This window comes from Ascaphus truei, chromosome 4, assembly GCF_040206685.1.
Source record: "Ascaphus truei isolate aAscTru1 chromosome 4, aAscTru1.hap1, whole genome shotgun sequence".
In the NCBI taxonomy this organism is placed as follows: domain Eukaryota; kingdom Metazoa; phylum Chordata; class Amphibia; order Anura; family Ascaphidae; genus Ascaphus; species Ascaphus truei.
Genome location: NC_134486.1, coordinates 83,728,484 through 83,800,572, shown reverse-complemented (window position 1 = coordinate 83,800,572; position 72,089 = coordinate 83,728,484). Strand labels below are relative to the sequence as shown.

Here is a 72,089-nt window from a genome sequence, read left to right as displayed (position 1 = left end):
TGTCCCTTCAGGCCATACGATAATGATGACGACGACTCGTATGTGGCCCCGGGAGGAGAGCCGTACCCACAGATGAATTTAGTATGCTGGACCTGTCCTGAAGTGGGTCACATGGAAGATGTGTGCCCCAAAATTTTCAAAGACAAACGGCTGCAAAAGCAAGCAACGCCCTGTGAGTGCAAGCAAGATGTGGAAGCTGATACCAGTGAGTGTGTGCCCAGTACCACTGATATCTCTGGAGCTAATAAAGCAAAAAGAAAGAAGAAGAAAAAGAAAACTGTTCCTCAAGTCACAGGGGAAGTGACCGAGCCACTTGAACCTGCGCTGTCAGGACATGCGTCAGAAAGGCACCGAGATGTGCTGCAGACCGGAGTGACTAGCAGAATTGTCACGGGAACAGTGGCAAAGGAAAAGGAGGAGAAAAGGGAAGCTGAATCCTTGAACCAGGATAAAGAGGCTTTGGTTTCTGCACTCCAAGCTGCCCGCCATGATTATGAAGTCCTGCGGCAGGGATTGATGAAGGAGCGAGAATGTTGGAAGAAGGAACAAGAATCTAACAATAAGGTGCGAGAATGTTGGAACAAGGAGCGAGAAGCGAACGCCGAGTTACAGAGGTGTATACTTCCAGCTTTACAAGAGCACGAGACTTTGAAGAAAACAGAGTCTCTCTTACGGAGTGAGCTGGAAGAGGTGACGACTAGTCTGAAAAAGGCCAACACCGTAATTGCCACCATAGAGGAAAAACAGATTAAGTCTGACAAATCGATTGCTATCCTAAAACAGAAATACGGGAAGGCTCTGCAAGAGGTTCACACGCTCAGCACAGAGGTTCAAAACTCACTCCTGGAGGGCCACGGTCTGAACACAGAGCTGGGAATATTGAAAGAAACCTATGAGAATGCCCTGAGTAATTTAGAGACTGTAAAGAGAGAGAATGTAATTCTGAAACAGAAAAATTCAGACTTGACTGACCAGATCAGTGAAGGTGATAAGAAGCTTCACCAAGCAGCAAAAGTGGAGAAGCAATTGATCCAGGAAAAGCTAGAAATACAGGAAGAGCTGCAGAAGCAGATGGCTGAGCGCGAGATACAGTGCGCCGAAATGGAGGAGGTGTCCGTCCGTCAGGTGGTCTGCCTGACATTGCGCTATGAAAGCGAGATGGCCGATATCCACAAGCAGCTGGACCACACGGCAAATGAGGGGGCCCGGCTGCTGCTGGAGCTGAACAAGACCCGAGAGGAGCACCTGCAGCTGCAGGTCAAGAATAGAAAAAATGAAACAGAGTTAAACTTTGCTCTGAAACAAATGACAGACATGGAGTCGCAACTCAACTCCAAAGAAGTTGAATTAGCAGCTGCACTGAGTGGAAAAAGAAATAAAGGACAGCAACAAAGACGCTACCAGGACATGGGAGAAGCTGCTAAAGTGGTTCAGTCGGGCTATCAATCCTACCTCCTAACCAAGCAAGCTGTACGTTCCTATACACTTAAAGTCAATGTCCTCACTGATGACAAAGAGGAAGGAGAAAGAATTGACTTTGATTGTGCTGCTGTTATTCCAGAAACAGATAAGCACCCTCCTGAGAATATTCTCCCTGATCTGGGATTCAAAAATCCAGATCCTCAATTTCATTTACGTTGTTCAGAAGATTATCAAACTAGTGAACGCAGCCAGGCCACCACAGAAGATGTTTTAGCCAAGTGGGTGGCAGTTCCTGAAAACACAAACTTGTTGACAGATCCTGATGACGTTGTTAATATGGACTACGTTTGTACAGAGGCAACTAGGTCTTCAAAACGCAAAGGCCTGGTAATGGCCCCAAAAGGGAAATCAAAGATTGAAAAGAAAAAGCAACAAAGGTCAACACGGCGCCTGAATAGTTCCAGATCTCGCCACTCTGGACCACACTGTGGAGCCAAGGAGAATCCGGACCGAGGGTCTCGTCAGTGGCTGAAGAAACAGTCCAGTCATTTGCAGGCTGCAGCGGGTGTTGAAATAAAGTCAGAGGGTGTAATGGACTGGAAGTCAAGAAAAAAAAAAAAAAGGAAAAATGTTTGGGAACTGATCGATTTTTATGTTATACGAGTGGACTATGTCACTACTACAGTATATGCTATACTATGCCTTTAGAAAAGCATTTTTGTAAATATTGCAATGTTGTATTTTTTTTTCTTTTCATTGAAAATGTAGGTAAAACTACAAATTAATATACAGGGTTGATGGCCCTTAAGATTACAAGGCTGTAGTATAAGAAAAAAAAAAAAAATAGTGGTAGCTTACAATATAGAAAAAAAAAATGCCCTTTTCGGTTGGTAAATATATGAGATTCATAGAGTAGAAAAACCCAGGGAGGTAATAGAAATTATCTGGTTTTGTGAATATATTTAGCATATCCTGGGTTGTAAGAATGTGTGCTAGACACTTAGTTTTCAAAATAGTTCCCTAATAGAGAGCAACAAAATATGTTTGCCAAGTATAGTCTCTTATGACGAAACCTATTGTCCATAATTGCCGTGGAAAAAGTTCATATTCGTGTCATGTGAATACTTAATGGTGTACTGAGGAGTTAGCTCAAGTATTTCAGGTAGGACGCTCACCCCAGTGAGGTCCATGGCCGCTCACCCCAGTAGGTGTGAGCTGGGGAGGGGGATATGTGACATAGTCCAAAGATGTTAGGCAGCTTTCTGCCCCATTTTAGAGCAGAAAGTGCAGGAATAGCTAAAAATGATCCGTTCCACATCTTCCCATTAACTCAGGCAGCTGGATGGAAAATCCAGACCACAGATTACAATGGCTCTAGTTCTCCCTCACCTGCTCTTCTAATCACATGCACAGGTACTTAGAGCAGAGAGGTTTTGCATTTCATTCTCTCTCCTTAGAGCCTGGAGGCTGGGGGTATCGCTGCTCCCCTGTTTCCAGTGTCGGGGTTGACGGCTCCTCCACGTATCACAGTACCAGAGGATTTGCCTGGACACCACAAGCAGATAAGACAAAACAAATGGTTACTTCTGTTGCTAAAAGACTGTGCTGTATCTTGTGACCCTAAATGAGAGAGCATTGTTTTAAGCTGGGGAACCAGTTTAGTTGGCCAGCAGCTGTTAGAGAGACTGATTCTGATGTGTAGTTAGATCCCTGAAAGGGATAGGATTTTGCTTATATGATTTTGGTTTTATTTCTTGAAATAACAGTGTGGGAAATATTGTAACACTGAAATATGTGAACTGCTGAATGAAAGTATCTGAGTACCTCTAACCTTCACATGTTAAAGCTGCAGTACCTTACTTGGATGAAAATAAAGCAGGCAGAAGCCTGAGTTAAGCAGCATAATACTTTGCATGATCCTGTTTGTTGTATAATTAACCCTAGAAGATTGTGTCGGGAAGAACCCAGACAGACGTCAGCACTACAAAAGAGGGGCGTTTGTCACAATATATATATATATATATATATATATATTAGTTACTGGCACTCCTGTATATGCACTCTATGGATCTGATGCTATGGCCATAAACCAATACAAGTATACATTACCGGCAAAGATAAGGAACTGGCATATCTTGGTTAACGACCAGAAGATTGGTAATCATTTCACAGCTCCGCCACTCTTCTGTTATAGGAGGGATTGCTCCCTGGGGGACATTTTGACCAGATCGGATCCTGTGGAGAAATATGCCAATCCACCCACTTGGCTTACCAGGGCCCCTGGGGTACATAAGTGTAAAGGCTGTGTCAACTGCCAGTATCTGTTGCTGGGTAAATCTTTCTCCCTGCATCTGCATGACGGCAATCCAATCAAAATACTGGATTTTTTGAACTTCGAGTCACGCTTTGTCGTTTAAATCATCAAATACCCATGTGGGTTATACTATGTTAAAAGAGCAAATAGCTGTGCATAGATCCACTATTCGCAAGGCCCTCATGGATCCTACCAACAAGGATGATTTAAAATTTGTCCCGGTGGCAAGACATTTAAAAAAAACAACATGGCCTGTCTTCTTTCCGTTGTACATTTCCAGTCTAGGGGTGGCGATAGGTACAAACTATTGCTTCAATTGGAGGCTAAAATGATTTATAAGTTAAATACTATTGCTCCCAAGGGTCTGAATGAAGACCTCAATTTGGGTTGCTTCCTCTAAGTATTCACTGTTTACATTTCATGACCACTCTGTTGGTGGGTTATTGGGCTATGCATCTTAACCCTGGCTGTGCTCAAAGCTTTGAAATGCAGCAAGCATAAGCTTATAGGGGACCATGTCATATGGTTTTGGCTCAAAAGGTGGCACTGTGTGCTCATTTGCATGTCATTTCCCCAAATCCCTTGCTGCAGTGGGTGATAATGGTGAAAGGCGGGTTTGCAGACATGTCTAAGACATGCAAATGAGCATACGTAATATTTCCATTTGCTATATATATATATATATATATATATATATATATATATATATATATATATATATATATATATATATATATATACACAAAGAGAAGCGCATGCTCCATAGTGTTTAACTGTATAAAAATAAAGTCCATTTAATATGACACGCAGTCCCTAGGAATTACACTTACAAGATTTAAAAAAACACTTAACATTTGAAAGAAATCTCTAAGGGGTACGTCAGCTGGGTTGGAGGGGTCCAATGTAATACTCTGCCTTGGTATGGTACAGCTGCTGGAAACTCCTGTCGCACTTCCGCAATGCTACACTCGATCAGCCAGTCTCTCAGCACATTAATGCCAGTCCTCCGGTCAGCTGAATGCTCTGGACACAGACCGCATGTGCAGCGTTTGCAACCAGGCTATCCGTCTGGTACAGAGACCTCCTTTCTACCGCCGTGCGTGCTGACGTCACCACCTTGTCCCAACTAGTTTCGTCACTATCACGTGACTTCCTCAGGGAAAGGACGACCCAGCATGTCTGGGTGTAGCTTCCATTGAAGGCTGCCAGTCAGAGAGCTGGGGCCTGGCAGCCAACAGGGACCCGGGGCAATTGTCCCAGCTCTCCCCCCGGCAGCGGCCCTGCACTAATTGCCAGCCAGTCAGGACCCCGAATTGAGCCACAAGTAGTGGCTGAAAGAGACGCATGTGGCTCAGGAGCTGTAGGTTGTCGACTCCTGCTCTTGACCCTTGGGAATTAATCACAATGACAATGATCAATAAAATGATCAAGTAGCATGACTGGACCTTAAAATAGGACACTGACCAGTGACCTTTATAGCGACTGTTACGTCAAGGTACAGCAACCTAAACAACCAAACACAGCAGAATTACACAACATTAAAAATAGGTTTTTTTTTGTTACGTGTTCCTTTCCTCCATTTGATACTGTAAATGCTCACAATATTCAGTCATGTATTTTATCAACTGCAGCCAGATGTTTTTCTTTTACAAACAAATATTTGAATGCATTTTATTTTCATAATTTTATACAGTGTCTTTAATAAAGTTCAATAGCCATTCATTATCTTGCATTGGAATGGCCATTAATCACACAACGTTTCGAGGAGCCCAACCCCCACTGCACAGAGCGATTCACGTGTTTCTTCTGTTTCATTGAAGCTGATTCACGTCACAGCATAATAATTAGAATTGCTTGCGGTCACACAGTCACACTACATAAGGTCAAGATACAATACTAAAAAGCATGTGCTATACTGTATGTGTGAAGAAAAAAAAATCCTTTAAGTAAATAGCGCCCCTGTGTCTCATTACCATCAATGTATGAAGGTAATATGAAGCTACTTTGCCCATCAACTTGTGATTTGGGAAGTGCCAATAGGAGACACTTCATTATCAAATGTATCAAATTATGCCTCTTTGTACATCATCTTATTCATTTTCCCTTGTGTTAAAAACAGCTGTCAGTTGTGAGGTAATGTGTTAACTTAATGGTTAATGCTCTGCTTTGCTAATTGCCATATTAGATTAGATGTAATGTTGAATGCTTATTGGTCCCAAATGACTATTAAATGAACTTCAAATCCCTATATTTACTGAACTGTATTTATTTAGAAAATGTATGTCTTTCATTTCACAAAAGTAACAATATCAAAGTACAATATTGCATTTAGAGAAGTACGTATAATAGAAATCTTTTCCAGACATTATAGACTCTTTGTATATGAATTGCTGACATCTTTGCTGAGCTCTGGTGGTTATTCCTCAACTTTAGAAGTAATCGGGTCCTTGCTTACCCTTGCTTCTAGGAACACAATCTAATTCAAATAATACATTGCGGGCCTGGGGGGGAGGCGGGGGGAGGAGGAGGAAAGAAAGAGGTATGGGCCAAGGGATAAAGACATGGAGCAGGGAGGGCTAAACAGAGGGGTGGGGGGCTGAGTGTGCCTACCTGCAGCCTTAATGGATGGAGGGGGCCGGCTAGAGACCAGTGGAGGGGCCTGATAGAGGTGCCTATCAAAGGGAGCCTGCTGGAGGGTGCCCAGGGAGGTGCCTGTAAGAGCAAAAGTTGTAATCTCAGCAGCGCCTCCAATGTAAACCCTCTATTTTTAAGCTCTCGGATTTATGACTATGACTGAGGCAGGGCCTGAGGTTCTGTTGCTACTTACTGGGCCACACGTGGCCTACTATCAGACGGAAAGAAGAATATGGACACGATATATTGGTGATACAACTAGCTTACTCATACACTACTAACACGTGAACCTTGTAACCCTCTGCCGAGGATCACTACACAGTATACAAATACAACACAATCCCCAAAATTAAAGCTGACTCACATATTAATTTGATCTGTAACTGTTACATACGCCTATAACATATTATCTTTAACTGTTCATGCAATGTCTTTAAATATAATGTGTAAACTTTGTTCATTTAATCGCACCATGTATTGTCACCATAACTCTGTGTCCAGAACATATTTGAAAATGAGAGGTAATTCTCAATGTATTATATCCTGGTAAAACATCTTAGAAATAAATAAATAAAATAAATGATGCTGCCTTGGTGTGAGTCAGTGTCATTGGTGTAATAGCCACCCAATCCTGTGTATGTTGGCTTGTGATGGTGCCGGCACACAGTGGGAGCTCATTGTATACTACTGTCCGCAATCCTCGACCGAACCTGATAGCACTGAGGTCTGCGCAGATCTGACTCAAGATGCCCCCCCCCCACCTCTTTTAAAGGCTCCTCTCCCTCATAGCCCCTCCTCTTCCACAGCCGTTATTATTGGCTGCTCTCATGTCCATTACAGTCACATGTCCAGAGCACATGGGAGAGGAACGTGCCAGGGGCCAGTGTGAGTGTGTGGATCTTTCCACACAAGGGGTTACATAACAAAGAGTAATCTGTGGCAAAATGTGCGGCAAGCTTTTTTCCCCCTTCATATGATTGATAGATAACACCTTCTAAATCTCCCGGTTGCAAAACTGGGGCAAAAATACTTCTTTTGAAATCAATGGGATTTGTCTCATGCTGTTTTTGCATCTGATGCAATTATTACTGCGTCAGATTTATTAGAGAACGTGTACATTTGAGGAAGAGTCCTATGTGGTTTTCAAAGCTCTATATGGTATTATTTTATCTATGAAAAACCCTAATGTTGGAACCCTAAAAGGTATCACAACTTACAACAAATCTACATTTCTCCAGGTCCAGTGAGAATAAAAGGCCTTTGAAGTACCCATTAAACATGTCATTAGTTCACATGCAATTCAACGCAGTCGGCCAGTTGAGTTTCTTTTTGGTGCCCTCTGAATGGTGAAGTATTTGTCAATCAAGTGTTTTCCTTACCTCTATCCCTCCCTGTCCTTATCAAAGAACCAAATCACGTTAAGGGGAGGTGGGGAGGGAGGACTCTGGCTGGTCAAGCACTTACTGGACACACACTGATATCACACAAGGGAGCAGTCAGAGGAAATTGAAATCAAACCTGTCCCATGTCTAACTTTTAAAAAATAAATTAAAAATGCTTGTGCCAAATATGACCCCTTAAACATGTCACTGGAATTAGTTCACGTAGGTCTTAGGAGAGACTGACCCTTTGAGAAGCTTTGCACCTCTAAGCAGAGCTCAGTAATTGCATAAGCACATCACTGCAGTATGTTACACCTTGCCATCGAGAAAGGGGAAAAGTAGCATGTCTTTGTACACTTTTGCTTGTTTGCCATAATCAAAGCGATAACAGCACTGCCCTTGGAAAATGTCACCTAGTTAATGTTCCTCAATGTTCATTAGTGTTCACAAACGGATGTTAGTTTTCCTCTGGTGTGAGTATAAGAATAGTACATTTACTCCGGCTTAGGGGTCATTTATACAATCCAAGGAAGAAAATAAAAAAATGATGCAAAAATACTGCACCGGATTTATCAAAGCAAAAATCCCATTAGTTTCAATGGAAAATGATTTACTTGATAAATGTGCTGCAATGTATTGCCCCAGTTTTGAAGACAGCAGACTGATAAATTACTCCTTTTGTCTTTAGGGGAAGTTTTGCACCATCAGAGTTGCCACCACTCCGGGTTTGACCCACAGACTACGGGTTTCGCTAACCAATCTCTGGGCTACGGGCTTACATTTGAAATCTCTGGGCTAGGTGCGCAAACTGGGTGGTAGCGGTGGGGCAAGAGGACGGAGGATCGCCGGAGCGGCGCAGGGCAGTATTCAGAAGAGTTGGACGGCAGGAGCAAAGCAGGGCGGCATAGGAAGACGGCCGGAGAGGAGCGCGCCCAAGCGGTCCGACCCGGAATCCTTCGTTGACTTCTCGGGCGGCATCTCCCCCTACATGCTCCCGTCAAAATGGCTCCGCAATGGCAAATGGTGTCACGGTTGCCATGACAACGGGGCACCCTGCGGTGCAGTGTTGACATGACAATGTGACGCCTCATAGCGCCGTGACATCCCATTGTCATGGCAACGCGACACTATTTGACGTCGAGGTGCGATTTTGACAGGACTATGCAGGGGGAGATTCCGCCGCCAAAGAAAATAAGACAGTTAAATATATAAATTAAAAACTATTTTTTTTTTTTTAAAGTCCCCGGGTTATTATTCAGCAGAAGGTGGCAACACTGATCATCATGTACCCTCCTACTGTCTCCCCACTTACCACTTACATTGTAAACTCTTCGGGGCAGGGACTTCTTTTTACTAATGTTTATTTTAATATCTGAAGCTCTTATTCCCTTTATGTCTCTGTAAGGGAGTGCAGGGGTTAACTCCTGAACGCTGTCAGGATCATATGACCACACCCTCTACTAAGGTGTTGTCAGTCTACTTCTGATTAAAAACCAGGGTTTTGTGCCTGTGCCACAGTAATATTTCCCAGGTGTCCAGGACTACATATATAAAAACAATACATATAAAACCCACCCAAATACATATAAAAAGATCCCAATGCATCTAAAAAAAATACCCCAGTACATCTACAAAAGAGCCCAATCCATTAAAAATAAATAAAACAATACAAATAAAAAAAATACCCCAGCCCATATAAAAATTCCCCCAAGCCCCCCAATACATATAAAAATACAGACTTACCTTGGGTCAAGTCGGGCCCGGTGTCTGGGGGGTCTGCTGGCTGGCGCTGCAAATTCCCCCCGACCTCTGGCAAAGCCATGCTGCCGGTTGCGGACGGGCCCTGACTCTCAGATGCCTGCAGGAACTTTCCTCTTTCTGTCCCACGCCGCCGAGCTTCCACTGCTGGCGTGCGCTGGGGCTCTGACGTCAGCGTGGGGCACGCTAGAAGCTGGGCCAAGCTTACTTCCGTCGTGCTGATGTCATAGTCCCGTCGCACGCCGGCAGTGGAAGCTCAGCGGCGTGGGACAGAGAGAGGAAAGGTCCTGCCGGCAGCTGAGAGCCGGGGCCCGGCCGCGACCGGCAGCAGGGCCTGGCCAGAGGTCAGGGGAAATTTGCATCGCCGGCCAGGTTCCCCCCAGCCTGCGGGCCCGGGACACAAGCCCCGGCTGTCCCCCCCTCTTGGCAGCCCTGTTAATGGCAGGCAGGCAGCTCTCTAAGAACCTGTGAGGGACAGGTTCAGTTTCCCAGAGAAGTTATCTGGGAACAACTGAGACACAGTCTCGGCGGCATAGAGCCAATCTGAGACCTGCTAAGGGAGCAGGGTTTCAAAAACCAGGTGACTTTGGGTTCACACTGGAGACGCAGACTACTCGTTCTTTGGCTCTCTATACTACGTAACCTGCATATACTTTGTAACCTGCTTTCTTAGACGGGGAATAAAGGACGCTTCAGTTTGAGAAACACTTGTGTAGAGTACTTACTGACCCAACACGGATACTATCTCTCAAAGTCTCATATTATTTTGTCACATGTATTACTGTAAAGCGCTACGTCCATGGAAGGCTCTCTTCAAATAAAGATATATATATATACATACATAATCGCCGGGCTGCAAAAAGAGGAAAAGCAAGAGGGGAAAAAATGTACCAGGTTTATCAAAGCAAAGAATTCCATTTCTCATTATGGGGCTTTTTCCTCTGATAAATCTGGTGCAGTTTTGCAGCCGGGAGACTTTATACATAAATTCCTAATGTGCAGCATGTATCCCCAATTGCATCTAGGACAATTAAATGCGGGCGTTTAGGCGCGGTCGTTTCACCGCCGGGTAGGGTTGCCAGATGGCTTCTCCGAAAATACTGGACACAAATGTGAAATGTACAATGCGCTTGAGACACACACATACAGACACCCATACAAACACACACCCCTCTCTCTCCCCACTCCATGCTTTTTGCTTCTCTCGTTGGTCCCATCCCCAGACTCCTGACACCTCCTCCTGATTGATTGCAAGAGGTAGATGGATCGAATGGACTGCTGCTCCAGGTAGGAAAAATGATGGAAACTCACCAGAATTTGAAAAATAAAATCAATTTAATGAACTACATAAAAAGAGAACAAAACAGAACAAAACTCCTCCCATGTGTTTCACGTCCACTATTGCGCTTTCCAAGGACCCAGCACCAGCCAATCAGGATGGAGGAGGCTGACCAGCCCCCTACCAACAGCTCTGCTCAGGGAAATCCCGTGGCCCCCAAGCCGGTCAGGTCACTAAGTCCAGTATACACATACATGTCCAGTATTATCTCTAATTTTTTACTGGACAGTGTCCAAATACAGGACAGTCCGGTTCAATACGGGACACCTGGCAACCCTACCGCTGGGATACTTGGCTAACAGGACGATTCATGGCCGCAGGTAATGTATCCCTTAAACTTAACCCCTTACCGTAAAACCCAAACCCCTTCACACCTACCTAAGGGCCAAAACAGTTGCGGCCGACTGTCCCTCGGCGACTACAGGGCCGTGGAAAACGTCCGATCCCATCCCTAAATCTATGTGTGGGTAGCATAGAACATATTTGACAATCTCCTACTTAGGAAGGTAATTATTTTCTGTGTGGTAGCAGGGGAATTTTTCGGACCTTCATATCTGTTAGGAGAGTAAATAATTCTCACTACTCAGACCAGGGAGTTGAAGAAGCAGATGAGTTTATTGATTTCAGAGCACAGGGTGACAGACGAATCTCGCAGGTGCCCCACCAGATAATCAAAACAGCATCCTGTATATTTATAGGCAAAAGCGAAGCTGAGTATGTCAGATGACCGACACATACAATTATGACCATATACAGTCTTTCCTTAAAGCAGCAGTCCAAGCTGCCATTTCAATTTTTTCCCCTTTAATATGTGCATCAATACAATCCACACAATGATAAGTAATTAGCTAAGTTGCCAATCGATCAGCGGAGATTCGGCTCTGGGGTTCACTAAATGGCTGTCAACGCAGCAGAAGAGGACCAAAGATGCAAAGTTCTGTGGGGAAGATCATGCGACCAGGCAGTCACTAGATACAATTGGTGCACTGCTAGAGAAAGGGCAGGGCTCAAAAATGGCTGTGCCAGAGCCTGTTTCAGGAGAGAAGGGGATGTGATTTTCTAAATGGTTGCTATAGAAACAAAAAATGCTTGTTACATTATAATACATTAAAAATGTAATTCACAGCGTTTTTTTTGTTGTTTTTATTCAAATGCTACAAGCATTTTCTCATAGTACAGAACTGATTTATTTTAAAAAAACACACATGTAGAATATTGCTTGGACTGTAGCTTTAACTTGATCCTGAGGGGGGGAAAAGAGAAAAGCGCAGGGACACGCAACAGTGTAAAACCTTTTACTTATAAAAAGAACAATATATAAAACAGTAATTCCCTTACAGGAAAAAAAGATCTTTAAAGCATATATCACCGGTTCAAGGCACGGATGGGTAGTGTAGTTGTTCCACAGTTGATTCCTGTATACATTCGTAGCTGCTGCTGAAGTAAGCAGGGGAAGATTACGTCAGATAAAAGGTAGACTCCTCACTATGATGAACTCCAGCACACCCAGGATGCTTTCATTTAAGCAAGTATATTTCACTGCATCTGTATTGGTTTAATCACTTAGCACACCTGATATCTTTTAATATCCTTAAGTTGATCCTGCCTGCATATCCCTGCTCACATGGTGTGCTCAGGCAGGCGGCAGGACATGCTGAACTATGGGCTCCAAAATAATTGTGCCAAAGCATATCTTTCAACTCTCACCTACTTTCATTATAAGACTCACTCCCTTATAAGTGACTCCCACAATCCTACAGCCACCTAGTTTCTGCAATTATAATTTTAGAATTAAAACGTTAGGCATATAAATCATACAAAAATACTAGACCTATACAGCGTCAATACAAATTGCATCTAATGGAATATATCATAAAACTAAATGTAACAGCTTTGTTCCAACTTCTCATTGTCATTTCTCTCTAATAGATAATGGTTGTTGAGGCACACGGACAAAAAGGGTTGGTGGGAGCCTGCCTCCCCAAAAATGATTAACATGGAAACCTGTTAACTAATGTCTATTACTTATTACATGTTTATGGGGTGAAAGGAGAAAATTTAAACAACTTACCGTAATTTTCTTTTCCTGGAACCATGGCAGTGGGCACATAGTTACCCTCCCTATGTAGGTCTAATGCCTATGTGCCCACTGCCATGGTTCCAGGAAAAGAAAATTACGGTAAGTTGTTTAAATTTTCTCCTTTCCTGATCACCCTGGCAGTGGGCACCATTGGGACATACCCAAGCAGTGCAAATTTTAGGGAGGGATACATCAGAATAGACAACACCAGTTTAATGTCTTATCAGTTCAACCTTTATTAATACACTTTACACTTTATTTCACTAGTTTCCAAGACTCTACGCCCAAAGCTTGTGTCAGCTGATGATTGTACGTCTAGTCTGTAGTATTTCAAAATGTATTGAATGAGGACCAGACAGCTGCTTTGCATATTTGCCCTGGTGTAGCCTGGGCCTTGAATGCCCCTGAAGTAGCCATGGCCCTTGTAGAATGGGCTTTCACCTTCAAAGGTTTATCTTGTCCTTTGTTTTCATACGCTTTTTTGATACAAGACACAATCCACTGTGCAATTGTAATCTTTGATGCTGCTTGTCCTTCTTTGGTCCCTCTGGAATGACAAATAATTTGTCTGACTTTCTGATATCTCTCATCCTTTCTAGGTACACTTTACGACATCTTACCCCGTCCAATTTGTGTAGCCTTTCTTCTTTCTTCTTTTTTTGGTTCTGGATAAAATGATGGAATCACAATCTCCTGATTCATGTGGAACTGTGATACCACCTTTGGCAGGATTGATGTACCGGTCTAAGAACTGCCTTGTCTTGATGTATGATTAGGAATGGTTCCTTGGCAGATAGAGCCTGTAGTTCTCCCACTCTCCTTGCCGAGGTGATTGCTATCAGAAACACCCTTTCCATGACAACCATTTTAGGCCTATCTCCTGTATTGGTTCAAACGGAGCTGCTGTTAATACATACAAGACTAAAGACAAATCCCATGTAGGTACCCTGTTCTTAATTTGAGGTTTTAACCTTTTAACTGCTTGAAAGAACCTGATTATCAATCTTTCCATTGCCAGATTTCTTTCCAACAAATCTGATAGTGCAGACACTTGTACTTTCAATGAGCTGAGACTGAGACCTTTCTCAAATCCTTTATGCAGAAACTCCACTATAGAAACAATTCTTGGTGAAAGGAATTTTCTCTCTCTTTTCACACCAATCACAAAAGCAAAGCCAATTCTATGGTATACTCTTGATGTGGAACTTTTCCTTGCTTGTAACAGGGTTTGAATTGTTTTCTCTGAACAACCCTTCAGTCTCAATGTCTCCCGCTCAATCGCCATGCCGTCAAAGCCCATTGTTTGGTATTCGGATGACATATTGGCCCCTGTTGCATCAGGCCTTTGCGATCTGGTATGTGCATGGTGTATCCACTGCCATATTTACCAGGTGTGTAAACCAAAGCCTTCTTGGCCAGTATGGTGCTATGAATATCACCTCTGCTCTGTCTTCCCTGATTTTCCTGATTGTTTTTGGAATCAGAGGAATTGGAGGGAACAGGTATCCCAATTTGAAGTCCCATTTGAGACTGAGAGCATCTGTAGCTTGTGCGCTTGGGTGAAACTGTCTGGAACAGTAGTTCCTTACTTTTTGCGATTCTGGTGTGTCGCCCTCCGATCGATGTCTGGTTGACCCCATCGCACTACCAGTTCTTGAAATACTCCTGGATTTAAAGCCCATTCTCCTGGGTGAATGATATTGCGACTTAGAAAGTCTGCTATGACATTTTCTAGTCCTGGGATATGCATGGCTGCAATATCCGACAAGTGGCACTCTGCCCAACCGAGTATCTGTGAGCTTCATCAGCTTTCTGCTCCTGGTTCCTCCTTGTTTGGCTATATATTTGACCACAGACCTGCTGTCTGATTCTAGCCATTTTGTCCTGGAAAACTTCTAGGGCCTTTTGTACTGCTTTTAATTCCAGCAGATTTGATGGTAAGTGGTTTACCTGATTTTCCCAGGTTCCTTGCACCACTTCTTCTCCCATCTGAGCCCCCCAACCTGTCTTGCTCGCATCTGTTGTAATTTTTTACCAGTGCACAGGTTGTAGCGTTTTCCCTTTGACAAGGTTTCGGGTATCTTCCCACCATTTTAACTCTTGTTTTGTTTGTGGGTGTAACAAGATTCTTTGTCTTGTGTCTTTGTGATTCCCGTTCCATTGTTGCAGAAAATTGTTTTGCAGAGGTCTCATATGCAACGCTGCCCACTTTGTGACGCTTAATGTTGAAGCGAATTTCCCCAGGAGTCTCATGCATTCTTCTGCAGAAGTCCTGGTAGCTTTTCTGAGCCTCCTTGTTCGTATGGCTATGTCTTGCCTCTTTGCCTCTGGCAATCTCACTTCTCCTTTTCTGTATCGAATTCTACTCCCAGAAATCTTAAGAGCTGAGTGGGTACCAAATGGCTCTTGTCTCTGTTTATTAACCAACCGTGATGTTCTAGGAAGGTTATTACCATTTTCTGGTCTTGTTGGAGTTTCCCCCCATCCTTTGATTTTACCAGGATGTCGTCCAGGTAAGGGTATATCTCTACCCCCCTTTTCTCATCTCTGCCACTAGAGGGGCTAGAACCTTTGTAAACGACCTTGGGGAAGTTGCCAGACCAAATGGTAGTGCTGTGTATTGATAATGCTCCTGATTTACTGCAAACCTTAGGGATCTTTGATGCCCTTTTGCTATTGGTACATGTAAATAAGCGTCTTTTAAGTCTATCGCCACCATCCAGTCTCCTGCTTGTACCTCTTGTATAATCACATTTACAGACACCATCTTGAACTTTCTTATCTTCAAGAATGAATTTACCTTTCTTAGGTCTAGGATTGCTCTGTAATCCCCTGTAAGCATCTTTACCAAAATATACTGGAAAATTCCGCTTCCTCTTACCTTTTCTATTACTTCTGCCTGTAGTAATTTCCTTAAAGCCGTATTCCTATAACAGCTGGATTCTCACAAGCTGAACACCTCTTTATATTGATTTTATTCATCTGTTGGAGACTGAATCTCCTGGCTCTGTCCTGATGCCTGTTATTATTGCATCTAGTTTGCTGCCGAATAGGAATTCACCTTCAAATGGTAATGTACATAAGGTGTTCTTTGATGCTGTGTCAGCCATCCACTGTCTGAGCCATAAAGCTCTTCTTGCTGATACCGCTAGTGCCATAGACTTGGCTGCTATTTTTACTGCATCCAATGAGGCTTCTGCTATGTAATCAGTTGCCCATTTCACCACTGACAACGCCTTAAGAATAGTACTTCTTTACACCTTTGTCTATTGCCTCTTCAATGTTGGCAATCCACACTCTCATAGCCCTAGCAGTTGATGTAGTTGCTATGGCTGGTTTGTAGGCTGTTCCTGCTGTAACATATGCCTTTTTTTAATGCATAATCCATCCTTTTATCCATAGCGTCCTTTAATGACGCTGCTTCCTCTAAGGGGATTGTGGTCTTTTTTTACTATTCTAGAAATAGCAATATCCACCTTTGGGCTAACCTCCCCATTTCTCACCTCTTCTTGTGGGAATGGATACATCTTCCCAAACCTTTTAGGCGTAATACTCTGGCGTCTGGTTGCGCCAACTCCACCTGAATGAGGTGCTTAATTACTTGATGGATAGTAAAGACTCTACCTTTTTAAAGCAGCAGCAGTAGTAGTAGTACTGCTTCTGGGAGGGTAACCACTGAACTAATTTATAAAAACAAATTAAATACTAAACATACACCCTAATGTATATATACCATCTCTCTTTCCCATGCAGAACTAAAACTAAGGACTCACCTAGTCTTGGGAACTGAAGTTTGGGTGTTTCCATTTTTGAATCCATATCCAGCACTTGACTTCTCCTTGCTGAGCGTTCCATGCTGCAGCTTTCACTCACACATACACCGTGTGGTCATCACCCAGTGCTCCTGCACGGCTCGCGTGTCTGTGCACGCATTTGCCGGCGTGCCGTGACGCGCACGCTCCCTAGCGGCCGCCTGCACTGTACCCTTTTACCGCAGTATCTCAGATACACATGCGGTCAATATGAACCTCCTTTGGTTCGCAGCAGAATTACTGGGGTAGTTCACCGCCGCGTTCCATACGCTAGTGCGGTCAATTGAGCCTCCTCTGCTCGCAGGTATGGCTGCTCCCCCCTCCGCTTCTAGCGGGCTGCTGGGTACTTTACCGCAGCGTACCATACGCTTATGCGGTGAGTCTGGGCCTCCACGGCTCCCAGCTGCAGCTGCTGTGCGCCTACGATCGGCCTGGGTTTTGCACTTAAGCTTCCCTCGCGGCTGCAGCTGTTTCCCCCCCCAACAAGGGCACCCCCGACTCTAAGGGGTCTCCGTCTTGCCCCCCGTAGGGCGCACCGCGGAGCTTCAGGGCAGAGAGGGTGAGACCCTGGCTATCTGCACAAAGTGCAGTAGGTGAGCCCTGTTAAAAAATAACAAATCCTACACCTAGCTGTGAGGACAGGAAAAAGACTGGTGTGCAGGTAGAGGGAGGGGCCTTATATGGCCTACCTGCAAAAGTCTACTTCCTGTCCTACCTAGAGTGAGAAGGGATTAACCCAATGGTGCCCACTGCCAGGGTGATCAGGAAATATTGGTGATTGATGCAAATCAGATATTAGAATTACAAATATGTAGAAAAGTCAAAATAAGGTGACATTTGTGTGGCGTTTCTTACTTCTATTATCGTATGTGTGAAAAGTTTGTGAGCAGACACACTCTCCAGCTACAGTTCCCTCCTCCTGCTTCACCTCTTGAAAGGGAGTGGATTAGCTAATTATGATTACCCCATTGTTAGATTGTGGCCAAAAGTGCCAAGCATGTTCATTGACAACTAGCCAGCATTTACAAAGCCCCACTGAAGACAAAAGCTTAGTTTTAAAAAAACATAATTGTTACATTTTCACATTAAAAATGGAATCCATCCACTATTTAATTAAATACATACATTTTTGGTTGTTGATGTTACAGCCTTTTACTAAAACATGTAATGCTGCAGATAACTATTCCTTTAATTTATTTGCAATAACGTTCCTGATGCATTGGCTTAAATATTTATGCATTTTTTTTAGAGCTTTTTTGTTATTTTAATTGACGTTTATAAAATAAAGTAAACGCAAAAACAATTTATATAGAAACATCACAATTTGAACATATAAGTTCAGGTAAAACAGTATACACTGTATTGTAGTGTCCCCTCTTAGAAGGGTGACCAGATTTTCAAAAGTAAAAACCGGGACACATTAAAAAAAATTATTTATAAAACAAATGACATCACTTAAAAATAAATATTGTGATATTTGTCTAAGAGTTCTCATTTATGCTGCATTATTCATCTCTCTCTTACCCCCGCCCAATTTATTTCTCTCTCGCCGGGTAGAGGTGCTGCATGAGCCGCACAGCACCACCTAATGGATTGAGGGCAAATTGCAGCGGCAGACCCTGCTTTTCTCTCTGCTCCCGGCAAAACCGGGACATAGCAGAAGATAATTAGGACATGGGACATTAGCTTAAGACCAGGACGTCTGGCCACCCTGCCTCTTAGACGTCAGCCAGGGTGGAGCTGAGCGGGCAGGCTCACGCTGGCCGCTATGAAACACATTGAGGCAAATGAGACATTAGGAAAGGGACTGACACAAATCAGCGCTCTCTCTCTGACTCTCTCAGTCTTTTCAGACTTAGGCTTTGGTCCCGCTGTGTCCGGCGGCCTGCGCGGCAGCGGACCACCAGCCCCTTTCCTCTAGTGGGAGGTCCCCGCTGGCTCCTTACTACTTGGCTGACTGCGTGCTGTGACGCGTCAGCCGGCCGATGCTGCAAGATCCTAGTGATTTGCAGCTCTGACGCGTCACGTGGTGCGGCAGTCAGCCAATGAGGGAAGGAGGGGAGGGAAGGAGCTACGGATGGGAGGTGGCTTGGGAGGGGAGCAGAGAAGGAGCTGCGGGGGAAAAGTGTGTATATGTATGTGTGTATGTATGTGTGTGTATGTGTTGTGTGTGTGGGGGGGGGGGGTGGACGGCACCACGATTTCAGACCTGGCAAAGTTTTACCACGCCCCCCCCCCCTCCCTACAGACCGCATATCGCGGTCAATTGCCTGTCAGTGCGTCGCCTGTCTGCAGTGCGGGCGCGCTGACTGAGGGAGCGGGGCCTTAGCCTTATAGGTAATCTTGGGACTGGTCCAGTGAAGTGCAGGTAGGGTTTCCCAGGGGCATTGAGGTGCCAGTGATTCCTAGCCAAGCTGAGGACTAGTTCTGAGGAATAAAGTTACCTGTTCCAGGCTTATTCAAGTGATGTGGAGTGAATAGGATAACGCCTTTCGCTAAAGCAGGCGCCCTGAAACTAGGAAAGGGCTAGATCTCAACCCCCAGACAGCGTGTTTATTTCCTGTATTTTGTGTTTCTGAGGTCTTATCCAAATAAACCTCATTTTATTTCACTGCCTTGTTTTGCCTAGTGACTGATCCCTTATCCTAGTGACTGAACACATTGAGGCAATGTGTGTGGCCAGCACAGCAAGCAAATCTGAATTTGCTATCCGTAATCACGTCATGTGAGCGGTTCGCCCAATGAGGGCGAACCAGGTGTGTTGTCATGGCCGCGCCCCCCTAGCCGGCCACAAATCTCCCTGCCGAGCAGGGAGAGTGACATCACCACGTATGAGCGCCAGTGCGCTCGCTCCCTGCCTGGCCGCAGCCAAGGTTCAATACAAAGGATAAGGATACCCGCTAAACCTATACAAATGTGAAAGTGTAAATAGATAAATGATCGGTGCACTAGGGGACAATCAACTAAAGAACGCAAAAAGAAGGAACGTTAACAAACTTTGGTCCAGCAGTTAGCTATGCTGTTGCACTGAATTATCTGTAGTTTCTCCGGGCATATTACCAAACGGAGACAGTATACAATATTTACCCATGTAACCCTGACCACCAAGCACCAATGTTATTGCACCACCATTATAATTATTGGTCTAATATACAATTGAGGAGTGACACTTAGGCGTGCAATATAGTGCGCTACTGTGTGCGCACGCGTCAATTACAATTGGCTGTGGGAGGCTTACGTTGATACAGTTGAGACGCGCGCACGGCAGTGAGCGGTGGAGCTGCAGATCACAGCAAATACATGAAAATTTATATTTTCTTGCTGCTGCAACGCTACCAAGCCAATCACAGCGCAGCTATCGCTGTGACGTGTATAGTCATGACCCCTTGCCGCGCACGCCACCACTTACAACATATAAACGAAACGCGCTCGCCACGCCGGGCCCGCACACCAGCGCATACTATATAGCAAGCCTTATTTGCTATCTGCATCACAGCACTTTAGGGTGCCTTTTCCAACACTAACCAGGACTATTAACCCTGTGTGGTCTTCTCTGCATCATGAGGCAGTTTTTTCTCTTATACTTCCCTCTTTATTTCATTAGGGGAAGGAGTACACCCAATGTAGCCATTCTCCTAGGGGGATACTCCTTCCACTTAAGTTACACTTCACCACAGGAGTTTTTTGGTTATAGCAGTGATTTCCAACCTTTTTTGTTTTGAGGAACCCTTGAAGTATTTCGAAAAATCTCGGGGAACCCCTATCTGGCTGACACATTAAGTTCGACAGGGGTCAGTCACAACATTTCACACCTCATGAGCCACCTCTATTTCCCACCCTCTACCCATGTATTTCTCTCCCATCCATCTCACTAACTCTCCCCCCTCCCATGTATTTATCCCTTGCGTCTCACTCTTACTCCCTTTTCCTCACTCACTCACTCACTCACTCCTGCCCCCCTCTTCTCTCACTCTCGCTCCTACCTTCCGTCAATTACCCCACTCTCACTCAATCCACCCTACAAAATACATACCAAGAAAAAAAACACCCCTAAGGGGAGGGGGGGTCTGTGGTCCATAGGCGGAACCCCTGAGACTGCTTCAAGGAGCCCCATGGTTCCACGGAACCCTGGTTGGGAATCACTGGGTTATAGTGTTGCACATAGGAGGGCCTGTGTGCTGCCTGTGTGCTGCCTGTGTGCTGCCTGTGTGCTGCCTGTTTTCACACCCAGATTGCTTCTATTTCTACACCCAGATTGCTTCTATTTCTTTGAATGCATTTGAAATAAAGATGGCCACGCCCAGCTGCGCCACCACGTCACTCCTGTCACGCGCCGCGGCACCTTCCCACACCCCCTGACCCCCAATAAACCAGGGCGAATCTCGCGAGAAAGAACCACGTGAGCAGCTCCGCCGGTCGCCATTTTGTATTTGGGCAGAAAAGCCCACCGTATTCCGTGCAAACCGGCTCGGAACCGGTTGGAAATCAAATGAAACAACGTAAATAAATGTCCGCATGGCAGCCCCCTTACACAACATCCGTACACAACATCCGTACAGACAGTGTCCATCTCTACGGACAGGCCCGTATGCACAGCATTGGGTATATGATTTTACTAAATTCAGACGTTTAACGTTTCCGGTAAATTATTACCAGCGGTGGCAATTAGGTTACTACATCTCTGTGCATTTTATTTATTAGAATTAATTTTTTTATTTTTTGTATTTTGTATTTTTTGCCAGGCTCAATCATGGCCGCCGACCCGCCCCTGCCCCTCCCCACTCTCTATGAATGGGCGCCGGCCGCCAATTTCCGCCTTCCATACTCCCTACCAAACTTAACGCTTCCGCTCGCGCACCTCTCCTCAGCCCTCGCTCGTAATTGGTCGACTGGGCGGGGCTGCGCTGACGCCTCCCGTCACGTGGGTGGTTAGCAGCCAGGGAAGAGGAAAAGTAGTAGTTTTGTAGTAGTGTCCGGAGGCTGGAGCGCGCGCGCGGCCGGGTGAGCGCGCAGGGGACGCACTTCCGGTTTTTTGTCAGTGAGAGCTCGGCGGGTCCGGCGGAGGCAGCGAGATGGACAGCCGGGGCAGGAAAGTGGTGGTGTGCGACAACGGGACCGGGGTGAGTGCGGGGGCGAGTCAGCACCGTGACACCGTATCGTGGGTTGTTGGTTGTAACCGTTCCACCACCTCTCCCCCTCCCTCTGGTGGCTGCTGCGGGTGTGATACAGAGCAGCGCCGCGCACACCTCTCCCCCCTCCCCTCTGGTGGGTGTGAGCAGCGCCGCGCACACCCCGGGCCCCTGACAGCACTCGGTATCCAGCAATCACATAAGGGGCTGCCAATGCAATTGGTTACTGCTAAAGCCTGGCGTGCATCAATCAGCCGGAAAGGTTTTCTGCAGATGCTTCTTGGTGTATTGTTGCTTTAAAAAAAAAATATATATATATATATTATTGCAGATCATCGTGACAGTTTAGATTGTAAGCTCTTTGGGGCATGGATGTCTTTTCCCCAACGTCTACTTTTTATGTTGAAGCTCTTGTTCCCATTGTGTCACTTTTTTAAATGTAAATGGATGGAGCTATATAAATAAGATAGATGTACATCCCTGCAGGTTTTTCGGAGGACAGAGACTTGGCCGTTTAGGCCGTGTGTATAGTGCCCGGGACGGGTGACGTCGCTGTTAGCGAAAGTTATATTTCGTGTTGCGGCGGCGCGGGCTTCCAGACATTTGATGTTATGGGGCTGTCACATGAGGCGACAGCCCTTGAAAAATCAAGTATTCCTGACTTCCAAAGTCCGCGACGCTGCTCCGTCGCATTGCCGCCGTTGCGCTTACTATAAGCGCACGCGGCGGCAATGTATTTCTTTTTGGGCGGCATCGCCCGTCGTGGGCACTATACGCACGGCCTTAGAAAGGTGCGCATGTAAAGTTTCAGCTGATGTAGACCCTTCTGTGCCCGCTGAAACATTTTATTGGCGCAGGGGCAGTGTTCCTCCAAAATGTTGTGCTGGAAACGGTAACAATGAAATGCAGTGACGAAATGAAGCATCGTGTATTTGTGCGGCGTAAAACCTCTATACATATTGAGTATCTACAAGAGCAGTCTTGGGATTCCCTGCTATAAACTGCTGCTGACACCACAAATCAAAAAGATTACTAAAGGAGCTATACATAAGTGCAGGGAGAATGTACTGTATCTAACACACACATTTGCATGGAGCTCTCTGTAGGATGGTTTCAGGTACAGTTATGGATATATGGAATATTAATATGGGTCTATATATCATGTTGCCGTTATGGTGCAAACAAATGATGTGCACAGTATCTGTCAGGACAAAAATCCAATTGAAATAGGTTTTGGATTTTCTTTGCTACATTTGGTGCAGTTTTCTTTGGAACCAGAATTGCACAACTTTTGACTTAATACATGTCCTCATAAGTCTGTTATTAGACACTTCTGCCTGGTATAATATATCATATGCTATGCAGACCCCTTTGGCAGCCAAATGACTTGGTGCTTGTCCACGCCTGCTGAGGAAGGAGGGAAGAGTCGCAAGCCCTGGCCTGATCAAAGATATTTCGTACCCTGAGATGTGTTAAGGTGTCATGTTAACATGTTTGTGGCACGCTGACCTGCCATGGTGTGACCTCATTCAAAATCCTGTGGTGGCAAACGATGTGTTGAAGGCTGGGCATCCTGACATTTAATGGAACGATCTCATTAAAGATTATTGGTGGATTGGGGTCTTTATTTGAGACTTTTAATGGTGGTGACTCATTCAAATGGCTGCTGCTGAAGCGATTGGTAAATTGTGTATAAGATGGGGGTCCTGCATTTTTCATGCAAGGAGTTGAAGGGGAGATCTGTAAGCATGGACTGGTGCTAATCCTGATAAATTAAGGTTAACTCTTCCCGTGCCGGAGGGGACAATGTACTTCACCATATGTTGCGTCCCACTTCAGTGAGGGCTAACAAATTGTGTAAAATGGGTATACCTGAAGTGAAATGTTTGCTGACGAGCATTGCAGGCCCTTTGAAAAGAGTGGTTTTAATGGGGGTAAAAATCTTATCCCACCGAAGTTACTCTTTATTTGTAAGGCTCCAACTATAACGGTACCACCAAGTCAACACATACTAATACAGTCGGTTAGGAAAGCTGTGACAGCAATGAGTTTTTTTTTAACCATTTCTCTGCCAGAGGGGCCTGTTATGTTGCCAGCAAAGGCATGTTAATTACAATGGTTTATCCAGACTTAACCTATCAGAAAAACTCCCCGGCATTGTATTTGAAAGTAACACAGCACTGACACTGCTTAAAACCGTACTATATTGAGTGCAAGAGGGATCTTGACACCGGTTGTTCACATTAAGGGTTGTGAGGGAATATTCAAGTCTGGAGAGGGACAAACTGAGATGTACATATTATGCCTGTGAGATCGCTGAAGCTGCCTCTTCCCTGTCAGGACACACCTGGGCGGGGTGCATCCAGATTACAGAGGAAAGGTATCCATTTTATGAGTTTGCCTGTGACAAGGAGGAAGGAAAGGTGTGTTGTGTTTTTTGTTTTGGGAAAGGCTCTGAACTTATTGATTCACTTGCGAGCGTAAGTTGTGACTTCTTTTAAAAGATTTAGCCCACTAAACCCTATGGGGATTTCTGGTGTGTATAAGTGGGGCATTGGTTATGGAGTGTGGTGCTAAAGACGTCTTGAGGGGCAACTGGGAAAAGGGTCTATAAGCAAAATGAGTTTGACACTCACAATATATCCTGTTTAATATTGTGAAAGTCTGGTAACTCCGTTAACATTGAGTTAACTGTCACTCTGCTGCTCACAATATTGAATATCAGCCAGTGAGAGGAAGTTCACCGGCGTGAGTTGGTGTAACTAGCACAGGGGGAAGTTAATGCAATTCTGTGCAGGCGCTTCTGCCAGCGAAATAGTTTAAAATACTGCATATGATTATACTCCTTTTAAAATGATTGACATAATTAAATATAAACCAAAGCCCTCCTTTTTAATCGGTACGGTAGACAAAATATGTCCTGGGTCCACTATACAATACTTGTGCCCCAGAGCATTTGCTTTGTCTACTTATGCCTAGTGTGGATACGTCTAAATGTAAAATGAGCTAACTGCTTAAGGGGCTTTCTTGCAGGTGTAATCTACCCTAAATTGAATCATAAGACAAAAGGTTTTCACAAATACTGTCATTATTTGGGAAATGGCCTATTGTAATTAAAGGCATTAATGGGGTAGTTATATCTGCCGACACGGCTGTTTTTGACTGAGAATCTCTGTAGACATCAGGGGGGTTTCCAAGTCAAAAACAAGCACTTTGGCATATATAGCATGAATCCCTAAATGTGCATTCGCTCTAACCTTTTTTGCGGTTTACAAGGAAACGTTTTGTGTGTTTTTGTTACTTTTCATTATAATACTGTACTTGCGAAGCTGTGAATTTATGGTATAACTGCTAGTTCAAGAATGTGTATGATGGGTTAAGCTGGATGTGACTGTCTATAGGAACTGCCTATAGATATAGCAAGACTTGCTGTTGCGGACCAATATGCAAAAGTCCATGGTGCCGTGGACAGTGTCGGCCTCGATTGAGCTACTTGTGGTCCGTGCTTCTGAATGGGATCCCCTGCAGCTTTAATCCTCGGCACTGAAGACACACATCTGTAAATATTACTGTTTTCGAAAGCACCCGTGTTGAGCATCTTCTGTTATCTGTTGGAATGTTTCAGAAGGGTCCACTTCAGCTTTCCTACCAACATGAGCATTGTTCCTGCTATATTAACCCTGTGACAACTGTTTCATTTGCACATTTATGTAATCACAAAATAGTTGTATTTTCTGCTTCAAGTGACTGCTATATTTGTAGGTATTGGCTGTGAAGAGGTAACATGATTAATTTTTTTTGTTACCCTGGGGGGGGGGGGGGGGGGGGGAGGTATTCCTTTAGCCAGGGAGAGCTTCAGTATAAGACATTCTGTAAAAGTGTCAACATTTCCCTATCAGACTAATCAAAAATACCATATAATGTCCAAATCTTTCTCTTAGTATGGATACTTCGATGTTACTGTTGGTTATACTGGGCCTTTACATTGCAGAAGTAGAATTAGTCTTTTTGCTTATGGAAAGAGTTGACTCATCTTTCCTGCCCCTGTATTCCTGCAGACTTGCAGTTTTCCCAAGGAGCTCGCTACAGTGCACAGTTTAATACTTAATGTTACTCTGCCTGTACAAAGTAATCCCATTTTTGCTTGGAAATGGTCCATACTCTTTAAGGCTTGCAAACCACAAATATTTATTTTATTTGCTGTAAGATGTATATATCGTCGTTGCAGAGGTAAGTCATTAACTACATTCTTTGAGTACTGAGAAAAAGGCGATTAAATGTTGTTTTTGACAGGAAAAATTCTGTATTTAAAAAGGCAGGTATCTTTTATATGGTGCAACTAAAAAGAAAAAAGAGCTAATTCTAAGGGGATGTGTTCACTAATGTGTGTAATATACCTATTACCCTAACAATTAGTAGGAATGTAGGGGCAGCCTATGATATGACTGACCACCTAGTCAGAGATGGTTGAACATGTGAAAAAATGTATATCACTGGCGCCTATAAATGCATGTAAAATGAATAAATAATAAAAAAATGGTATACAATCCGGACTGGTGTAGATATCTGGAACACGGGATGATGATATCATACACAAGGAAAATAAAAAGAAATACAAAACATAGCATAATACTGCAAAATACAACAAAATAACATAACATGTAAACACTAAACTATTAGCTGGGAGCTGAGACGCACAACAGGTGTACTTCAAAAGTAAAAACACATTTATTAAAACAACAACACTAATAATATAAAAGAATACAATGTTCTCCCTATAGAAAAGTCCCACAGATAATTCCACTTTACGGCTGAATTGACCACTTACCAAATGGCAGAGGGTCACAGGCAGTGGACAGATCTGAGTGTCCCCTTTCTTCTGTGGCGCTGGTATTCCAAACAGGTCAGCTTAGCTGTAATGCTTTATCCCTGCAGACGCAGACTGCACCTTGCAGGTCCCCGCATAGGACACTCCGAATGGGCTCAGGATACCAGGGATTACGGATCTCGCTCTCTCCTATAGCAAGGGGAAACGTGTAAGCTCCTGCTACCACGTGAACGCCAGAGTTGGAGCCGGAATGATAGAACTGCATCAGCAGATTCGCCTCAGAGAGGAGCAGGCAATACTAGGCACACAGTGGATACTGCGGGACCACCCTACGCGTTTCGAAAGGCAACGCTTTCTTCGTCAGGGGTATATACAGAAGGCTGTTGCAGTTCTACCATTCCGGCTCCAACTCTGGCGTTCACGTGGTAGCAGGAGCTTACACGTTTCCCCTTGCTATAGGAGAGAGCAAGCTCCGTAATCCCTGGTATCCTGAGCCCATTCGGAGTGTCCTATGCGGGGACCTGCAAGGTGCAGTCTGCGTCTGCAGAGATAAAGCATTACAGCTAAGCTGACCTGTTTGGAATACCAGCGCCACAGAAGAGAGGGGACACTCAGATCTGTCCACTGCCTGTGACCCTCTGCCATCTGGTAAGTGGTCAATTCAGCCGTAAAGTGGAATTATCTGTGGGACTTTTCTATAGGGAGAACATTGTATTCTTTCATATTATTAGTGTTGTTGTTTTAATAAATGTGTTTTTACTTTTGATGTACACCTGTTGTGCGTCTCAGCTCCCAGCTAATATTCTAGTGTCTACATGTTATGTTATTTTGTTGTATTTTGCAGTGTTACGCTATGTTTTGTATTTTTTATTTTCCATGTGTATGATATCATCCCGGGTTCCAGCTATCTACACCAGTCTGGGTTGTATACCATTTTTTATTATTTATTAATTTTACATGCATTTATAGGCGCCAGTGATATACATTTTATCACAGGTATTTTTTATATGACCAGTTAACGAGTCCTTAGAATTATTTGTTCTTTATGAAGTCTATATTTTCAAGAAAAAGGGTGAAGAAAGCACTTAAAGAGTTTTACCCTTGCAACAACGATATCTAGAAGTGACTGCTGCTAGGTACCAATTTCACTTTGCCTCTTTTATGTTTGTGCCATGACATCTGCCTCTAGCCAACAACAAAAGCACAACGGGATATGCTGCTTAAATATAGACTGTCATTTAGTGTCCAACATTACCCTATTCTGAACCCCACTAACATAGACTACAAGATTAGCTTTTAAAGCAGCAGCCCTCCCTACTTGAGTTTATTTTTTTTTATAATTAATTTTTTCTACTTGCCTGAATTGGGAGGTTTCCCCAACTTCTGGGGACTAGGTTGTGGAGATACTGGCACTTTAAAAGAATACTTTCCCAGTGGACACAAAGAGGAAAATGGTGACGTGGCCCCACAGCCATATTTTGTCCTGTGTTTTTGTTGTTGCAGAAACTGCACAAAATTTAAGGGCCTTGTTCTATATTGTGTGAAGCGGCTGTACTGACCGTTTTCAGCACAAATCCTTATTTACTTCGGCGGTGATTTTAGTCAGAAAATATCCGGGACGGCCGCTTTGGACAATATAAGATTTGGCCCAAAGTCTTTATACTGACAACCTTGTAGTCTGGGACCATGGATCAGCTTAAGCAACCCACTGGTTCAGATGAGGTTACAACACGTAAACAAATTAATTTTGAGATTACTGCTTTAAAAAGTCTGGTATAAAAAAAAATCCTTCCATTTGTTTAATATACTTAAATCAATAAACTTGGAATATATGAATTAATTTCCATATTTTATTTGCTCTGACATTACAATTGTTGGGTTTACACGTTAATCTACGTGGTATTTTGAATTGAGCTTTGTCGTCCATACTAATGTAAAAGTGTGTGTTTTATCCTAATCTGGAAAAAAAATTCTGTACGGTTGGAGCTGAAATGTAAAATGCATTTGTTGAGAAAGCTGGCTGATTTTTAACCCATATAATACTGCTGCTTAAAGAGAAAAAAATGTCAGTACCTTTTCTTGGACGTTGGTTATCAAGTAATGGAACTGCGCTGAGTATAATGACCGAATGAGCTGCATTTTAAGTATTGTTTCCCTATACTGTAGGCTAAGCTCATACACTTCGCTTGCTTGTGAGAGTGCGAACTCCTACTGTGCTGCGTGGCTGTAGCACAAGCAATCTGCTCAGTGTTTCAGGCGATGGGGGCGTGGTGGAGGCTTGGCTATGACGTCATGGAGCTCGTTCGCCGTGATTGGCTGAACCGCTCACTTGACGCGGCAGCCACCTGAAAAGACAATTTGTCTCAAAAAGCTGCCGCATCAACGCGCTGCTTTGCCTGCAGGCGCGCATGCACTTGACTAACGTATATAGCAAGCAACGGAAGTATGTTTGGTACGCACGCTGCAACTCCCGAGCTATTAGCTCGGCCTTCGGCTTCAAATATCCACTGTCTGTCTGATTCCCTAAGGGCATAGAAAAGCAGGTATGCAAAGAATTAAGGCAGGTTGTTGTGCATCTTGTCCATTTGATGATTGTAAACGTGATGGAGACCGTTGTTCCCCAGAACTTGGTGGCCTTTAATGGAGAAGATTTGTAATAAGGTAGATTAGTATGAGAAATATCCTCTGTAACAGGGTTGGGACTTTCCAACTAGTTTTCCAAAAATAGGAGTAGAAGGTCAACGAGAGTATCGTAATGTTGGATTCATTTAAAGGCCCAAGTGACCATACTTCAGCATTTACAACAGGTGCTGTATATGTTTACAATACCTTGGCTTACAACTCCATTTCGGGGTAAAAAAATTGCGCTGCAATTAACAGCAGCGAACAGTCCATGGTCCACTCCAAGGCCCTCCAGCTGCCACTATTGGCCTGTGTACCGCCAATTAAAGAGCCCTGGGTAAGGATCGGGACCCCCACACACACACACCACACACACACACACCACACCATACACACACACACACACACACCAAGACTTGGTTTGTAGAGGTTTATGCACAAAATTCTGTCTCTGTTCATTGTATCCCTCACCGCACAGCCGTCTGGAGTATAGGGATCTGATGTTCTATTTTTTCATTGCACTTGCTGCATTACATCTCCTAATTTCCTCACCTTAAAACTGATTTGCTTCTGTGGATTTTCAAGTCTGGCATCGTCACCATATTGTACATTATAAGTAGCAATTCTCTCCCCCCCCCCCAGTAATTTCCTTTTACTTTTAAAATGTCTTTTTCTTCCTCTTTTCCCATAGAGCTCGCCAAGTTGGTCAGTAGACTTTTTTAGAATTCAATTTAAGCCCAGTCACCACCATTGTCTACGTTCTTGTTAAAGCCTCTACGTTTCCTGTCAAAGGCTTAATACCTTTGCAGTTAGTGGAACCCACAGCGTTTTACATAGCAATGCATGCGGGCCCCTAGGGGAGTAGGGGAGCTCGGATTTATCACAACCATGTAACCACTTCTCTATACTGAATGGTTTTGATACAGACCGTCTTTAAACAGCAGCGAGCATTAAGGAAATGGGTAGAAAGTGACATTTTAGGGTCCGGTATCTGGAACTGCACTTTTATCTACTCCAGATATCCTCACAAATGCAGGCGTGAACTTTGCGCTTCTGTGACAGATAACCAAAGCAAATACTTCTCCACATTCTTCATTAAGCAATCTGCCCGCACTTTTTTTTTTTTTTTTTTATAACCAGCATAACATTTCTCATCTCGCCACATTAACCTGTTCAGAGCAACTGAAATGGAAGTATTTTATGACTGCAATACGGAGTCACAAATATGTCCATTGTTTTAGCTCTCATTCATTGTTAGAAAGCTTCTCACTGTACTTTGCTCAGGAAGTTTTCAGCTCTGAGAAAATGGGTTCATAACGCATTGAGTAGGGGCCAGAGACCTAGAAATAAGTGTTTTGTGTCTAGCAATGTGCCATGAATATAGACATGCTTTGTAGAGTGCAATAATTGGTAAAACTCTTATAATTTCTGCGCATACACCCACACATTATTGCATTATTGCGATCTTGGACTGTGTAATCAAAGATGTGGCATGTTTTTGAAATATAAAACCGCAATCCTCCCTAACTAACCTCTTTTCAAAATTGGAGCCATGGGTCCCCCAGTGCTGAACTGCACAATTTCCAGCTCCGGGATCTCATAATTTCCAAGATACTTACTGACATCAGTATTTATTGTTTTTTTTTAAAGGAGGATTGAAATGGCCGTCCAATAGTACCTATGTCGTTATTTATATAGTGCCACCTGTGTACATAATGCTTTGCAGCAGTAATACACGTGACATAATACATAATGGGAATAAGCACTTCAGACACAAAATTAACAATAGGAAAAAGAGTACCTGCCCCGGAGAGCTTACAATTAATTGGTAAGTGGGGAGAATTTAAAGACCAGAGGATGTTCTGATAAGTGCATCTGTAAAAGGCCGAGCTATGTGCATATGAGATGTATAGTATCAGCCACGCAGCTACCCATATGCTTTGTTAAATAGGTGTGTTTTAAGAAAGGTCCTAAAGGTGGAGAGAGGTTACTAGTCTGATATTGAGGAGAAAGCTATTCCAGAGGTGTGGGGTAGTGAGTGAGAGGTTTTAGGTGGGAGAGGGTTTTAGGTACAAAAGGGTAGACAGAAGACATCCTTGAACGGAATGCAAGAGTCGGGCTGGTGTATCGTGAGAAATTAGGGCTGAGATGTAAGGAGCAGCAGAAGATTTTACAGCCTTTAAAAGTGAAGAGGAGAATTAAGTGTGATAGGATTTGCTAGGAAGCTAGGAGAGGGATTTCAGCAGGGGAGATCCCGAGACAGATTTAGGAGCGAGTAATGTGATTCTAAGGCCACGCTTATAGTCCCGGCGACGCCGACGTCACGCTGTGGTCGCTGAAAAAATAAAATTGATTTGACTTCCAGCGATCGCGACCAAGCCGTAGCGTCGCTCCTAGGATAAGTGCACACTACGGATTCAATGCATTTGTTTTGATGCAATGTCGCCGGGGCTATAAGCGCGGCCTAACAGCAGCAGCATTTAGGATAGATTGAAGGGGAGGCAGGAAGACCGGGCAGTAGGTTACAATAGTTAAGACGAGAGAATGAGGGCCTGTGTTAGAATTAGCAGTAGAGCGACAGGACTGGGCCTATATTGGCAATGTTATGGATGAGAAAACCGCTTTTAACTACATTTGAACGTGAGGGAGGAGTTAAATGTGATAAATGGGCAGCATGCTTATGATACTGAGTGTATGATAGTACTGTCAACAGTAGTGAAGAAAGGGGCAGTAGGGCCAGGCTTGGGAGGTAGTAGAGGAGCCGCATCTGAAGATGTTGTGGGTTAATGGTCAGAAATTTGGTGGCCGTTTTGAGTCCCCGGGAGAGAGATTTAAGCTCTAACTTCACCAAAAAGAAAGTATCAAGAATTGGGGGATCCCCAGAGCCTCATCTCCCCAATTTCCATCCAGTAAAACAATGATGCATTAAACAAGGGTGATTGGTGCTGTAATGATGCCTAACATTGTGTAGCTATATTTTTAATGAACACTGCGTGCGCGTGCGTATTGTTTATTAATAGTTTATTAATAGTTTATTAACATTGTGCATACATACACACACATCAGCGACCCCTAGCGGCCCAAACTCTTTATTTTCTTCATCTTCCCCCGTCGGACGGTTCCACGCTCACTGCCGTGCGCGTGGCACCATTTATAGAAAGGCTGACTAACCTCAGCCAACTAAAACTGCAGCGCGTAGCAAGCACAAGCAGTATAGAACCAAGTCTCCCAGTAACCCACACCTCAATATTCAGTAACTTGCTGATCTCTCTGTGTGTGTGTGTGTGTGTGTGTGTGTGTGTGTGTGTGTGTGTGTGTGTGTGTGTGTGTGTGTGTGTGTGTGTGTGTGTGTGTGTGTGTGTGTGTGTTTTACACTCTGTACATCAAGACAAAATATTTTGCTGCATGGAGGACAGTCATTTTTGTTGTTGAAATAGGTTTCCACTTGCACTGTTAACCAAGTTTCAGTAGCACAGAGCTGCGACATGCCCTGTTAGGGATCTTGTCCCATATAAGGCATCACTTTGACCTCTGCCAGGATCTCTTACTGCTCATTTACACGCAGTCCATTTTCGCTCAGGGGGTCCCGTACTTTCAAGATACTTACCGGGATGTTTGTAAATACGCCCCTCCCCCCTCCACATGATGTGGGTCAATAGGAAGCCGCAACGGATGACTGTCTTTCTATTGGCTTGTGTGACACTGGAACTCCCTAATGCTTTAAATGGGATTCCTTCTATGATAAGTAGGGTTCTGGTTTTTTGCACCTGCTTTGCAACCTGGTCACTTTAGTAAATAGAGACCACCTTGAATAGGCATATGGGGCTTTCATTGACATTTCTCAAATATGCTCCGATATTTCTTTAAATGTGTGTGAGGTCAGCTGCCAGGTAATCAGAAAAATGCAGTCACATTGGTGTTAAACTGACCCACAAGCAGTACAAAACACCAATGAACCAGTTAAGAAGGGCTGTTTGCTATTAGGTGGAAAAAATGTAATGCCATATGTGAAATTTCTGCTTTGTGTGCTCTTGCTGTGCATGACTCAAATGACTCAATAGGAAGTTAAACCACAATTTGCTAAGGCCTATATATGGTAAATAGCTGTAGCACTCACAGTCCTGTGCTTGTTCCTCTAAAAATCATTTCAGTTTCTTACCAGTCAGGTTATTTCCTGTTTTTAAAAAAATAAATTCAAATGCACCCCAAAAGAAGGTGGCTTTGTAATTGTATTGTTTTTTTGTTTTTTTTGAGTGCTTGCTAGTATGTGCTATCTTGGCTAGTAAGAAAATATACAGACAATAGCCGCAAATGTGTTGCATGTAAAAGTAGACACGACATAATTCCAAACCAAGGGATATGTTTAAAACCAGCACTGTGTGATGGTAGTGTCTTGATGCAAAAAAAAAAAAACAACAACTTTTAATTAACTTTATTTGTGAATGGGTGGGAGACAACAGCACACATGGTTGGACCTGACTTTAGGATTATTATTTTTTGTATCTACCTACCTTTGAGTGCTAGCACTTTGAGTTTAACCATTTTACTGCCAGATTAGCTTGCAAAACGCAATGTTTGAGGGTCCCGTGACTAGTGTGTGTGTGTGTGTGTGTGTGTGTGTAATGTACAGATTTTGCGCCCTGCTGGTCCTGGAACAACATGCTGGAGCTGAATAAGCTGGGGTGTAGCTCAGCTGTACCAATTATTCTCTCCTGGTGCTGTCCTAAAGCAGGTTTAGCAACCATGACATTTTGAGGATGGTGGCTAGGGAATGTTCATTGTGGGTGAATGCGTGGGGTCACTTAACAGTGTGAACAGTGGCTCTCACCTGCCAAGCTGTTTCGCTTGGTAACCATATGTAGTACAGTATTCTTAAAGGTGATCTTATGACTAATATATTTTGTAGGTTTAGTCTACTGTTTTCAATTTGGGTAACAGTCAGACTGACTTTCAGCATAATTGCCTTTGAAATGTTTGCGAGATCTTGTCTTTTCAGGCACCTTCTTTTTAAAAAAAATAAAAAATTATTTCGCCTTTGAAGTTGAGAATAACAAGTTTAGTTAATTTTATACAGGATCTATGGGAAAACAGGTGATTCAGTCATGTGTACAAAGCAGTGCTATGCACAAAGACACCTCTCCCATTCAATGGAAGGGTACTTTAGGTCTTGGTACCGCTGCGGCCGGCGGCGCGCGCGACCGCGGGCCACCAGCTGCTTACCCCCGCTGGCTACTTCCGGCGTGGCTGACTGCGTGCTGTGACGCGTCAGCCAGCCGGAGCTACAAGGAGCTGGTGGTTTTGGCGAGTGTCGCGTCACGTGACATCCCAGCAGCCAATCCAATTCCCCCTATACTCAGATTCTCCCCCACCCCCGTTCCGATTTTCCCCTTCAGCTCCGATCCCCCTTCCGATTCACCCCCTCCTCCCCCCCCGTGTGTGTCTGTGTGTGTCCTTCCCTCTGTGCCTGGCTTCAGAGTGTGAGGGGCTCGTGGAGTGAGAGAGGGATCGGGGGGGGGGGGTTACAGCACGAGAGCCCCCCGCTCAAACCACGCCCCCCCCGCTCCGGCTCCTGCTCCCTACAGAACGCAGGTAGCAGTCAATTGCCTGTCGGCGCGCTGCCTGCCTTAGGTGTATGCACCTGCACTGACTTTAAAAAGTAAAGTATGCGCAGTTCCAACAAAGTCCCTCTGTATCCAGAAAGCAATGGTATCCCTCTGCTGCTTCCACTCTCCCGTGATCAGCGGGGTTAAACCGGAACGTGTACACAAAAGGGAAGCACAAAAAAGAGAACCATCAGTCAAAATGAATAAAAAGCTTTATAGATTGACTCAAATTTCACATATTAAAAATCACAAAAATACATGATACAATGAGTGGATCCTAATAGACCCAAAGACCCACACAGTCTAAGCCCTAATGGGCGGGGGGTTTCCCAAGTCACAAAACCACAGAACTACAGATGGACTTGTTCAGGGTAAAAATAGATGTTACTGAGCTTACAAATGAAAGGGAGCGCACCCCGTGCAGGGCTGGTGAGTATCCACAACTGGTTAGGCTTCCGTCGTCACGTCCGCTCCCCACTGCGTGGTGATGTCACCTGCACTGGCTTAGCATCGCTTGGTGAATATGCTGCTGAATGTTGATTTGTATTTGTCTAATACTATTTTTTTAAATATTTTTTACAACCCAAGTGTCGGCGTCCTGGATATTGATGGTAAGCAAGAGAGGAACCACTTTGACCCCGTTTCACTGACTGGTCACCAGGAAAAACAAATCTTTAAAACTCCTTGTGTGGTGGTCTTGGCTTACAATGAGCAAGCGCCCTTATAATGCATGGTTCTACAACTTGTGGGGTGTCTGTCACTGCTCATTAAATTGCAGTTGCTTAACGGGTCCGTCCCTCCTAGCGACAGTAAACTAATTCCAGTGACATGTTGTAAGGGGTCTCATCTGGGTTATTTAAAACAGGGTGAGAAAATTGGGGACGGAAGATTTTTTTTGGGGGGGGGGACGGTGTGGCGCTTAAAGGCCCCGCGCTCTTCCCCAAAGCATTTAAAATAAATGTCGGGGTGTTGCGCAAGGCTCTGTAACTCCGTTACTCGATCTCCGGCGGCTTCCGGTGATGCGTCACTATGGCAATGCGGCGTGAAAGGATGCCGGGGTGGGGGGAGAGGGTGTTTCATGATGTCGTGTAGCCATAGCAACATGACCTCAGACACACTGGTGACTAGGTAAGGGAGGCGCGAGCAAGGGGGAAGAGCAGGCGAATACCCAAATTTGACACCTATAAGCATTGTCAGATGTATTTTTTTTTAAAGTTACACTTGGGAGGCATTTGATTTCCTCTGGCTGCTCCCTTTTTGTGTGTGATCAGTAAGTGCATGTACAGTCAGTCCCCCCTCCCCTTTTTTTACCCTTATCAGAGAACCAATAAAGATAACACTTGATTTAACAATGCTTCCATCAATGCTTCCACAATGCTTCAGATGCCCCTGAGTCCATAGTGACTTCAGCCGTGCGAAGGCGCGCTGAGGGAAAGCGGGTGCTTTCCCTAGCCTTGGTACGTGCGCCGTCCGGTGGCGTGTCGGGGGGCGGGCCAGTGGCGTCACAGAGCTGGTTCGCCCTCATTGGGCGAACCGCTCACGTGACCGGCCCTGCGCTTCCCTCAGCGCTGAAACTAAAATGTTCTAGGTGGCTTCGCTTCCGCACGCGAGCCCCTGCTAAAGCCGCTCTCATTGCGGCTGCATGGGCTCACTGCAAAGCGTGAGCGCGGGCGCTGACCATACCCGCAGCCTAAGGCTACGGCCCCAGGCACCGTGTGCGCGCGTTGTAGCACCTGGCGGCACGTGCACCAGTTTCAGAAGCGACCTGTGCTCCGTTGTGCATCAGGAGATGGGGAGGGGGCGCACGGCTGTGACATCACATGGCTTGTGCGCCCTCATTGGTTGACTCATTGGCTGAACCGCTGCTGTGACGTGGCAAACGCTCGTCCGCCATGTCAAAAGACAAAAATCTTGTCTTTTGGCAAAGGTGGCTGCGGATCGCACTTTCTTTCTGAAGGCGCACTCAGAAGTGACTGAGGCCGGCCCCATAGACGTCCATATCTTGTTCGTGCTGCACTTGCTGCTGCGAGCAATGGAGACGGGGCCTTACAAACTAAACAGGCCAACTGTGGATCTGCACCTAAAGGCCACGGACATGGTGCAGGGAGCGGCGCTGGGCAGCGCTGACGCTCATGCTCTCCTGCTTAAGCAGGAGCTTTTTCGTGTCCCTGCATGAGCGTTAGCGAGCGCGCTTGTGTGCCGGGCGGGAGGCGGGGCTAGCACGCCACGGCGCCGATGTCACGGACTGCCATTGGCTTCTGGCAGTCACGTGACCGGCCCTGCGCTTCCCTCAGCAGGAAAACTAAAATTGGGTTGTCGGCTGAAATTCCGCACGCCTGCGGAAGCGCCGTCTAAAGCCGCGCTGATAGGGATAATGTTTCCCCTCAGTGCGGCTCAGCACGGTCTTTTTGACCATGTCCGAGGCCTTAAGCAGCAAAGTGCAATTTTTTCACACAAACTCCCTATAAAGCTAACGTACACGTTTTTATGGTGCACGTATACACCTGTCAGACTGCATAGATTAATGCCAAATCTATGGACCATGCTGGAGTGGTTTGTGGTAAGAGGTTCCTTAACGCATCTTTGGTGGCAATGCCCTGTAATACGTAATTTCTGGGTAACAATGAATGGAAAAGATGTCGATCCATGGATTTTTACTAAATAAGGCTGGTATCTTCGGTTCGTTTAAAATTAAATTCCTTATTCTTTACCTGGTAATGGCTATCGGATGCCCTCTTTTTGTAATCAGGCCAATATTGCCTCTATTATGTTGATACATGGAGTGTGGTGCAATGATTACGGAGAAATGTACGCACATGGTTCATTAGATATGTTTTAATCATACCTGGTTACCTTGGTTAGTTGAATGAAAACGCTAGTCATTCAAGTTTGGTTGCTCAGTTATCAATTTGTAAAATTTTCGCACCCCTGTCAACACATTTCTGTATTTCTTTTTTTTTTTTTTACTGTGTAAATGAAAAATATACATTGGCTAAAGAATTTACAAAAGTATGGTGCAGATATTATAAATGCGTACTTAATGTTGAATGAATTTAAGTATACACACACGTACACGTCTGGCCCTTTACCTGTTAATTTCTACCCCCAGCCCCTATTCTTTCCCTATGTAAAATTAGTTAAATAACAATCCTATATTGCATGCGCAGGACCCAAAACAAATACAAAATACTTTGTTAAATGGACTCAAACATTAAAGCTGCAGTTCAAGCTGCCTTAAAAAAATAAAAATAAAAATAAAATAATAATAATAATAATAAAAATAAAAATAAAAAAAATATATACATATATATACATATATATACATACATACATACATACATACATACATACATACATACATACATATATACATATATACATACATATATATTGGCCTATCAGACGCTTGTAGTCTTAACCAACAGCCTCAATGACACTGCCTTTCTGACAGATACTTCCCTATCTCTCATGTGATGATGCTTGATGCATCATCAACCCACTTACATAAGGGTTGACCTTAGAGAGCTCACATGATCAGTGCAGTCCAATGAGATGTGCAATCACGGTAATACAGGCTCTAGGATGCTGTAACACTTGTAAACACTCTCTGCTCATACAGCTGCTTGCAATCTATTCAATTTTGGCGCGATTTTTGCAATTATGACTTCCCCTATAAATGCTAGCTCTTTGCTCCCCTCACCACTCCCAGAAGAAGACAGTTTCTCGTCGAAACGCGTTGGAGTGGGAGTCTTGCTGAGGGGGGCCCCTACCTTTCCTATCTACAACATGGAGTATTGACTTTATTATTTGTGACAATCACCTGCTGAGTGGTAACGTATCTTTGCAACCTGTTACCTTTTATTCCTGTGTACCCTTATCATGTAATTACTGCACCAAATTATATGGCAAATACTCTTTACATGTGGTCACAAGGTCTCAGTATAGGTAGATTGTCACGCAGGTGTGCTTAGATATAGCCACCTACACCCTGTATGTGTCTTGATTTTTTATCTTTACTTGACTCTTGCCTCCATGCCTCATATGCTCTATAGTGCTGAGCCACCCTCTCCTTTTAATTTTCATCCCCTGTTTTAAATCACTTGAATAAAAACCATTTTTGTTACACCTTCATTTATGTCCGTGTGCTATTTAAAGGTTGCTTTTCCCTTGTTGTTTGCATATATATATATATATATTTATATATATATATATATATATATTTATATATATATATATATATATTTATACATATATATATTTATACATATATATATTTATATATATATTTATATAAAATATATTTTATTCGCCCATTCAATATGTGCACCAATATAATCTGCACACTGACAAGTGATTAGCTAAGCTGCCGATCGATCCGTTCTCCTGTAGTCAATCGCTTGCTCCGGGTTATTTAATTCAGTTCTTGCACAGCATTGTGGGCAATGTAGTCCTGTAATATGATTGACTGGGCAGTTACTAGATACAATTGGTTTACTGCTAGAGGGCGGGGGCTGTCACTTTGCAAATGCTTCCTACATTAGAAACATTAAAGATTTCTTCAAAACTTTTTTTTTCAACTTTTTATTTTCTCATAGTACGGAACTGATTTATTTAAGACATGTAGGATATTGCTTGAACTGCTGCTTTAAATGAACTTGTTGCATTCATTTTGTTTCAGTTTGTGAAATGTGGATATGCTGGCTCCAACTTCCCAGAGCACATCTTCCCAGCTTTGGTTGGCCGACCTGTCATCCGATCTACTGCCAAAGTGGGAAACATTGAGATCAAGGTAACTACACCATAGCTATCCGTCAGCTCTTCTGGTTGTGGGGGCGTTCAAGGTCCGTGTAGCGCGGTGCACACAGTGGTTTATGCAGTACAGAAATGTTATGATTCATTTCTACATCCTCAAAACAGCTTGAAACAGACTATTTGTGTTAGTACTTAGGGGTGAAAGCAGAAGTTCCATTTTTTTGTTTGAAGGAGCAGAAAACTACAGTGGTCTGTCCCCTTCCGCCATATCTAAAGCATTGCTTAATACTGACACTGGCTTTCAGAAAAATGTATGTGAACCTGCCCCAGTGTCACCAGGGCCTCACTTATACCAGAAACTGCAGAGCGATCTGTGACCTCATCGTAGCGGCGCTACATGTGCACATGCAGAAGCGATTTGTAGCACTGCTGCAGGGAGGCATGGCCGGATCATTTCTCTTTGTGTGGCTGTCGCGCTGTGTGTGTGTGGCTGTCGCGCTGTGTGTGTGGCTGTCGCGCTGTGTGTGTGGCTGTCGCGCTGCGGCTGTGTGTGTGGCTGTGGCTCTCGCGCTGTGTGTGTGGCTGGCGCGGTGTGTGACTGGTGCGCGCCGCGCAAAACACGTGATGCAGCTGTTGCCTGGGAAAAGCAATCTCAAATGTCTTCATGAGAGAAGCTTTGTAGCACGTCACGGCGCTACCGTCGCGATTTATATGTGCGCTTTCATTGCATTTTGTTTTGATGCTACGCAACGTCGCCGTCGCACGCAATTTCTGGTATAATCACGGCCTAATGCATTCACACCATTGGTTACATTAATACTGAGCCGCTAACGTTAAAAATGACAGAATGGCATTCAGAGTAGTTCTTTATCCCAGGTTTAGCTAGTTTGCTTAGTGCCTCAGGCTGATACACACGACATCTCGGAGAGCAACGTCTGTGAGAAGCCTGTTGTCCTTTATAAATGTAAGTGCTGTCAGGGTAAACAATGCCACTATAATTCCATGTTCTCCGGCTTCTAGTCTGTCAGGTACCAGAGTTGCATGATAGTGGGGACTTACCCATGAAGTTATGGACCTACCACTGGTTTCATGCTCGGTTTTCCCAGCCAGTGTACTATCCAAGTGGCCTCCCCTCTATCTGTTTGGATTATTTACTCTGCCCATTATCTGACTGTTTTACTTTTACCTTCTTTCCTCATCTTTGACTCCTTCAAGTAGAATAGAAAAAAGATGGTAAGTGAGGTTGTATCAGGCCATCAACTTTTTTTGCTTGTTGAAGTTGCTGGCCATTTTGTGCAGCTTTTATGTAATGCATACCCTCTTATCTATTTAACTTTATTTCTGGGTTGTTGAAATGAATGATAAATTCCTACTAATTTCTGCACGTTTGTGAATTGGATGCAGCATGTCCAGTGAATACATTGCACACCGTAAGATCTCACATGCGTTCTAAGGCAAGATCACATGATTTTAATGTCAAATTGTTATGGGATCCTCGTGCACAATACTCGCAGGTTTCCACAGACTGATGCAACCTGATTCCAACGCTTACTGGAATGCATGTCGGGTTATGCAAGTTCTACAGGAGTTTTTCCAGTAACACCGCAGTGCGCAAACTGGGGGGCGCAAGATTTTTTTTGTGGGGGCGTGGGCGGTTGCAGAGGCCCCACGCTCTTCCCCAAGGCATTTAAATGAAGTGCCGGGGGACCGTGCGAGGCCTCTGCAACTTCTACTTCAGCCAGCTTCAGGCCACAGGGTCATTTGACGCCACAGGGTCATTTGCGCCACAGCGTCATTTGACGCCACGGTTGCCCTGGTAATGTGACGTCCAATAACGCCGCGAGTCACGTGACGTCACGACATTGACGCCGTGCGAGGTAAGGAGGGGGGGCGGCCAACAGAGGAGGTAAGACGGGGGGTGCAAAAAAAGTGATATACAGATGGAAGACACAAAATGTTGTCTAAGGGCAATTTATCGCTCAGTTTCTGCTGTAAGGTGCAAAATGCTCTTAACTCGTACAAAAGAATATAAATGGGGGGTGGGTGGGGGGAGTCTAGCCCGTGTCAGTGGTTGAGACAATGTATACGCAGGTAAAATAGAGTTCTTGGGGCAGTCCAGTAGATTCTGATAGGAAAATGTATTTCATTTTATGATTTAGTGGGGGAAACTGGGTTTCAACCCGCACGGGTCGTCTTTGCCTTGAAGAACCACTCGGGTCGAAGCGTTGGCTTTTTCTCCTGTTATGTCATTTAAAAAATTGCTACCAGAAGCTGTTGGGGTTCACTTATTGTCCAAGGTATTTTTCATTGTTTATTTTTCCCTACAAGCATTTGACGCTGTATAAGCAGAGCAGTGTCCTGCTATTTTTGCTAACTTTGCCTGTTTTTCAAAGCACCATTTCAAATAGCATCATGTGTAAAATAACTGCATTGTTTGAATATTATGAGATGTTTCTTAAAGTTGAGAAATGAATATGCTTGGCATTTTCCAAAATGTGTGTTCTTTTTTTTAAATACACTGGATTCTGTCAAGTGTAATAATCCGTATGAGGGAATTGCTCTGTGGTGTGTTAAACCGATCTGTCCAGAATTTGACCATTTTACCTGTTTACAGAACTGTAGCGATGGCTCTTGTTTTAATAACTTAAATTAATTGCAGATTTATAACTAAAAAAAGTAATCTAGCTCAACTGTTATTATACATACTATCATTCATGGAGAGGTGCAGTGAGTGGTAATTATATTCACAAAGGACAAAGTATCGCTCTATCTGCACTCTTAAACGACCCAGACTAAAATATAACTTTAATTCATATAAAATACAGAGCCTAGGATTAAAAACATCACTAGCGGATAAATGCACGCGCTAAATGTCGACGTGTATAAAATGAAATGGCTAATGTACCTCCATTACATCAGTGTAAATGAGTGCTCTATCTGTCATTGAACTGCTTCTGGAATACAGCACACTTCATTGAGTTTAAGTACCTGAATTAGGTTTTTCTTATTCCCCCTAGTTTATTTGTTTCTGTTTTTTGTTTTCCAACGCACTTCGTTTTATGACCAATGCATATTTTTTTGAGGGGACATAGCAATTTAGATTTACAATTGTTTTCACTGATGTGGTTGACACGCATTAGTTATTTAATTTTACACACTTCTTTAAGATTTCGCTCAAATGTATCCTCTAGTGAAATTTTCACTCTTTCTCTGTATTTTATATGAATTAATACGTTACATTTGCGTCCTGGTCCGCTTAAGAGAGCAGGTATGAAGGGATACGTTGTCCTTTGTTTGAAGTTCAGCATCTGAATGTGGAACATTTCCAGTGCTAGTTTTGTCCCTGATATGAGTTGGCCGACATCAGGCTTAATTATTAGTGCCAGAAGGAATTTCTTTTTATCTTCCACACGTAGACCTGAGGAGAATGCAGATTTGATATTTTTGCAGGTCGCCACATGCACCGGGGTTACATGATTCTAACTTGTAACTACTAGATCGGACTTGCCTAAAAGCAGTTCTCATGCTTAGCAAGTCATTCACGGAGCAACTTCAGTTAACTTACCTGACTTGTGCATTTCCCTATGTTGTAATTGGATACGGGGTATTGTGCAACGAAACTGATACTCTGATGTACTGAAATTCCATTTGGCACCACCACAGAGTTGTAAAAGAGAAGTTAAAAAAATGGCCATTTCGGTTTTTAATTGAAGAATGGTTTTGTAGAATGGCCAGGTCAGTGAACATTTATTTACTTAAAGAAAAAATGGGGATCTATTGTATTGTCTATGTAGTTATTTTAACAATATGCCAGTTTACAGGTATGTGATTTTTAGTTGTCAAGGCTGGTAATAGCGGTTTCAGGTGAGTGTTTTAATGTGAAATACATTTCCAAATCATCATACTTTAACCCTTCTCCCCCCCCACCCTCCCCTAACACCATGATTTATATACAGCGCTTCTCTGCGCCCTGCTTTTCGCCGATACAGTGGTACCGATAAGGGGGCTGCAATGTATGCGCAGAACGGGGGTGGTTGCCCAGGGTGCGCATGCGCAGAGCGGGGAATTGCCAGTTTGCACATGCGCACACGACAAATCGCCGGTTCCGCTTTCTGGCGGTTTTCGCTTTGCGGCGGGCCCTTAGAACGGAACCCGCCGCATGCCCGCAGCCCTCCTGTACAGACGAGCAAGAATAGAAAGTGCTTAACATTTTAACTACTCGTGCAGTTCAGCAGCCCTGTTATACGGCGTTTGTACGAGGCATAACATTCAATGTTTCATGCATGCAAGCAGCGTTTTTCCATAATTTCTCGTGAGGCCGCTTCTTAGTGTTGGAAAACAGCTCAAGTCTATGCAATTAAATGAGAATTAAATCTTCTTCCTGGGAAGAAACTTCACATTTATATAGAATTACCCCAAATGGTCCTTATTCTATATGGATGGATGCGCCCTTTTGGGACCGTTTTTTTCTCTCTAAAAATCCCCATTGACTTCAATAAAGAGTAAGGCCTAACGTGCGTCCAGTGCTTTAGGTGCACAAATCTGTTTAAGGCTACAAGGGAAACGAGTACCTTTATTTTTTGTGTGTTAATATATTTCCCATCCATTTGCAACTGAACATTCTTGAGCGCTGTCTTTGTTTGTCAAATTCTAGGACCTTATGGTTGGCGATGAAGCAAGTGAGCTGCGCTCAATGCTGGAGGTGAACTACCCAATGGAGAATGGTATCGTGCGGAACTGGGATGACATGAAACATCTCTGGGACTACACATTTGGGCCTGAGAAATTGAACATAGACACCAAGGACTGTAAAATCCTCCTCACAGAACCCCCCATGAACCCGACAAAAAACCGGGAGAAGATTGTTGAGGTACCGTAACTTTATTTTTATATTTCAAATGTGTTAATGTTAAACCTTATGCAATATGGCTGTAATAATAATCATCCCATACAGGTTCAGAACAAGACCTGTTGAATGTACATTTACTTGTAATACCCATAGAATAAAATAGATGTACAGGCAGCCTTATTAAATGCCTGTCACTTAATTGTACCGTGTTGCTTTTTTAAGATACTTTGCATACAACATGGCTACCACTAGGGTGTTTCCCTTTATGCCATCATATGCAGTTATATTTAAAGAGCCGTCCCCCTCGAGTATTTTTCTTCTCATGGATCGCGAAGCAGGGGCTGAACCGACCTGCTTATTACCAGAGATACATTCCTGCGTAAAGGTAGCTTATCACGGAACGGAGGGGGGGGGGGGGGTTGTTGCCACTGGCGGGACCTTCCGCTGGTAATTAACGCGGTTCAGCCCCCTGCTTCCCATCCATGTAAAAACGGAGTAGGCTCAAAAAGAGCATGGGGAGCTGCTCTAAACTCATTATTGCAAGGTCACCATGTAGTACGATATGAAAATGACCTATTTTCCCTGTGCACAACTTTCATCCAGGTTACTCATTGACTTGCAGTGCAATAGTGTTCAGTTTTCAGGAGATGCTGTGTGACCCACTTTAATCGACAATCACTTTTTCTTTTGTAGGTCAGATTCAGATATAATGTAAATAGCGGTGCTAAGTTACAGGAGTTGCTACTGGAGAAGTGTAGTTATGTCTTGGGCTGCGATGCCTTTTTAATGGACCAACCAGTGTGCTTCATAGAAAGTAACATCATAAATTAGGTTGAAAAAGACTTGTCCATCGACGTCAACCTTTTTAAGTTCTAATTGGGTGTGATACTCATCCTATATACAGTTCTATTTATATTCATAGATATACACGTATTAATGTTTAAAGATCTTTGAAGACTAGTACCTGTTGTGTTTCTATACTCGCACGTTTCCTTTGTGTCTAAACGCTTACTGCTATTGGTCTATTAAAAGAACTTGCGGCTATGGGATATTTTTGTTCTTTGTATAATTACCTTGTCAAAAAGACGTCTGTCTGATTTTTATAACTTTTAAAATAACAGTTTTAATGTGCTTTCTATTTTTCAGGTTATGTTTGAAACCTACCAATTCTCTGGTGTATACGTTGCTATACAGGCCGTTCTTACGTTGTATGCACAAGGTGGGTAATAATCTCTTGATGTTTCCTTAAGATGCACTTTAGTTTGAAGCCATTTATCTTTGTTAAAACAATCTAGCAATGTCTACAGACATGATTCCTGTTCACCTGACTCAAGACACACTTGTTTGTTCCTTCACCACTGGATCTTATTCATCTTGGTAGACTACAACTATTGTTGTTTTTGTTTTGTTTTTCCCATTTGGCTACCTCCTACCCCCTCCAATTGTGTCCTTACACTGTAATGAAATAAAAAGCATGATAATCTGCAGCAAACATAAGATCATTAAAAAATATATATATCTTTTGATTTTCCTGTTCCCCATGGCAGTGGGCACTGTAGGGTTAAATTCAGGACAGGAAATTGAATTCTACAGATAGTACCATAAAAGCCCCTGCTACTACCTGCAGGTATTCTCTCTCTTCCTGGCCTACAGCAGTGGTGTTTATTTTGTAAAGGACTCCCCAGACTGCAGTTAATCCAGGGGATTCTCGGCCTCTTTCCTCCTGCAGCTCTGACATATAAGCACCGTGCAGGGTTTGCTGCTCAGAGGCCCATGCAACAGGGCAGACCGCAGATGTCTCAGTACGCAGTGGTAACGGCTGATGTGGGAACATGCCTTTTTTTGCATGGTGTCCCACATGGTTGAATAGCGCGTGCCCGTCTTGCGTGCGCTCCCAACATGCAGGCACAAGCTCGGCTGTGCAGATATGCCATCAGCGCTCTGAATAAACGGACAATGATGTCAGAGGCGATGGGGTGACAGCCTCAGAAAAATTAAAGCAATCTGCATGGAACACTGCAGAGGAAAACAAATCCGCTGCAGGGATTGCAGAAATATGTGTGGAGGCTGCTGCAAGCAAGGGGGGTTGCTTCAGAAAAAACATGAGTCCTTAGTTTGGAGGAGACATCTAAAGCATTGATTATGCAGGTCACCATAGTTCCTCTGTGATACAGCCAGAAGAGGGAACTTTTAAAGTGGCAACGGAGGTTCTGCATCAAGAAAAGAAAGGTGATCGTTAAAAAAAAATAATAATTGTGCAGTAGAAGCTATCGGTGAGAAGCTCCGTGGATATTGTCTTAAATCAGCAGCAGGGGAACCAAATGTACAGATAATTAGTTTTCTGTGGATAAAGGACACAGTTAGGCTATGGCCCCAGTGTCGTCTGGCGACACGTGTAGCTGTGTAAACTGCTGTCTGTGGCTGAGCTGCAGGAGATTCGACAGAGGGCATGACAGAAGCGCGGTCATTACGTCACCCGGCTGGTTTGCCCTCATTGATTGAATCACCGGGAGCCGTGGCCAGCGCTCTGTTGCCAGTTCTAAAGACAATTTTCTGGTCTTCAGAAAATCTAGTCTAGGAAGGCGGCGGCAAATTGTGCGCCAAGGCAGCTAGTGGGCCCTGCCCCGCTGACTGCCGGTTCTTGTTCCTGCAGCGCATGCCATAGCGCGCTATGCAGCATGTACTGGGGACCTAGCCTAACTCGGGGTGATAAATCAGAAGTACAACAAGCGACTAAATCAGAATTCAATCTAGAACTGGTGGAACCTCTAATAAAAGCATTGAGGAAAATATTGAAATTGGGATTAAAAGGTAAATCGGAGAGTAGATACATTATTTGGGGAACCGCAAAGAAAGACTAGGTGTTTTCTGATCCATCAAGTGATTACGAATACGGTAGAAGCAAAATGGGCTCAGCCTGATTATTAAAAAATAAATAGATTCCCACAAAATTCAACAAAATGTATCCTTTTTGACAGAGGGGACATTCTGGGAGGTAACTCCGAAAGTGGAGGCAGCAATATCTAGTTACAAGGAAAACAACCGTATCAGTTGAAAGGACGAGATGGATAGCGTTCTGAAGAAATCTTATCTGACGGCAGGTGCCATGGGCAAACCTGTGATATCAACCACGTCGGTATTGAGCTATGGGCATGTGATCTCTAATATTGAGGAAGCATTAGAGACGAGTGAGGAGAGCTTGAATTCTAAAAGCTTTTTCAGAGAACAAGTGGGCATCCGACTATTTAGAGACACACACCAAACTAAGATGGTGGGGAAATTACCAAAATCTGCACCAAGTGCATTTGTTACCAATCACCACAGACACCAGCGGAGCAGGTTGGGGAGCTCAGATGAGAGCTAGTGGCTCAAGGTCGGCATTTACCAGCAAATCTGCTAGATATCAAGGCAGTTCAGAAAGCACTGGCGCCAAGAACACAAGGCGTGGAAATATACAGATAAGATCTGAAAACAGCACAGTGGGGAAGTATAGCCAAACAAGGAGGAACAAAGAGTTGAAGACTGATTATATAGACATCAAAAATCCTGTCGTGCAGAAGGCAGTCACAAATATGACAGCCATACATATACCAGGGTCACAAAACATGACAGCAGATTATCGCCGTCGCAGCAAAATGCACCCTGGAGAATGGTTATTAGACAGCCAAGTATTTTCATGAAATAGTGAAGCGTTGGTCAACCCAAAGTAGACCTGAGGGTCACATCACAACAAAAAGGTGGACTGTTACTGCACCAGGCGATATTATCCTTGTGCGATGTATACAGGTGACCTCCGCTTCAATTGGCAGTTCAAACTGACATATATCTTTTTCCATCAATCCCTCTTATTGCAAAGATATTGGGGAAAATAAAAACTGACCAAGCAGAGGTGATACGGATTGTGCCATATTGGCCAAAGATACCATGGTTTGCCCATCTAAGAAACATGACAATAGACACTCCATGGCATTTTGACCGTGTACGAGAGTTGTTACATCAAGGCCTGGTATAATATCCAAATCCCAGACAACTAGATCTGGTGGCTTGGAGATTTGTATGGAAAGTCCTGAGAGATGTTCATATAGGACTATACGGACTCTGTTAAAAGCAAGGAAAAAGTTAACTGTGTACTACAGAATTTGACTTGGTTTCAGGGTCTGGTGTGAAAAACAGAAACACATTTTTTTCTCATTAACCTCTGACATGGGTACAATTTCTGCAAGAAGGATTTGTCTCAGGACTCGGTCTGAGTTCATTTAAAATGCAAGTATCGGCATGATCACCACTACTAGAAGGAAATCTGGCAGCTGGAAGACTTGTCATTCATTTCTTCCAAGCAGTCAAAAGATTAAGACCACAAATTGGGTGTAGAGTTTTGTCATGCGACTTCTCTGGTTCTGGGTGACCGGACAGTGCATCTTTTGAACCTGTACATCAAATATCTTTGAAACTAATGACATGGAAGATTGCGTTTTTCATAGCCATAACGTCAGCAAGGAGAGTGGGTGAGTTACAAGCTCTAGCTTGCAAAGAACCGTTCCTTATCATTCACCTGAATAAGGCAGTCATACAACCAGTTTACAATTTTTTTGCCTAAAGTGGTGTTTCAATTTCACATTAACCAAGAAATTGTAATTCCCTAATTTTGCCCCAAACCGTGAAATAAGAGGAAGTACAGCTCAACCCTGTTATAACGCGATCCGTTACAACGCGAATACGCTTATAACGCGATGCAAGCGTGGCTCCCAATTTTCATATTTATGAATAACTTTACAACATGATTATTGATGTCTTAAATACTTTATCATAAAATGCATACAATTGTACATTATTTCTAACGCGATCCGCTTATAACGCGATGTGATTCTTTGGACCCCAAGCACAGCGTTATAAGGGGGCTGAGCTGTATTACACGATCTCGATGAGATGTTTGAAGACCTAGATCAATCACGTGCAATGTATCAGTCGAATTGGCTGGTTATCCTCCCAGAAATACCGAGGACTGGGCAAGCAGCGTCCAAGGCAACAATATCCAGATGGATCGTTTCATACATAAGGTAAAGATATGAACAACAAGATCCACCTTGAAGTCTAAAGGCTCATTCACAAAGCCATGACCACATCATGGGCATTTAAGGCACAGGCATCACCTGCACAGATTTGCAAGACAGCCGTATGGTCATCTTTTAACACACTTGTGAAAAATACTATAGGCTGGGCATTCAGGCCTCAGCTGACGCAAGCTTTGGTGGCAAACTGCTTGTCTCTAGTAACAAAATAAATGCGTTGAAACTGATAATGGCGGTCTTTATTACTGCCATCCCTTATTATATTGCTTGGGTATGTCCTCGTGGTGCCCTCTGCCATGGGGAACAGGAAAAGAGAAAATGTATCCAACTTGGGGCCTTTTATGGTACTAACTGCAGAATTGAATTTCCTGTTCTACTGGAGCCAAGGATGGACCTTAATCCTACGATGTTCCCTGTCATATGGTTCTAGAAAAAGAAAATTACTGTAAGTTGGATACATTTTCTCTTTTCTTAGGGACGGATTCTTCTAGTGTCAAGAACGATAACACAAACAAAAAATAGGTGCCTCTTGTTTTTTATAGTAGAGAGCAAGTTGGATTGGTCAATACATAGTTAAAAGTCCCCCAAACTATACATTAGTCCGATTTATTTATTTTATTTTCTCCTTTTTGTAAGTCCTTTGGGTTGGGGGTGATAACAAGAAAACTCCCACGATAACACATTTATCACTATCACTATCATGACATGTCGCAATAAATATTTGAGAAATCTAAAAATGTTCAAGTAAATCTAAATAAAACGTTATCAAAATAACTTTTAGATTTCCTTGAGCAAATGGCCCTTCGTTTCCAACCCCTTCCCATATCTGCACTGTTTACATCACCCTAACATCCCCATCATCCCATCTCTCACCCTTAGATACACCCATTTTAAACACATTTTCTTGAATTGTCAATCTATTTTAATCCTTTTTTTTTTTTTTTTTACATTTTCTAAATGAAATATGTTTTTAAATGGCGGAAGGGTGAAGGTGTTGAGGTGATGGAAGCAGTATAGGTCAGAAAAAGTGAAGTGCATTCATGGAAGGGGGGTGTTAACAGGTCCCACTGGGAGGGGAGAGGTTAGAGGGGATTAAGGGCCCCGGGGGAGAGCGTAAGAGCTTAACACAAGGAAACCCCATTCACAGCAGCCCGCTGCTCACTCCCCATGCTGCCTGAATCTCCTCCCCCTCCCTCAGCATTCAGAAGCAGGAAGGGAGGGATTCTTGGAAGAAAGAGGCAGTGAAAGGCATAACCGCGAACGTCTGGCCACAGGAGCCGTTGCCCCGTGATAGCAGGTAATCTCCCATATCGGCACACCGTGAGATTACATTACAGCGGTATTTTGGTATACCGTCCAACCCTACTTTGAGTCTGATTGAGAGAAAAGCACTATATAAATGGTTATCACGTTTACAAATTGTTTTTGAAAAGAAAATTGACAAATTGACATTGCCTGCTTGTCAGAGCCAATAAAGAACGTGTCAATGTCTTTATCTTGCTTGTATTCCTTTGAATAAAAAACATGCGCTTGCTTTAAATTCCCTCAAAGAGAAGCAGGAGCCTGGATGATGAATTAAAACCAAATCTTTAGATGTTGATAAGATAGGAAAAGCAAGGTTGTCTTAATATTCAGCACTTTCCATTTTGTATCAGTGATCTGATAATATGCTAATCCTTGTGACAGATGACACAACCTTTGTGTGGTAGCCGCAGACTTTTTTTTTTTTGTTGCCAGTTCTGATAACGATGAGTAATGCTGGCGTGGATCTTAATGAAGAAATAAAGATGAGGATCATTGTAGGATGCATAAGCAAGTAAACATGTTGCCTGTAGTTATCCTTACGTCTGTCATGCTGTAGGCCTTTTTCATGGTTTGCCGTTCATTTCTATATACCTTTTATAAGGAAAAAGAGAAATTGTGTAGGTGCAAAGCACTGAGCACATAACATTGCTCCCAATGTACAGGGCTTGTCCTTTTGAATAATGTTGGCATGCTTGTGTGTGCCAGTGGGAAAGCATTCATTCATAGAACGGGTGGTGCGCTCGCAGCTTCCACCATCATTTGTTAAAAAGACGTGTTAACCAGCCCTCTTCTAGAGAGCACGGTCTGAGAAACGTATTCAGTTTCCATGGTAACCGCGATTTACGCCCTCACCACATTGTACATGTACGTTCATCAAACAAAGCAGAGAACTTACCACACACGGCTACATGCTTTGAAATCCTTTTCAAGAACAACCCTGCTGATTCCTCTTTGTATCTTTTTTGCAAAGTCAAAGCTTCATGAGCATGTTGTTGATCAAGACTACCTTACCGTGAGGAGAGATTACCTGGTATTACTTTTTACATGCATTGAAATTACGAAGGTGTGGGCCATAGTCCGACACTCGGTACCTAAAGCTAGATAGATGGTGGCAAAGAGACCTGGACATTCCTACCATGCACTTATCTCAGTCAAGTAACACTTGGAGTATCTCTCCTGCAGATGGTACAGCATTGTGTACTTCATGAATGTTGTATGATTGCTTTTTTTCTGTTTCTGTGCAGGTTTGTTGACTGGTGTTGTTGTGGACTCTGGAGATGGCGTTACTCACATTTGCCCAGTTTACGAAGGCTTCTCTCTTCCTCATCTCACCAGGAGACTAGACATTGCTGGCAGGGATATCACCCGTTACCTTATCAAGGTAACAGCATAAATCGGAATGCAATGAAGCCCGACTTAAACCTGTTGTATAATCTTTCGGGATTTCTTTAGTCTTATTTTTTCATTGGTTGCTTGTCTGCAGGGCCGCCAACAGAAATCTTGGGGCTCAGGACAAATGCAAGGAGCAGGCCCCCGCCACCCCACCCATAGCACACCTAACACGAATATTTTTTTTAGGGCAACTTTTACTTAAATGGCAGTGTTGCAAGCCCTATTTCACACCTCGCGAGCCCACCCATTTTACATCTCGCGAGCCCCCTCTAATTCCCTCCCTTTTCCCATGTATTTCTCTCCCCTCAGTCTCACCTCTCCCCTTCCATCAATTACCCCACTCTCCCTCAATCCCTGCCCCCCCGCCTCACATGTATTTGTCTCCCCTACTCCCTCTTTTCCTCACTCGCTCTCGCCCCCCTTTCCTCTCCCCCTTCCGTCAATTACACCACTCTCACTCAATTCCCTCCCCTTCACATAACTCCCCCCACAAAATATATACCAAAAAAAAAAACGCCCCAATGCAAAAAACTTCCCACCCACAAATACATACAAAAAAAATCCACAACCCCCAAATATATACAACCCCCCACCCTCCCCAAATATATACAACCCCCCACCCTCCCCAAATATATACAAACCCTCCCCAAATATATACAAACCCCCCCACCCTCCCCAAATATATACAACCCCCCACCCTCCCCAAATATATACAAACCCCCCACCCTCCCCAAATATATACAAACCCTCCCCAAATATATACAACCCCCCCCCACCCTCCCCAAATATATACAAACCCCCCACCCTCCCCAAATATATACAACCCCCCACCCTCCCCAAATATATACAAACCCTCCCCAAATATATACAAACCCCCCCACCCTCCCCAAATATATACAACCCCCCACCCTCCCCAAATATATACAACCCCCCACCCTCCCCAAATATATACAAACCCTCCCCAAATATATACAAACCCCCCCACCCTCCCCAAATATATACAACCCCCCACCCTCCCCAAATATATACAACCTCCCCAATACATATAAAAAAAAGACCGCCAACACATATACAAAAAAAACATATAAAAAAACCACACACACACACACACACACACACACACACACACACACACACACACACACACACACACACACACATGCAGGCCTCCTCACTCTACATCCCACGCCGAGCTTCCAGTCAGCGCGCAGCGGAAGCTGAGGTGCTCTGATGTCTGAGGGGCCCGGCACGCTGACGTCAGTGGCTGGGACAGGAAGGCCTGCATCTGATGCAGAGCCGGGGCCCGGCCGCAACCGGTAGCCATTATCTTTTGTTCTCTCCAACCCCCCCCCCCCTCTTGGCAGCCCTGAAGGCCATGGAGTGGGCCCCTGACCCACCAGGCCTGGCACGCCAAACCCGGCAGACCCCCCTATCGGCATCCCTGCTTGTCCCTTTTTAGGGGTTTTTCACTAAGATTTGAAATAATTATGGAAAGATACCACATCCCTTCACTACAATGTTAACTATTAATGATTTTGAAACCTAGTGTATAGACACTTGGATTCAAAACATGTTAACCTGCAGAGCAAGGACCTCTTATTTCCAGACTTGTTAAATGACATCTGAAAGATAATGAAGATGTACATTTTGGAAATCTATAGAAGTTTCCTAGTTGGTTTACATGATGGCTTTAGAAACCTCCTCGATATATCTTTTGAACTTGCACTCACCCAGTCCTCTTACTCAGTGGCACTACACACACCTTGTTTAGGTGCTCTGATGCTGCACCTACATCGCTAGGTACACAGAACTTCAGAAATCTTGGTCCAGAATGGATCACCACTCAAAGTTTAGAATAAAGGATAAACTCGTGTTCCCTTGGTATCAAAAGCTTTTTCTTTTAAAGGAGCAATCCAAGGTTTTTTTTTTTTTAAAATATACTTTTGAAGCAGGGGGTCTCCTGAACTGAACCCTGTTAATTTCAGATCCGGTGACCCCCTGCTTACAGAGATACCTCCGAAGGGGGTGCCCGTATCTCTGCAGTTTAAAGGTCGCTCGTCGCATGGGCCAATAGGAAGCTGCACTGGATGACGTCACAGCTTCCTATTGGCCTGCAGGAGCTTTGATAATCAGCCATAATTTGAAGCCTGGAGTGGCTACCGGCACTCATTGTGGAGGTAAGTACTTTCGGAAGCAGGGGTTCACCTCCAGAGACCCCTTGCTTCAATCCTGTATTTAAAAAGAAATGCTTGGGTTGCAGGCACATTGTTGAAAAACAAGCAACGTTTCAAGGCCCCCTGGCTCCCAAAGGGGCTTGTTTTTGAAACGTTGCTTGTGTTTAATTAATGTGAATGTGTTCTCACTATTATTCGCTTCTCTTTGGGTCAATGATGGGAAGTTTTTAGATTTCCAAGCATTTAGAAATCAAAGCAACTATCAATCACATGGTAAAATCTACTGAAACAGGCGAGGGCAGCCATCTTTAGGATACCCAGCCATTTACATTTTAAGGGTAACTTTAGTGAGAGATTTGCCGATAAATATCCAAGGCTTTTAGTAACTGATAAAACAATTAAATAAACATTGTACGTTAGATATGAATTAATTGGTAGTTGGGGCAACACTTCTACCAAATGCGTTAACACTGCATAAGATAAATGTCTTAACAGCTTTCTTTTTGAGTGAACATATCACACAGACACAGTGCTGGTTTTTAATGAACAATACTTCTGTGTTCCATGCAGTTGCTGCTGTTGCGGGGTTACGCCTTCAATCACTCGGCTGATTTTGAGACTGTTCGCATGATCAAGGAGAAGCTCTGTTATGTCGGATATAACATTGAACAGGAGCAGAAACTTGCCTTGGAGACCACCGTCCTTGTGGAGTCTTACACTGTGAGTACCACACATCTTTCAAACTGTTCCCCTGCAGAGTTTGGTGGGTGAAGTGCAAAAAGTTTTTGCACTCTGACACTTTATTTTTATTTTTTTTCGCCCCCCACTCCCCCCTTTTTGTTTAGGGCAATACATATTGCATCTATTTTTTTAAACTTATTTTATTTTTTTAACAAAAAAATTAAACTATCGGTTGCTAATTTGCTCTAAATCCTTGTCCTTCCCCATACCTATACTCTGTGGTACTCACCAGTTCCGATTTACTCTAGAAAAAGAAATGTAAACCATTAGAGTAGGGGGGTTACTGCTTGAAGTGTCATTTTGAAATACAGATATTTGGTATACAGTTATCTTATCCCTGACTAATGTTTAAAAGTGTGCTATTAGAAACAACAAAAAGCTATATCCCTGCACAGGTATGTACAAAAAGTTAAAACCACAACCAAGTGTGCCAAGACACTGTATTAAATATAGCCAACTACACTAATGTGTGAAAAGGACACACAAACAAACTAATGCGCACAAGGTAATTGCAAATACGCAGTCAACTTTTCGCTCTCCCAATGAGACTCAGGATAAAAAAGGAAACAGGATTGTATGTGGTAATTAAAGGCTGAATGATGGATGCGTCATCGGTTTATAGTCCGACCGCCTGTGACCACTTCCGGTGTTGTAAAATATTATTCAAAACCAGAACTGCCAAGTCATTTTTGTATACCTTGTTTGGTGTAGATTATATTCTATACGTTTGGGGGGGGGGTTTGTAGTTAATGGGGGTCAAAATATTGAAATAACACATGTAAAACCTTTTAAAAGTAGCTTGGTTTTTACAGTATTGGCATCCCATTCACATTTAAAAAAATAAATAAAACCTAATTATTTTTTTTTATTTAAACACTACAGTATATGAACTAATTTACCAAACCAATGGTGACAATACTTGTGAGCGTCTCCTAACAGACGTCTTGCCTGCCTTTTTGTAACCGGTGCCATTGAAGCTTTGTGTGGCATTTTCATACCTTATAATCCTTGCTGTATGTGGCGTTTCAGGCTGTGTAATGCCGTTTCTTAACTGTTCGGGACGCCCCATCCAGGCCATGCACCAGCATAAACCTTTAACTGTAGTTGTTTAAGGTTAGTTTTACGGCTTTTTTCTCTGCCTCAGGCCTTATTCTTTGCACTTACCTTATAAATCCCCTGCTGTAAAGAGCAAAGGAAATATCTCTGCCTTGTATATATTTCAATGTTTGTATTTTAGCTTTCGGGTACATTCGGCTTCCCCTAATGCATTTTAAGTTGAAAAAACAAAACAATCAGAAAAAAATGCAATGCACACACATGGTCTGTCAATGGTAGTTACTCTCTTACTACATATAGGTAAATAGCAGCAGGACACGGAAGATTTTAGGGGACCAACGTTTCCCGCTTCCTCTGAGATAGTCAGGATAAAGGTTTACATTTCACCGCACTCCTTTTAGGTAATTGTAGTGGGTGTCCTTTTTCTTTGTAAGGTGCAGGCAGTTGCAACCTGTAAATAAACCACTTTATTATGCTATAATGTCTGGTGTAAGACTTTGTTAGAATAGTCTGGTAAGAAGATATCCATCTCCAAGTTGCCTCTGAGATGAGTACTATTTCCCTACAGTACATGCACTAATTCACGGAGTAACCGTTTATTAGACCATATGTGACTTGCATTTGTTCTTATTATTGTATGCAAGGCAACTAGTTTGTCATTCGGTGAATGTTGCAATAGCCGACAAACCCCTGGACTTGTGACATTATTTGTATGGCATAATGTGTGTTTCTTTTTATACCTGATTGTTGTCACAAGTGATTTCTAGATATGAGCCTGTATCCCTTTATATTCCGAAGTGGTGCCATGCCATTAGACACCTTACAAGTCTGCCAAGTGAGTCAAGGCAATAATCATCAATACAATTCCTGTTGCACAGCCCTGGTGTTAAAATGTGTATCGTACTCTGGTCAGCCATGTTGGCATTCAAAAGGTTCAATCTGACCAATGACACTGCCGCTTTACAGGGGGCATGCAAGTGAAGAAACCTTATTCTGCATTTTGGTTCTGTATAGTTGAGTGTTTTTGCCACTTATCATCCATCATAACTTTTTTTTAGTCTTTCTATGCAATGATTAGGGGGTGCCACACTAATTCCTAGCTAACTACCCCCAATTCATTGTAATCTTTCCACATCCCTCCTTATGAAATAGGTGTCTAATTTGAATGGTTTTATTGTGAGGGGGAAAAGTCCATCCTGTTTCATGTGGAAACTTCCAAGCTCTCATAGACCCATAAAAATCAAGAACTAAAGCATGTTATTTTACATCCCAGAACACGATGGCTTAGTGCATCATGTAAAATAAAACATGCTTAATTTGTTGTGGTTTTGAACAGTAGCTACCTTTTTTTTCAGTACTTGGTTGGGTATTTTTCATTAACCTTGTAAGCACTTGTTTTGCTGACCATTGAATAGGTGTATATTGGCATACAGTATGTACACCTCTATAGTAGGCAAGACAAACTGTTAAATTGTACACTTTTATGAGAGTGACAATGCGGCTTCAAGGCATTTCACGCTTTAATTGCAAGAGGGTCAGTGTGTTTTATGTGCCTCTTGCACAAAAGGGCTTCATGAACCTCTGCTAATTGGGCCTGGCAACCCCCCCCCCCCCCCATGGAAGGAGTGACATAATAAAAGTTCTGTGTTTTGTTTTTGTTTTCCTTTTGCTTGCACAGCTTCCAGATGGCAGGGTTATTAAAGTAGGTGGCGAGCGCTTTGAAGCGCCAGAAGCACTGTTCCAGCCTCATCTTATCAACGTGGAAGGCGTTGGCGTTGCTGAATTGCTTTTCAACACTATCCAGGCTGCTGACATTGATACTCGGTGAGATTGTAAATTTGTACTACTGTAGATCTGCATTATCAGTACTATGAGTATTAGGGCAGTCCTATAAAGGTGGGTAACAAAAATACTTGGTGTATTTGGATTCCACAGAGACATGGTGGTTACCCTCGGTGACCATTTTTATTTGTCCTGTGAAAAACAGTTATTTTCATAATTACTTTACAAATAGGACAACATGACGTGTGTTGATGTGATTTGTAGATGCAAGTGGGAAAAAATGAACTAAAGTCTGGTAACATTAAATTAAAATAATTATTTAAAAAGTTATACTTGTAGGTCTTTAACAAAATGAGGTTAATGTTTTGAGGCGTCCCATTTTATTCTAAAGAAACTTAATATAAATGGCGGTTGCGTTGCCTGCTCGTTTGACCAGTTGACCTCCTCGGACTATAGAGAATAGAATTTTGTCTTTAGAGTTGGAGGCAAGTGGAAGTATTCTGTTTGCATTGATTACTATGCATCAGGTGTAGTATTGTATTAAAGAAAATCAGCCTGTTCTTTAAAAGAGCATACAGCTTCCATCTGGGACAGGTGCCAACTCTCCTCATGCCACCTTGGTACTTGCACAGTACAACTCATGTTGTCGTTACACATTTTTGTGAAAACTGCACTCTGCACCTCACACTTGAAACCTATTTTAATGATCTCAAATTGCCAAAGTTATTAATTAACAGTTGTGATGGTCATAAAATGGTTATTTTAGGTTTTAACTAATGGTCGTTGCATGTTTAGTAAATGACAGATTACCATAATTGCTCAAATTAGACGAGGATAACTATTTGTAAATAAGTATAAAACGTTCAGTGTCTTCATAGTAACCAAATGCTATGGGAAGGTTTTAGTCTTTACCTAAAATATATTGAAAGCACTTTATGTGTACTGCAGTATAAAGGTAATTTGTCGATCAAGACTTTTTCCTTCTGTTCTATTTAAGACCAACATATATTCCCTGACATCAAAAGCCAAAGAGGCAAATAATAATGACCCGATTTTAAAGATGAGAAAATAGAAGGGAACATGATTGAGTTTGCAATGTATTATTTGGGTGGAGAAAGCCAGCTAAACAATTAGTGCGCCCAGTGGAAAGAAACTTGCTGATTTTCCAGAGCTATTTTAAAAGTTCAAACTTGTATTTTATTTTAAGCCTCGATCCCTGCTTTTCATATTCAACCTCTCATAATTCCATTGTGGCATTAACTGGGACTGCACCTGTAATAACTACCTATTATATTTTCTTTCCTGACATCTCAAATTCTTTGAGATTTCTAAGCGCAGTCTTGAGCTGCAATGAATATAAACTCATCTAGTAGAGGCTTTTGACAATAAGATAAGCTGTTATTGAGCCATGGCCACAAAATGGTAATTAATGCATACACATAGTTAACAGAATTATCCATATGTACACAAGAGAGAGAGGTTCAGTTGCCTCAATAGCCATACAGATGTTGAGACGAATTATTATTCGGTTATCTTACAACGGTTTCATTGTTCCCCCATCTACAGGTCCGAGTTCTACAAGCACATTGTGCTTTCAGGAGGCTCTACCATGTACCCAGGGCTACCGTCTCGCCTGGAGCGTGAGCTTAAACAGCTGTACTTAGAGCGGGTCCTAAAAGGAGATGTTGAAAAACTCTCGGTAAGACTGAAAGATGAAGTATTAAAAGTATAACTTTTTTTAAATGCGTGTGTATATATGTGTGTGTGTGTATGTAGCTCTTCGTCTGGGGTGAGTATTGTAAGCTTTTGGAAGCTATGCTGGTAGTGGTAAGGCAGAAATTATCTTGTACAATGTCAACCTTTTTTTACTAAACTGGGACACTGCTGAATTTGTGATATGCAGGGTCCTGCAATGATGAAATGGACACATGGCCACCATCGCGGTAATGGGTGACCATGGTAAAGAAGCCTATGAGGGCTAAAAGCCATCTAATGAAGTGCAGTCCTACAAGGACCAAAATAAACCAATAGCCGTGTAGTGGTTTACACCCGGGTGATGGTTTAAAAAAAAATAAAATCATGATTTCGATAAACTAAGTAGCATTGGTTTCAGAAAAGTCTGGGCCGTTTTTAATTTTTACGTTTATTTTTTTTATGTCAAGTGTCATGCTAAGGATCCGCCAGCACCAGCGGGCCAACGGCTCCTTTCCTCCAGTCTGGAGGTCCCCGCTGGCTCCTTCCAACGTGGCTGACTGCGTGCTGTGACGCGTCAGCCGGCCGATGCTGCAAGCTTCTCGTGATGAGGAGCGCTGACGCGTCACGTGGTGCGGCAGTCAGCCAATGGGGAGGGAGGTGACTGCGGGAGGGAGGAAGGCGGCAACAGGAGGGAGGCGGCTACCCTCTCCCTGTGTTTTGCTGAGGGGGTGACGGGGCACAGATCCGCTCACTGTCTCTCCCCGGCTATGGTTTGTGGGGAGCTGCAGGGGGGAGGGGGGGGGCCTGTGACATCTGCGGGACCTCACAGCCTTGAGAGAGACATTACCCCCTGTCATGGCCGTGCCCCACTCCCCCCCCCAACCCATCTTGGCCATGCCCCCCGCACGGTGCAGTGACTTGCACGCTCTGCCGGCAGGCAAGGCGGACGCGTGCAGCGGGGCCTCAGCCTCATCTTGCTACTCTGTCATCTGCAATCGCTTGAGTTTAAGCAAAGTATAAAGATGTAGCGTGACCTTGTTCCCTCAGAAAACACAGCCTATTCCAGTATAATGGAGTCTGCATATGCTTCAGTGGTGAGGTTTGTGCAGAATATCTCAATAGAATATATTCTGTCACACCAGAGGTAAAATGAAGGTGGCACTGTGCACAAGACCAGCAGAGATTGTACTTTTACAGTGTGGTGCAAAGGCAAAAATATGCCTCTCTGACTCAAACTTCCGTTACATTTGCTGCCCTAAATCCGCTACTTCTCTCCTACTAACATCGTTCTGGTTCATGGTGAATGCAGTTAAGCTTCTGTTCCATACTGGCGTTGCACTTGACCTGCTCTTACAATTTGTAGTGTTTTGTTTAATTTATTAATTGTTTAATTCCTTATTCATTTGTTTAATTCCTTATGAGATAATATAACATGTCAAAAATATAGGCCCTAAAACCTCTTTGCGCTGTCACAATTATCCCAGGATATACATACTGCTTTCATTATGGGCTCTCTACTTCTTTTGCTATTGACGAAGTTTGGCTGCTCCTTTAATTGTAGGAGAAATCAAAATTGAGCAGTCCTACTGAGAAATGTCCATATGTGCCACTAGAGGGAGCAAGGAAGTCAGATTTGCTCTATTAACCGATCATGGGCGCAGCACCCATGTAAGCCAAAAAAAACCCAGGCTTACCATTTCAAAATCTGTGCTCTGTTCATGTCTGTATGTGTACCAGTGTATGATGGGAAATGTATAGTAATATCAAAATGTGTTATACAATGAATATTTATTTTAATAGAATTACGATATATACAGTGTTTTTTTTATTTTTATTATTGAATTTATATTCACATTTTTGTAGTAAGGTTAAAGAGAATCTAATTGAAAATAAATAAGCTGTGAATTACTGTAGAGCTGCAATTGCACTTTTTGTCGCTTTTCCTGTTTCAAATGTGTAATTTACATGTAAACCATAAACAACAAATTCACTGAATTTGCTGTGACATTAATTGGCAATCCCACAAGGTTCATCAAAAATAAATGAAGCACTTTCTCATTGTAATGGGTTTTGGCGAGATTCAATCACTTGTGAAGTGAAACTTTTTTACTCTGTGTCCTTTGACAAATATGTTTTTCTGATCACCGATCCTATAAAATTCATTTGTTATGGCTTAATGTAACTATTTTATTGTCCATAATATGATCCATAATTTATTGTCCATTATGGTTTTCTTTTTTCTAAATTGTAAAACAGATTATGTAAATAAAAACCATTTGGATATTATTTTATGGTGAAGTTTACAAATACAAACATTTTAAAATGGTCTTACTTTGTTTTACGTTTCAATTGCCTGCATTTAATCTATTACGTATTCCAGTGGCAGTAGTTCACTGTCCTGAATTTTACAGTTTCTTAATGATATTGGGTAGGTTCGTTGTCAAAGTGATGGGTATTTTTTGCTTGTCTTTTCTCTATCAATAAAAGCATTCTCCTTTGTTTGGACTGGAGTTGGGACAAAGGGCAGTTACAATGGTCTTTTAATACTAAATTGTACCTTTTTGTTTGGAGTTTAGGAAATAATTTATTGCTCTGCAATTGACTCATTGTCACAGATTGTACAGGGCAAGGAGGTGGCTCCTCTGCAAGTGACTTGGTGTGTGTACACACACACACACACACACACACACACACGCACCTTTGTTTTTATGTATATAACGAATGAGATGTCATTTTATAGACTTGTGCTCATGGATGTTCTACAATGCGGTCTTCTCTTCCTTGCAGAAATTTAAGATCCGCATTGAAGATCCACCCCGTCGCAAGCACATGGTGTTCCTGGGAGGCGCAGTGCTAGCGGACATCATGAAAGACAAAGACAACTTCTGGATGACTCGCCAAGAGTATCAGGAGAAGGGAGTACGTGTGCTGGAGAAACTTGGTGTGACTGTCCGATAAACTCAACCGTCGGTTCCCATTTGCTTCTTTAAAGCTTTCCTTATTTCCTTTATTGCCAATCTTTGAACTCATTCAGCTACATGGCTTGGAAAGGCCTGTCTGTGCCCTTTTGACCTGAAAGGTCAGGTTTTTGTCCTGGTTTCCTGGGGGGAGCTTTGTTAAATGTTTTGTTAATGTGGCTAAATTTGACTATTTAATTTGACCATTTCTTTACAAACACAAAGCTCTAGCAGTAGAGCGGGTCTACTCCATTGTCTGTACCCAGTAGGCATTTGGTTAATCACAGTAGGCTTTTTCATTTAGTGTACTGCTTTAAGGCTGCTATCTTTATCTTCTGCTCACCGGGTGGTTTGCCTTTATTACCATAAGAGAATCATTTTTAATAGCGGCTTTTACCACCGCATCCTTGGGATGGTTAACTTTGCACCCTTTTCTGCACTTCCACACAACCCCTGCCTTCACAAAACAATAAAATCAAGGTTTGAAAAGTCATCTTCACCGTTCTGTCTAAGCAAACAGTCTGTTATCAATTGGGAACCAACCCCACCAGCTACCAATCACTCTGCCCTCTTCTACCATTGAATTGATAAAGTACTTAATTTTTGTTTTTATTTTCTAGTTTTAATTTTGGTACCCAATGGTACACTTCCATACAATGTAGTCTATTGGGTAGAGTTCCTTTTTTTCTGTTCTGTGTCCTATTAACACAGCACTTGTGCATGTGATAGTCAGCTGGGAACAAGCTCCTTACAGTTCGTTACTGAAATGGTTAAAGGTTTCAAACATGTGTGTGATTTACTTCGAAATATAGAGAAATGGTATCTTTGAAAAGCTTTGTTTAGTGTTTTTTCTTTTGTCACTAATGTCTCTATATATGAAGCGCGGTGATTAAAAATGCAGTTTAAGCCCGGTAACAAGTGAAGGAGAGAGGACTTTTCCCATGACCGAAATGAATAACCGTAATAATTATCTAGAAACCATCAGACCGTTTCTGGGGAGGACGCAATATTGCATATATTTTTTTGTAAGTCTTGATACCTCGTAAGGTGGTAGTTTGCATAAAATGTGTTTTAAAAGAACCTTTAGTGTTACATGTTTGGTAGTAAAACAGTGGTTAACATTGTGCTTCTGTATTCAGTGCAGTCTTTCGCTAGCTGTGATGCTGTTTTTCCATTTATGCAAATGCAAACAAATTACACTCGTGTATGAACTGAGCTGTGCCATAGAATTCAATGTAGGACCAAGCAAAACAGTGCATATGATTCATGACACCGAATTCAAAGGAAGACCAAGCCCCTGCTCTCCTTTGGTTATGGGAAAGGGGGGTGGTTCAAAAACGGCATGTATAGGTAGTTTAATCTAAAAAATGATCATGCACCGCAGACTATCTTGTCTGCAGCAGGGAACATTTCTTTTGCTGTAACCCATCAAACCATTACCGCCGATGTGTCCAGCAACAAGTAACTATGCAGATCGTTTTCCCATCACTATACCTCTGTCCAATGCTATCGTGGTGATGATGTAATAGTTGTATTAAATGAAGAGGCACAGGGTGCTGTGGATGTTGAATCTTATTCTTGCATAAATATATATATATTTTTTTTTTTAATTATTGGTTTTATTTTTATTTTTTTCCCTTTCCCAAGACAAGTTCTTGCTATGGCTTTCTTAATACAAGGCATACAATTTGCTTTTAGGGTAGTGGCTGGTTATTCTTTTTTTTTTTTTCTTTTTTTGTATAATTTCTGTCTTGAACTTTTAAGATAATTTTGAAACTAATTTGGAATAAATTGGTCATTCTCTCTGAACGGCTTCTCATCTTTTGTCTAGTCACACACGCAATGTGTTTACTATGTTGACAAAGCAATATATATTTATAGGACTGTTAGAAAATTCAATGCATGTACTTTTAAAGGTGTTACAAAAAGTTGAAACTAAACTGCACATCCGTTATACCAACAAGTCAGGGACTCTTATAGAATAGGGGTCTCCAACCTTCTCAGTAATGAGAGCTACTTCTGATAAATGAAAATTATCCTGAGCTACTAAAACCTATATTGAAAATATGTGAATTAATGAGTGAATATATAAGCAAAGCAACTCCAGTGCTGCCCCAGGAGATACCCAGTGCAGCAGCTTTAATAGGTCACCATGAAATCGCTGATTTTCCAAGGACCCCAATTCTCTTAATTGAACAGAGTGCTTGGTGTTGCCTATCTTAGAAACAGATGACTTGTAAGACTAACACTGGATTGTGGCTCTTCAGGACCAGGGTTGGAGACCCTTATATTAATTCATGAATAACAGATACGGAGATAATAAATAATAGCAGTTACAGATGACTTATGTAAGATTAAGGGAAACTGCTCTTGACCCTTTTATGGAGGCATAGAGGAGCAGGTGCAGGGCAGCTTTGGTGGGGGACTGTGAGGCACCTAGGCAGTCATCCTTGCCCTATCACACCCGCTCAAAAGATGCAATGGGCCTGGCTTCAGCGCAGGAGGTGCGTGTGCTCACACCTTGGCTCTGACCTGGGGTCGCTGTACCGTCAGGACACACACCTCCACCTTCCCCCTGTGGCGAAGGCAGGGGCGAGCTACTGGTTGTTCACGATAAATGGGTTCACAACCCCTGGTATAGAAATGTAATGAGTTGTTTCTTTATTATTTTAATATAGCCACACTTTGCAGAATCCACATTCAATACATGTAAAAAAAGAAAAATAAGGCTATGTATGGGAACAGAAAATGGGGAGGGGGGGGGGAGAATGTAACATCCCGTCAACATGCATCTCAGCAAGTTAGTGTGTGTATTTTAGGAATGACGGGAAAGGTGTTTTATTTATTTTTTTAAACAGTTGGGCAATTAATTTATATAAATTTCTTGCTATGGATTCTATGGTCCACGAGTAAGCCACTTTAAATGTCTGCACTGCTTTGCATGGGTCTCTTCTGTCTTGGTAATAAGATGTTTGCTTGCAGTGACATGGAACAGATCTCTCAATCAGTTTGGGATCTAATGACTAAGATAAATGGTTACAGGCATACCCCGCTTTAAGTACACTCACTTTAAGTACACTCGCGAGTAAGTACATATCGCCCAATAGGCAAACGGCAGCTCACGCATGCGCCTGTCATCACGTCCTGAACAGCAATACAGGCTCCCTACCTGTACCGAAGCTGTGCACAAGCAGGGAGACTATAGAGCCTGTTACAAATGCGTTATTTACATCAGTTATGCACGTATATAACGCTTGCAGTACAGTACATGCATTGATAAGTGGGAAAAGGTAGTGCTTCACTTTAAGTACATTTTCACTTTACATACATGCTCCGGTCCCATTGCGTACGTTAATGCGGGGTATGCCTGTATATGGGAGACAAAGAAAGATCCTATGAGTACACTATTCATTTTTACAATGCACGTGTAACACCAACATGTTAGTGTTGTGAATTTAAGACGATTTGTGGATATATCCAAATAATGCAACACTGCATGCATTTTAATATATTTTCAGATGACAATGCATTTATAACTCCAATAAATCTTACATGGGACCAGGGATATAACGTGAAAACACAAAGCAATATATCCCCTATATTGGGGGCAAGCCTTCTTTCCCCCTTCACTTCTGGTCCCGTGACTAGAACCAGAAAAGGATCAGATGGTCGCTCTGTAGAGCGGTCAAGGGATTCATCAGTGCTGAAGGGGTTAAGAGCAAACTGGTCAGTACTTTGTAATGTAAACAAACTGGTTATGAGGGGATAGTTAGAGCAGCAATACCTCCTGTAGGCTAGATGGGTTTACCTCATTATAGTATCTTGACCCCTGAGCATGTCCTGCTTTTTAAAATAGTGTTAATCATGATTTTCTTCATCTCTGGCTTCTGAGGTTACCAGAATAATCTTCACCCAGTACTGGGCTCTGGAGAGCTCCATTTTAATCTCCCAGACACTTAATATTTCAGACGCTTAATTCCTGATTGGAGCATCGGATTTTAAAAATAAAAACCGCTTTGGAAAGAGCAAGGCTGTATCTCTAGGTAAAATAATCGCATGCAAAAAATGTCGATCAGCTGACACATACCAAAGACGGCGACCGTCTCTTGTCGCAATGGTGTGTGTGTGTTTTTTTTTTTTTTTTTTACAGTTGCTCGAAATCCTGATAAAGGTGCAATTCTGATATTTGACTAAACATTTTTGTCACGAATTTAACAATAGATTTTGACTTCCCTAAACTCATGGAGCCGTGCTTGTATCGTTAAATATACTTGTACTGTGTGTGTATCAATGTTACTGACACATTTAAGGAATATCTGGGTGATTTGACACTGGTTCTAGGAGGGACTTACGTTCAAGGGCGAGCATTTTGCTTTAGTGGTCGACTTCAGAAAACGGCAACAAATTTAGGGGAAAAAGGTGTAATTTTCTGCATTGTCAGGCAGGACTGCATTGTTGCAAGAGTCTCTGGAGCTGAAAGGGTTAATGAGATTTTAAGCAATTCCAGTATGAAAAGCTAACTTTATTCACATTGAAAAGATGCAAGTAATATTTCAACAGCTGGTTAAAAGTACAATTATGCACTTTACCACTATTACACATTTTTTTTTATCAATCGGGGTTTGTTTAACAACTTTGCAGTTTAGACTTGAGAGCACCGATCAGTGCTATTTTTAATGCATTTTGAGCATATTTCATGAAAGCATGGGGGGGTTGTCATTTCATTTGAGTCTGCAAAAAAAGAAATGAATACTGGGTAATGTTATAAATGAATACAGGCATACCCCGGTTTAAGGACACTCACTTTAAGTACACTCGCGAGTAAGTACATATCGCCCAATAGGCAAACGGCAGCTCACGCATGCGCCTGTCAGCACGTCCTGAACAGCAATACTGGTTCCCTACCTGTACCGAAGCTGTGCGCAAGCGGGGAGACTATAGAGCCTGTTACAAATGTGTTATTTACCTCAGTTATGCACGTGTATGATGATTGCAGTACAGTACATGCATCGTAAAGTGGGAAAAAGGTAGTGCTTCTCTTTAAGTACATTTTCGCTTTACATACATGCTCAGGTCCCATTGCGGGGTATGCCTGTATGTAGTCTTTAACAAGCCAATGTAAAGGCTCTAAAAACATTAAATGTATTTTGGCACAATAAATGGCACTGCAGCTTTAAAAACGTTTTTGAAGAATTCCTGTGATACTTCAGAACTCGCTCCTCCTCATTCCTAAAACTCTTTGATATGTAGCTCGCTTATCCTAAATGCTTCCGTGATTTGCATTTGAATTGCACTTATTCTGTGTTAAAAGGTTACCATTGAAGTTCAGTCCTGCTCTGCACCATATGGAAGCTGCAAGTGAAATCACTGGTGCATGTCTGTTTTCTTCTCCCCTGTCCTAAACTGTTATTTAAGATATGCAGATTGTCTCAATATTGTGCTCCATAACCTAGCTGCAAAAATACACACAATCCAGCATACACTACTCGTGCAGCGTTCTGATTTGTTCCAAAGAGGCTGTGCTCGGGGCTGCATTGTTGTTCAAAAAAAAAATTTTTTAAATCCCAGAGAAGATTTTATCCATCTTTCTCTAAAACAAAACTTTTGGGGGTGGTGTCTCCCCTGCTTTGATTAAGATAATAAAGTTAAAATCAAGAAGTAAAATAAATGTATATTTGCAGTGGAGCGGCACTTGCATTAATTGTTTATGTATATATATACAGTAGATCCTTTGGGAGGCCTTCATCCAGCAGTAGATTGATCAGGACTGAAGAAATATATTTGTGCCCAGGTGTACCAGGTGAACTTTTTTTTAAACGCAACAAATCTGTACATGTTTGTTAACACCTTCAAAGTTTTCCTAAGAAAAAGGATGCCTGCAAAACAGAATTTTATACATGCCATTACCAAGTCGGGTAACCTTTCAAATGTCCACTCTAGCACTGGAGCTGATGCACATGGCAAGATGGGTGGGGGGGGGGGGGTGGGGGGGGGAAGGGAAAACACCTTAATGATTCCGACACACGTTCACTCGCGTGGGTCACTATGGCAGCACAGTCAACACTAATACAAGGCACTAGAGCGCTCTAAACGCGAGCTTCTGTTTTATGTAGGATTCAGTTCAGAGAACACGCCTTTCTCATTTTACGAACCTTACTTTCTGCCTATAAATTTACCGCTTCCATAAATTTCCCCAAACGCCTCTCGCCTGTGTTTTTTTCCTGCCATTGGAAATCCCTGTCTTAGGCTAAGGCCCCATTGCATGCGTCCGCACGGCTGTTTTGCTTGCCGGCAGCGCGTGCAACTCACTGCGCCGCGGTCTGCAGGAAACTTTTTTGGAGCGGGTGGGCGTGACCAAAATGGGTTGGTGGGGCGGGGTGTAATGATGTGGGGGGCGGGGCTATTACACACAGGCGCACACACATGGAAACCCCTCTGCTGTGTTGCTTCTCTGCCTTAGCCGCCCCCCCCCCCCTCCCCCCACCACCACCAAATAATACTTGAATGAAAACGAGAGGTAACTCTCAATGTATTACTTCCTGGTAAAATATTTTATAAATAAATATGCTGCTGCTGCCTCTGCCTCTCCTCCCCGGGAAGAAGACGAACTCAGCAGGAGCTGGCCGCAACCTTCCCAGCACGCGCAGCCTGAAACGGGCACCGGAGGGAGGGGAGGCAGGGAGGGATGTCATGCTGGACAGTGCAGATTTTGAACCACACAAACCCCCGTAGCTCGAGACCGCTCCCCTCCTCATTGGCTCCCTGCAGCACCACGTGACGCGTCGCCGCTTGGGATCACGATCCTCGTGTATCCCCTGCTGGCTGACGCGTCACAGTGCGCAGCGAGCCTTGCAGAGTGGAGGGACTGGGGCCAGCTCGGGAGGAACACGTCTGGTGAGTGACACGTGCGCGCGCCGCCGGATGCAGCGGGACCCAGGCCTTACACACGGGCGTTATGAGAAGTGCGTCTGTATTTACAGGAGCCCGTCGCATCCGCTTTTATGGGAACATTTACCCTAAAGTCTTAGCCATCATTAGTCAAACACAAACATGTATCTGATCTGCTTGAATGCAGCAGACTGACAAAAAGGACATTCATTTGTCACAAGATAAAAATAAGTCAAACGGTTACATTAACGGAGGCTGAATTCTTTCAAAGGGTGCAAAGTTGTTTTTCAAAACCTTTTTTGGCCCGCTGTGTGAGACTGCGCTTTTACACACGTGGCGGAGTGAATGACGGTCTACTGGTGAAATCATTTACTTTAATGCAGGTGAACGTCAACCTGGGTTGTATCCCGGTGTGGGCTATATTCGATTCTGGTGACTTTCTACCAAGGTGTCAACATTAAATTGTCATCTCTTTTGGGTCAGATGTGTCCTTGATAATGTATATCTACTTTTATCTCTTAGAAATATCATGAAGGCCATAGGCTAAAGATTACATATGTTTCTCTCATCAGTCTGGACACTCCAATAAATCTTATGCTGTAACCCTCTCATGCTCACTTCGTCAGTCATCCATGCAGTACACACAATGCCCTCTCTACATACATGAATTATCTGGCATAATAGTTTGTTCAGCACTATTGTCCTGTTGCTGCTGCTACAGTACTTTAAACCGACTTATCGCCCAGCCGACAGTCCCATGCCTAAGGGCTTGCCAGACAAGCTGCTACGGCAGCTCGCTAGCATTCGCGCCCCCGCCGCTCCTGCAGCACAGCGATCTGTGCTCAAACAGCAGGAGCCAGATCGTGGCGTGGGCGTATAACGAACGTGTCACGGAGCTGGTTCGCCTTGATTGGCTGAACCAGCTCGCGTCACGCGACTGTAGCCCAAAAGTTCAATTTGTGTTGTGGTGACAAAATGTCGCAGCGACAACGCCTGTTGTCTGAGCTCAGCCTAAAATGCTGTTACTTCCTCCTGCACCTTCCGCTGTTATAACGCTTTCGCTGCCAGAGGGGCCGTCAAAGATCTGACATTCCAGTACGTTTGTTGGTTGAATAACCCTTTGGTAGCCCCGTGACCTAGCTGCCACGTCTTGAAGCCTGATGTCCTGGGAGTCCTATGACATTACGATTACTAGCTGCGTCGGGGACTCTTTTGCTAGTTTGTTAAAGGAGATGGAGTGCGCTGAACGGAAGAGGTGACGTCACGATTTATGTGGTCGCTCCCAAAGAGTGATTACATGATCATAACGTGCCAGAGGAGCTGTGGCACAATGATCCTGCGGCCTCTCCGACACTCCAAGATATAAACTGCTCCTGGGACCTGGGCTGTAACTCGGACACAATGGAGTGCAATAGTACTCTGAGGTGTGCAGGTGTGCAGAGGGAGTGGAGATGTGGCGGGTGTAAAATCGTGGCTTCTTCCAGCTCACTCCGCTGTATAATGACATGCTAATCACTAGTGCCCAGTGTAAGGAGAGGAGCGGGACAGTATTTATCAATGTGCCAGCATTAAGAAGCTGACTGAAGGGGATAGGGAGAATTGTACCGCTACTTTCTTTTAACCACATCTACCAGTGTCCATACATTACACTCACAACGAAAGCTGGAAGTCATTTGGGGGCCAAGTCCTTTTATTTTTTTTTAAAATAAATTCTTATTTCTGATACGGAAAACCTTTTCTCAACATATGTAATAAAAATAAACGGTGGGATTGCGCTTTTATAAATGTTCAAAAGAGCTCATCATCCCCATATTTCTTCACCATGTGATATTTCCTTTGCAGTGTAACCTGGGCGGGCTCCCCTTTTCCTAGGCTCGCGCTTGCATTTCCTTGCCATATCATGCAGTTTGCCAATTGTGTCTATTTCTCATCGCAGGTAACGGCAAAGTTTTATTTCGCCTTTCATCCCCTGTTCCTTCTCCTCTTGATGTGTCATCGGGATTCGTTCCATTCAAACCTTGGCTGCCATAGCAACTTCCCTCACCCACAACTTCCTCTCTGCAATTTCTTCTCTGTCTTTCTGCGCTTTTTTTCCTGATATAAACCGAACTAATACATTGAGATTTTCAGCTTTGTTTCCGAAGTATGCGCTGTCACATGCTTGTACATACCAGGCTTTCTGTGATTTTAATTCTGTGTATCTCAAATCTAACGTGTGCTCGTTTGCATGTCACTACCCAGAATCCCTCACTGCAGCGAAAGCACTGTATGCTAAGAGATAATGGGGAAAGGCAGGTTTGCTGACCTGTGACATGTGAATGTGCTCACGAGTGGTATTTTTATTTACTGTACGGTTGAGGGTCTCACTTTATTTTAGACACCATAACTTATTTCGTGAGATCTAACGTACAAATGCTTTCCCATACACCCACTCCATTCTGCTCAAGAACTATCCTCGCTGCATCTCCCACTCACAGTACGATATTACTAGGAAGTATATCTGCAT

General features: G+C 43.2%; 1 protein-coding gene across 1 annotated transcript; it reads left to right on the top strand.

Moving 5' to 3' along the window:
* Positions 1–21,685: 21,685 nt before the first annotated feature.
* On the top strand, positions 21,686–64,504 carry ACTR2 (actin related protein 2). Its single transcript, XM_075596111.1, has 9 exons — positions 21,686–21,861; positions 39,602–39,712; positions 44,330–44,545; positions 45,671–45,743; positions 52,143–52,279; positions 55,035–55,184; positions 57,940–58,085; positions 59,610–59,742; positions 62,526–64,504. Exons 1-9 carry the CDS (start codon positions 21,814–21,816, stop codon positions 62,694–62,696), a joined length of 1,185 nt encoding a protein of 394 aa, XP_075452226.1. The 5' UTR covers positions 21,686–21,813; the 3' UTR covers positions 62,697–64,504.
* Positions 64,505–72,089: the final 7,585 nt, after the last annotated feature.

Coding starts and splice junctions, on each gene's coding strand:
- ACTR2 (XM_075596111.1), top strand. CDS start 21,814: ATGGACAGCCGGGGCAGGAAAGTGGTGGTGTGCGACAACGGGACCGGG. Junction 45,744..52,142: donor TCTTACGTTGTATGCACAAG/GTGGGTAATAAT, acceptor GTTTCTGTGCAG/GTTTGTTGACTGGTGTTGTT. Junction 58,086..59,609: donor GCTGCTGACATTGATACTCG/GTGAGATTGTAA, acceptor CCCCATCTACAG/GTCCGAGTTCTACAAGCACA.